At 42.6% G+C, this 59,038-nt stretch overlaps 1 protein-coding gene and 1 pseudogene across 1 annotated transcript; both read right to left on the reverse strand.

Annotated features, from left to right (window-relative positions):
* Nucleotides 1–5,190: 5,190 nt before the first annotated feature.
* LOC122738968 lies at nucleotides 5,191–20,097 on the reverse strand (annotated as a pseudogene).
* Nucleotides 20,098–21,362: 1,265 nt separating this feature from the next.
* On the reverse strand, nucleotides 21,363–48,664 carry CX3CL1 (C-X3-C motif chemokine ligand 1). Its single transcript, XM_043985931.1, has 3 exons — nucleotides 48,096–48,664; nucleotides 32,185–32,314; nucleotides 21,363–25,023 (listed from the first exon to the last, which is right to left on the reverse strand). The coding sequence occupies exons 1-3, from the start codon at nucleotides 48,163–48,165 to the stop codon at nucleotides 23,967–23,969; spliced, it is 1,257 nt and encodes a 418-aa protein (XP_043841866.1). The 5' UTR covers nucleotides 48,166–48,664; the 3' UTR covers nucleotides 21,363–23,966.
* Nucleotides 48,665–59,038: the final 10,374 nt, after the last annotated feature.

The following is a 59,038-nucleotide window of genomic DNA, read 5'->3' on the forward strand; positions in this document are numbered from 1 at the left end:
GTATGGTATAGGTTTTTCCCCCTTCTGGGTTCTTTGAAGACCCTTAAATCTGCATCTTCTCTGTCCTTGGCTCCAAGTGCAGACCCTGCTCCCAGTCACTTCTCTCCTGAGGATGCTTCAAGGACACCTGATGGAAAATCCAATCTTCCAATCTTCTGAAGTTCATAGGGTGGAAGACAGATTGGAATGATGAGAAGACTGAGACAGGGAGACCAATAGGAAGCTATTGAATTAGTGTAGATGAAAGATGATAAGGACCTGAATTAGGTTAATGGCTATGTGAGTAGTGAAGAGAAGACATAAGAAAGAGTGGAGACAGACACAACATGATATGGCAACTGATTGGATATGTAGGGTGAATGTGAGTGAGAAGTCAAGGATGATTCCAAGGTTGTGAACCTGTGTGATAATTATACTCTTGACAGTATCAAAAAAGTTCAGAAGAGAGGTAGATATTGGTGGGGAGAGATAATGAATTCTGTTTATGGACATGTTGAGTTTGAGATGCTTAAGGGACATCCAGCTCGAGATGTCTAATGAATAGTTGGTGATTTGAAACTGGAGCTCAGAAAAGAGATCACTCAGTCACTGAGTCAATAAATATTTATCAAACATTTAGTATGTACAAGGCACTGTGCTAAACACTAGTGATACAAAGAAAGGCAGAAAAAACCCAAGTCCTTCCCCCCAGGAACATACATTCCAATAAGGTAAAAACCACATAAACAACTAGGTATATACAAAATAGATAAAAGGTAATCTTAGAGACGTTAGCAGCTAGGGCTGAGGGAGGGCTAGGAAAGGCCTCTTGCAGAAGATAAGTTTTGAGCTGAGTGTTTTTACCCTCTACCTCTCTTACTTTATCTTCAAAGTCCTTTTTGAGTGCTTCTGTGGTCTGAGACCAATTCATATTTTTCTTGGAAGCTTTGGATATAGGAGCTTTGACTTTGTTATCTTCTTCTGAGGGTGTATTTTGATCTTCCTTGTCACCAAAGAAACTTTCTGTGGTCCACATCTTTTTTTTGTCTCTTCATTTTGCTAGCCTATTTCTTGATTTTTAACTCCTTCTTAAAGTGGGGCCCTGCTTCCAGGGTGCACTGTCCCAAGCTTCAAGGGGTCCCAGGTGGTGTGATTTAAGGAGAGGCATGTTCTGCACTCGCCTGGCCTGTGCTCTTGTCTGTAAATAACCCCAGGCCTACTTGTTCTTTAAGCTGGAAACAAAATTCTGTTTTCTTGTGGTTGCAAGCTCTGGGTGAACCTGCTCCCCTTCCTGACCTGGGCTGCCACTCAAGACTGCTTCCTGGTTCCCAGCACGGGCAAAACAACTGAGTTCCACCTTAGTGCCTGCAGAGACCCCTGTAATCTCTCCCCAGCCAACTGCTCAGCCCTCTCACCAGACCATGAGCTTATTTCCAGAAGAAGCTGCCACTGCAGCTGATTCAGAGGCTCTGGGAGTCTCTTTCTCTGGTGCGGCCTGGGGCTGAATCTGCACGTGTGGTGGCAGGTCTGTGCTTTGCTTTCACCCTGGTACAACAGAGCTTTCCTGCTGACCTTCTAGGACGTCTTTGCCTAGAAAAAGATCTCACACCATCCTTTTGTGGGTTATGCTGCTCCAGGAATTGTCTTATGGTATTATTTGGAGGTTTTTGGAGTGATTGTGTGGGGAGCTCTAAGAGGTTTCTGCCTTTCCTCTGCCATCTTGGCTCCACCCCACAGAAGGTCTTGAGCTGAGTGTTAAAGGAAGCCAGGGAAGCCAAAAGAAAGAGATAAGAGTTCAGAACATTCCTGGCCTGGGGGATAGATAGTCAATGAGAAGGCACAGAGATGAGATGGCATGTTTTGTGTGAGGAACAGCAAGTAAGCCAGTGTTGTTGAAATATAGAGTGTGTGGAGGGGAATAAAATTTGAGAAGATTAGGAAAATACGAAGGTATCAGATAAAAAAAGAGCTTTAAGGGCCAAATATGGGACTTTATATTTGATGTTGGAGAAAAGAGGGAATTTATTGAGTAAGGGGGTGTGGTCAGATCTATGTTTTTTAAAAATCACCTTGGGGGCAGCTAGGTGGCACAGTGGATAGAGCACGGGCCCTGGATTCAGGAGTACCTGAGTTCAAATCCGGCCTCAGACACTTAACACTTACCAGCTGTGTGACCCTGGGCAAGTCACTTAATCCCACTTGCCTCACCAAAAAAAAAAAAAAAAAATCACCTTGATGACTGGAAAGAGGGGAAAGATGAATCAAGGAGAACAGTTTGAAGGCTATTGCAACAGCCCAGATAAGAACTGTTGAGGTCCGGTATCTAGGAGGTGGTTGTGTGAGTGGAGAGAAGGGGATGTATACGAGAGATATAGTAAAGGTAGAAAAATAAGATTGTGAAATTATGGAATAAGTATGAGGAGGACGGAATGAAACTAAAGCTTCAAGCCTAGGTGATTCAGAGGTGATTCAGAGGTGATGGAGACGTTCAGAAGGAGGAAGAGTGTGGGAGAGAAGATAGCGAGTTCTGCTTAGACATTAGGTTTGAGATGCCTGTGGGATATACAATTGGAGATGTCCAATTGTCAGTTGGGAAAGTGTGACTATAGCTCGGGAGAGAGACCAGGGCTGGAAACAGAGATACAGAAATCATCAGCATGGAGATGATCATTGAATCCATGGGAACTGATAGGATCACCAGATAAAATAGCATAGAGGGAAGGGAAGAGAAGAGGGCCCAAGAGAGAACCTTGGGGCACAGCCATGTTTAGTGGGCATGGCATGGATGAAGAACAAGCAAAGGAGACTGAAAAGGAATAGTTGGACAGATAGGAGGAGAACCAGGAGAGAGTAATGTCAACAAAACCTAACTAGGAGCATTTAGGAAAAAAGGTGATCAAAAATGTGAAATACTGCAAAGAGTTCAAGAAGGGTAAGGATAAGAGAAGGCTGTTAGATTTGGCAAATAAGTTATTCTTTGGAGAGGGCAGTTTCAGTTGAATGATGAGGTTGTCATAGCTAGATTTCCATGGGTTTAGAAGAGAGTAAGATGGGGTAGCGAGGTGGCGCAGTGGATAGAGCACCGGCCCTGGAGTCAGGAGTACCTGAGTTCAAATCTGGCCTCAGACACTTGACACTTACTAGCTGTGTGACCCTGGGCAAGTCACTCAACCCCAATTGCCTCACTAAAAAAAAAAAAAAAAGAAAAAAAAAAGAAAAAAGAAGAGAGTAAGATGAGGATATGGAGGCAACAGATGTAATTGACTTTTTCCCATTTATTTTCTTTCCTTTTTCTTTTTTCTATTTTTATTATTTTTTACATTCTTTTTAATTTTGTGTTCCCTCCATCCTCTCCCCCACTCATTGAGAAGGCAAGCAATATGATATCCATTGTACGTATGAAGTCATGTAAAACAAATTTCCATATTAGCCTTGTTAATTAAAAAAAGCAAGAACAGTAAAGAAAGTAAAAAAAAATAAGCTTCAATCTACATTTACAGTCCATCAGCATTTTTCAGAATAAGTCCTTTGTAACTGGCTTTCTTGTAGAGTTTAGCCAGGAAGGGTAGAAGTAGAGAAATAGAGGTATAAGATAAGAGCTAGGTAGGATGGTAAGATTAAGGAAGGGTGTTTTAAGGATGGAAGACACATAAACATATTTGTAGGAAGCAGGAAAGGAACCGGAATACAGGGGGAGATTGAAGATAAGAGAGTGGGGATATATAGATAATAGACTATTATATATGTGTATGTATATATATATATATATATGTGTGTGTGTGTGTGTGTATCTATATCTATATAGGGTAGGTGGTGATGGTGGGGAAATTCACATGAAAAATCAGGGGAGGATGAGATTAAGAGTGCATGTTGGGGGCAGCTAGGTGACGCAGTGGATAAAGCACTGGCCCTGGATTCAGGAGGACCTGAGTTCAAATCTGGCCTCAGACACTTGACACTTACTAGCTGTGTGACCCTGGGCAAGTCACTTAACCCCCATTGCCCCACAGCAAAAAAAAAAAAAAAAAAAAGAGTGCATGTTGAGGGGCAGCTAGGTGGCGCAGTGGATAAAGCACTGGCCCTGGATTCAGGAGGACCTGAGTTCAAATCTGGCCTCAGACACTTGACACTAACTAGCTGTGTGACTCTGGGCAAGTCACTTAACCCTCACTGCCCAGCAAAAAAAAAAAAAAAAAAAAAAGAGTGCATGTTGAGGGATAAGCAAGGAGAAGGGCCACATCTTCATGTGTGATCAGAATGAAGGAGAAGAAAATGAGGGAAGATGTCTGAATGATATGAAATGAGGAAGGTGGGGGGGGGAAGGGAGATTCTGGTGAATAGTCTCTTTTTTGGTAAAGAATGAAGAGAGGTTCTCAAATGAGAGGGTTGAGAGAAAGGGTGCTAAGGGAGGCTTGAGGAAGGATAAAAGGTTTGGAATATCTGTTGTGAAGAGTGTGATAGTGAATCGATTAGGGAGGAATAGAATGTCTGCCTTGTTGCAGTGGAGGACCATTTGAGATTAGTTTGCATAAATTTGTAGTTGGCCTGATTAGCATCATTACATTATATCCTCTGGCTCCCTTCAGCAACTTGTGAATAGGATCAAAGGAGCCAGATAGTGGAAGTAATCTAGGATAAGGGTTTGGTAAGACTTGGTCAAGCATCAAACAAGGGGGCAAGGGATTCAAGAATAGAGGGTAGTAGAATTGTATCGGTTTACCAAGGGGTTGAGATAGGGAAAGGTATATGCAGGTGTGTTGACTTGGAAAAGAACTGAGGGAGAGAGGGAATGGAAGTTATTTTAAGAGTGAAGAACAAGGTTAGGGGTCATAAATCATGAGAAAAGATGGAATGACAAAAGATTAGGATCAGATAAAGGAATTTCAGAGTTGATGAACAGGGAAGTAGAATACTTATGGGTGATGGTATGATTATGGGTGTGACTGGAGCAGATATGGGACCTGGGAAGTTAGTGTATTTGAGGGGATATCAATATGTATGTTGACATCTCCTAGTATGAGAGCAGGAGCTGGGAGAAGAGAGACTGTGAACCAGGCACTGAATTTACTAAGGAAGGAAGAATGTCCTGCAGATGACAACCACCTGCATCTGGACAGGGTGACAAATTTGGATAGTGTTAACCTCAAAGAAAGAAAGATTACTTCGTGTAAGAGGTAGAAGGAGCGTCTGAACCTGTCTAATTTTCCCAACTCAACCGATGAGTTGGGAGTATGAGCAAAAATGTAGCTCATACTGGAAGAGGCGGTGAGAGAAGTAATGTCCACGGGACAGAGCCATGATTCAATGAGAGCCAAAAGGTGAAAGGGATGATGAAGAATGAAGTTTAAGATGCCAAGATGGAAGAGTAGAACGAAACAGAATTGCCTAACTCTCCCTATAACTATTAGAATGAAAACCTGAGAAGTCTATCAGCCAAATAGTGACTAGGAAATTTAAGGAAAAACCTCAGTGAAACATGTTTACAATCCACAATCACAAATTTGACCCATAGACAGGTAACCAGGACAGAAACTATGGAACAGGGATAGTGAAGGATCAAGGACTGAGCCCCAAGGACTTCAGTCAGGTAGCCAGGCAAGATTTCCCATAGCAAATCATGAGCTTAGCTATGTGCCCAGGTCAGCACTGGACCTCTTAGAGGTGCTGGACCCAAGACAGCCTCCAGGGCTCCCAGTAGGCATGGGCCAGCAGTGTAAAGCAGTGTGGGCCAGCCTAGAATACATCTCGTTTTGGGGGCAACAAATATTTTAAATTTTCTATCCTTTTTGTTTGTTTTTCGCAAAGACAAATGCTTTTCAAGTTTGTTTTTAAAATTCATGGCTAAACCACAAGCAACTACAACTAAGACATATGACCTCACATTGACACCCCCCCCCCCATTTGATTGATTCTCCAACTCCCTGACAAACAGGGAAGGTGAGGAGAAGACTTTCCTTAGGTGGCACCAAGACAAACCCTAGGAGAACAGAAAGGAGAAGAGGAGACCCTGGATGCACCTTCCTGTTTCAGAGTAGCCAGGGTGGCATGCTGCCAAAGTCATCGCTTGCTCTGGTCCCCTGGCCACAGACTGAAACGATTGATTGGCTCTGCCCTGGGAGAGGGACAATCCATCTCTGCTGAAGTGAAAAATCCCATCTCCCCTTTTTGCCCTGAGCTGGAAGCCCTTGCTTGAATGCCTAGTGACCCATAAGAGGCTGGTATCCTACTTTTCTCTACCAAAGAGACTCCTGTTTCAGTTCATAACTATATATTCAGGAAAACCACTAGGTTGCCCAATATAATATAGAAGGAAATTTTGCTGTTTCTGCCTAGCAAAAACCTCAAACAAATACCCAATAAACAAACAAAAAACCCACAGGTATATAGGGGTGATGGAGGAAAGATGGGAAGATTTCTGTTTCCACTAGAGAACTTTGTCTTCAGACAAAATAAAGTCCCATCTTGAATTTCTTCTAGCAACTTAACATCTTATATACATCTAAGTAGTTATTGTTTTTTTATTGAATAGTATTTTATTTTTCCCCAATTACATATAAAGATAGTTTTCAACTTTCGTTTTTGTGAGATTTTGAGTTCTGAATTTTTCTCCCTCCCTCCCTCCCCCCCTCCCTACTATAAGCAAGCAAGCTGATATAGGTTATACAGTACAATTGTTAAACATATTTCTACATTAGGCATGTTGTGAAAGAAAAATCAGAACAAAAGGGAAAAAAACATAACAAAAACCAAATGAAAATAGCACAATAGTATTCCATTACATTCATATACCACAACTTGTTTAGCCATTCCCCAATTGATGGGCATCCCCTCAATTTCCAATTCTTTGCCACCACAAAAAGAACTGCCATAAATATTTTTGTATGTGTAGGTCCTTTTCCCTTTTTAATGGTCTCTTTGGGATACAGACCTAGTAGTGTTATTGCTGGGTCAAAGGATATGCACAGTTTTATAGTACTTTGGACATAATTCCAAATTGTTCCTGGAATAGTTGGATCAGTTCACAGCTCCACCAATCATTAGTGTTTCCAATTCTAAGTAGTTATTGTTGAATAAATTCAGTGTTCACATTTTGAGAAACAAGCTCATTTTAGGAGGCCCTGCTCAGGGAGAGGGGATGAAATTTGGAGACCTCTTCCTACCATTTCTGGTTGGGTGAGCAGCTGTGGGGTAGGAGGTGGGGAAGGTGTTGGTACCCTAAATGGGGGCAGCCTGAGAGAAGAGCAGCAGAAGCTTTCAAAAGCAAAAGATTGGGGAAGAAAGGGGAAATGAAAGGACTAGTATGTTATGAAATATTAAAAATACTGTGTGTATGTGTGTATAGATATATGGCCAACTAGGTGGAGCAGTGGATAGCGTGCTGGGCCTGGAATCAGGAAGACTTATCCTTCTGAGTTCAAATCTGGACTCAGACATTTACTGACTGTGTGACTCTGCAGTTTCCTCATCTATAAAATGAACTGGAGAAGGAAATGGCAAACCACTCCATTATCTTTGCAAAAAAACCCAAAACCCAAATGGGGTCACAAGGTCAGATATGACTGAAATTATGGAAGTTATATACAGATACATCTATACATAGATCTATAATAGACATACATACATATATATATATATATCACACACACACACACACACACACACACACACACACACGCACGTACCTCTGAAGTCACTGCTAGGACAAGGAGATGGAGAACAGAATAGAAATTAGGTGCATTCCCTAAAGTGGAATGTGGAAAGTCATTGCTCCGTAGGTGAAGGCAATGGGACTATTCAGGTCCAGAATTGGGGTTTCATCTTCCTATAAAATCTGCATCAAGTCTTTGACTACATCCTTGGGAAGCCCTGATTTGTCTGTTTACAAAAAGGTACAAAATAACTAAATAACTAGAAATCGAAAAGGTTTTGGTAACCTAAGGTCATCTGCACAAGCCTGCCAGGGAGGGGACCTGCAGCAGATTTCTTTTTAAAAAATATTATTGTGAAAAATACATTTTAATAGATTTTAAAACATCAGAAGTAATTCACTAAGATTAGGTGTAAAGTGCCTCTCCACACACATTCTCTCTCTCTCTCTCTCTCTCTCTCTCTCTCTCTCTCTCTCTCTCTCTCTCTCTCTCTCACACACACACACACACACACACACACACACACACACACACACAAATAGATTCCCTGTTTCAGTGGGTTCTGGGTGGGCTTCTAGAGAAGCTTTACTGTGGTCTCCAATAGAGTCATATATGCCCCTGCCATATAGCAGCTCTTCACTGGTTTCCATGTCCCTTGAGGCAATGAGATGAGACATACTGTCAGCATCAGTGTCATGGAATTTGGTTTGGCAACTACCATGCTTGCTGTGATTGATTGGCCTCCTGAGAAAATCTGTTTCTCTAGTGGCATCCATGCAGTAGGTTTCGCTCAGCTAAAACATGAGCACTGAAAATAGTACGCATAGCAGCCTGCGAAAGGATCCTGGGCATAGAGAACCTTGTACTTCTGGTTCCAGTGATCCTAAGGAGGTCCCAGTGATACACAAACTCCCCTCTTATAAAGTGTTTGGTGGCAATCACTCTTCTGCCTTTGCCATCAATGATATCCATCTTCTTCCCATCCACTTTCGGGTTTTGTTTTTTGTTTTGTTTTGTTTTGCGGGGCAATGGGGGTTAAGTGACTTGCCCAGGGTCACACAGCTAGTAAGTGTCAAGTGTCTGATTTGAACTCAGGTCCTCCTGAATCCAGGGCCGGTGCTTTATCCACTGCACCACCTAGCTGCCCCCTCCCCTCCCATCTACTTTCAGTCAATTTGTCTAGTTTTTTCTTCTGATTGTATATTCTTTTGTATGTAGTTCTGCTTTGCTTTTCTAGGAGTGACTTTTCAATGACTGTGATTCTGAGTTTTTAACCTGAGCTTTTCTCCTCAAGACCTGCTGGGTTTTTGAGAGGGTTTCTTTGGGGGAGGGGTGCTTGGCACTGGGGCTGTTCAGCATCAGCTGCAGTGGGCACAGCCACAGCTTTGGGATTTTCTGCAGCTACAGATTTGTGGTTTGGAAAGGTTCCAGAAATCTGTTCCCCCCTCAGTTCTTTGCATTTCTGCTCTTCTGATTTCATAGCATTCACAAGTGTGCTGCCATTAATTCTTTTCTCCTTTTTTGAGCAATTCAGCTAAGGCTTTCCCCTGACATTTGATATTATGATGTGCAAATGAGTTTTCCTCCTGGAGTGAGGGACAAATTCCAGAGGATTTTGGGGGGTTCATGAAGGAATAGATTGTGACTGGCCATAAATATGCTCCCTGTTGGTTCTGGGCTACATGATAGCCCTTCTGACCACATTCTCTGGGCTGGGGTGAGGGCTGCTGCTCCTTCTCTTCCTGCTTCCCCCATCTCCTCCTCGTGGGCCTTGGACATCTTCCCTGGGGAGAGGGGCTGTTCAGCCTCAGGGCATGGTGGAGCAGGCTGCGTGGGAGGTGGCAACCAGGGAGGCTGGGCATCTTCCAATACAGCCCTATTTAAAGGTCTCAGGAGCTGCTCCTTAACCCCACTCCCTTCCAGCTACAGGGTAAGAGCTATAATAGGTCTTAGACTTAACCCTGAACTCATGCCATGCCAAATCTCCCAGAAAAGCTGGCTACAGGTATACCAGCACTCTAAACAGGGCTAGACCAGCAGCACACCTAGAGAAGAATGAGGCCAGTAGCACAGTGTCTAAACCTGTTAAGCCTTTCATCAAGCTGCCTGGGGACAATTACTGTCTACTAGAACATTACCCAAGGCAATTATGGAACTGTGTTGCCTAGACATAGGATTTGGAGCTTGGAAAACCTAGGAGGGCAGCTTTCAGACCATGCCTTTGATCTGACCACATAGGGTCTTAATATAATCAGGGATTATAGTAGGAGTCAAATCCGACAGAGGATGTGGGAGTGATTCTAACATGCATTCTCTGGCTCCCAGAGCAGCATCTTCTCATTTGGGGTCTAATGTTCTCTAAGGTGTCTCTTTTCTCTGCTATCATCTTAAGACTCTACTAACTGTATTCCTATTCCCCACCCTGCCATTTATTAAGTTGCCCAGATCCATTTAACCACTTAGCATCAGACAACTTGTTCAAATTTACTTTGATAGAATAAAGTTAAAAAATTCATTAACTCACACACACACACACACACACACACACACACACACACACACACACACACACACACACTGGTACCTCTAGGGAATACTCTCTTTCTCTTTTATTTCCCTCCCTGGAGGATTAGGTTTAAAATTTAACTCAGTTCCAATATAACATTGGTTTTTACCAAGTTCATTTCCATAGATAACATTGCTGTCAGATGATTCCTAATTTAAGTTTTTGATGATAGGGTCCTAAAGATTGTTCCTTCCTCCTTAGGGCATTGATGCTGGGCTAGAGTCAATACTCATCTTGGATTCTGACTCCTGGATCCTTTTGACTCACTGTTCCCACCAAGCTAGAGACTCCACTTTCAGAACCCAGAACAAAGAAAACAAAACACCCCCCCCCCCCGCAATGAAAAGGCCAAGAACAAAGGATTACTTATTTTGGGGCTGTTTGGACTCAAAAGTAGAAGGTTGTATGGCACTTCCCCTTACAGCATACATGGTCTCTCACTGGAATCCATCATACCCCCAGAGTGTAGCAAAAAAGATAAGACTTAGAACCTGTAATTGCAGCCTGAGTGAGGGGAACAGAAGAGGTATGGGAACAGAATTTGATTGCTTCAGGTATAAGAGCTGGTTCCTATACTATAATCCTTGTCTTTGTAAAAGGATAGCAGAAGACAACAGGATAGAAAGAAATTAACATTTGATGATCATAATTTTGAATATGAATAGGATGAACTAACCCATTAAATGGAAGAGGGCAATAGAATGGATTAGAAAGCAGAATCTAATGTGTAAGGGCCAAATTTAATATATATTTTGTTTACAAGACACACACTTGAAACATAAAGGTTCACACAGAATTAAAAGAAGAAGCTGGAGCACAATCAATTATTTTTCAGGTGAATTTTTTAAAAGTAGGAGTAGTAGTCATGATCTTAAATAAAGCAACATCAAAAATATACTTGACTAGGGGCAGCTAGGTGGTGCAGTGGATGGAGCCCTGGCCCTGGATTCAGGAGGACCTGAGTTCAAATCTGGCCTCAGACACTTGGCACTTACTGGCTGTGTGACCCTGAGCAGGTCACTTGACCCCAATTGCCTCACAAAATATATATATGTATATATATATATATATATATACATATATATATATACTTGACTAAAAGAGACAAGCAGGAAATCTATATTTTGTTGACAAGTACAATAGATAATAAATTAATTTCAGTACTTAACATATATGCACCAAACAGCATATCATCTAAATACTTAAAGGAAAAAGCTAAAGAAGTTACAAGGAAAAATAGATAGTAAAATTATAATAGTGGGAGACCTCTTTCAGAATTGGACAAGTTTAAGAAATAAACAAGAAAGAGATTAAGGACCTAGAACAGAATTTTAGAAAAGTTAGATATGGAGCACCTAGGTGGCGCAGTGGATAGAGCACTGGCCCTGAAGTCAGGAGGAACTGAGTTCAAATCTGACTTCAGACCCTTGACACTTACTAGCTGTGTGACCCTGGGCAAGTCACTTAATCCCAATTGCCTCACTAAAAAAAAGAAAGAAAGAAAAGTTAGATATGATAGACCTCTAGCAAATATTGAATGGAAATTGAAAGAAGTAAACATGTTTCTTAACTTTATACCACATTCACAAAAGTCAATAATATATTAGGGCATAAAAACCTCAGAAACAAAAGCAAAATGGATCCTTTACAGAATACAACACAATAAAATTATATATGCAATAGAGGGCATATTTTGAATAAATAATCAAAATTAATTAGAGAATAAATAGCAATTCTAGAAAATTGGCAGGTCAAAAATTAAATAATATTAAAAAATAAGTAATTTCACCAGAACTAATGACAGCACTTAGACAATACCAAAACTTTTGGGATGCAACCAAAGCAGTCCTTTGAGAAAATTTTCTATCTCTAAGTTCTTTCATTAATAAAAGAAAGTGATAATAGATCAACAAATTGGGCACACAAATAAAAAATAGAAAATCGACAAATTTTAAAAATTCTATACATGAAAATAGAAATCCTGGGATTCAAAGAAGATATTAATAAAATTGAAAGTTTTAAAAAATGAATTAATAAATAAAACTAAGCTATTTTTAAAAACAAATGTATAAACAATTAATTGATTTTAAAAAGAAAGAGAAAAACCAAATTATCAGTATCAACATAGAAAAGAAGTAAAAAATAAAAAAATAAAAGATATTATTAGAAACCATTTTTGTTTTTGTTTTGCGGGGCAATGAGGGTTAAGTGACTTGCCCAGGGTCACACAGCTAGTAAGTGTCAAGTGTCTGAGGCTGGCTTTGAACTCAGGTCCTCCTGAATCCAGAGCTAGTGATTTGTCCACTGCGCCACCTAGCTGCCCCTATTAGAAACTATCTTGCACAACTTTATGCCAATAAAACTGGCAAACTTAAATGGAGAAATATTTATAAAAATATAAAATACCTAAGTTAATGGAACAAGAAATAAAGAATATAAACAACTCAGTTTCAGAAAAAGAAATTGCACTTCCTAAGGCAAAAAAAAATCCAGGATCATGTAGATTTGTAAGTGAATTCTTTTAAATATTCAAGGAATAATTGATTCTAATATTACGCAAACTTTTTGCAAAAACATGAAAAGAGATCCTACCAAATTCCTATGATACAAATTTTTTTGGATACCTAAACCAGGAAAAGTCAAAACAGAGAAAAACACAAAAACCATAAACCAATATTACTCATGAACATTTTTTTTTTTTTGCAGGGCAATGAGAGTTAAGTGACTTGCCCAGGGTCACATAGCTACTAAGTGTCAATTGTCTGAGGCAAGATTTGAACTCAGGTCCTCCTGAATCCAGGTCTGGTGCTTCATCCACTGTGCCACCTAGCTGCCCCTCTCATGAATATTTATACAAAAGTTTTAGATATATTAGCAAAGGAGCTACAATAAAATATCACAGATAGTATATATATATATAATATATATATATATAGACTGTTAGATGAAGGACTGGTTCAATATAAGGAAAACTACAAAAATAATTGAATATTTTATTAATAAGAAAGAGAATAATCATATGATTACACCAAAAATGCAGAAAAAGCTTTTGACAAAATAAAACACACATTTCTGTTAAAAACACTAGAAAACATCAGAATAAATGTACCTATCTTTCGCATAAGAAGTAATATCTATCTAAACTAAGAACCTGCATTATATATTAGGGAATTAAACTAATGGTCTTTCCAATATGATTGTGGGTATAATGGGAATGTCCATTGTTACCACTATTATTTGATATGATGCTAGACATGCTGACTATAGCAACAAGACAAGAGAAAGAAATGGAAAAAGCAAGTAAAGGCAACAAAGAAATAAAACAATCACTGTTTACAGATGACATGATGAGGTACTCAGAGAGCCCTAGAAATTCAACTAAAAAAGTTAATCAAAACAATAACTTTAGCAAAATTTCAGGATGTCAGACAAATCCACATAAATCTTTAGCATTTATACATATTATCAACAAAAGTCAGCAGGAAGAAATAAAAGGAGAAATTCCACTTTTAGTTAGCTAGAAAGGAAGCAATATTTTCAAAGAGACTGGAGATAAAAGAGGAAATGCTAATGAAGACAATCTGCTTGTTGCTACTGTGCATTTTCATCCTCTTTTTCTTTTTTTTTTTAATTTATAAAAAGCTGTCCCTGGTAGCCTGCCTTGTCTGTAAAACACAGCTGTGGGAGGAGCACTTGACCTGGAATTAGGTCCTGACTCTGCTAGTTGTATGAGTTTGGATGAGACACTGCCCCTCTCTGGCCTCAATTTCCCTATCTGTTGAATGAAGGGATTGCATTAAATGATCTCTGAGGCCACTTCAAGCTCTTACTCTCAGTGAATCTGTGATTCCACGAGTTGTTTTATGTCTGTTTATTCAGTCTAGGACTTGGGTTCAAATTACTGACTGTGGATTTACTAGGCCATTGGGCATAGTCTAAAGTTATGCCTCTTGAGGATGGAACCTCTTACTTTTACTTCCTTTGTATCCTCCCCACCCCTCTGGTCCTATAGCACCCAGAGTTGAGCTCTATGTACAGGTGGAGTCTGATAAACACTGAGTGATTGGAAAAAAAGACCTGACCTAGAAGGAGGAAATGGATGCCTGGGAAGACAGAAAGGCCTGCGGCTACAAGCCCAGAAGAGTACTACTGGGAATGGGTCACTACAACTACAGCACGTTATCTAGAGGAATTCAGATCCATATGGGTGCCAATCAAACACTGATAAGGAGGTGGGGAGGGGAGATCAAAAGAAGGCAGTTAGAGGGTTCTCAGTGGAAAGAGTTGGATATCTTAACCTTTTTTGTCACGGACCTCTTGGACAGTCTAGTGAAGGCTATGAACTCCTCAGAATCATGTTTTTAAATGCATAAAATAAAATATATAGATTTACCAAGGAAACCAAGTGTATTGAAATACTATTATCGGGGCAGCTAGGTGGCGCAGTGGATAAAGCACCAGCCCTGGATTCAGGAGGACCTGAGTTCAAATCTGGCCTCAGACACTTGACACTTACTAGCTGTGTGACCCTGGGCAAGTCACTTAACCCCCATTGCCCCGCAAAAGAAAAAAAAAGAAAAGAAATACGATTATCAAAATATTTTTTAAAGTAAGTTCATGGAACCCTGGGTCAAGAAGTGTTGGCCTGAAGTTACATAGAGAATTGGTGATAGGACAGGGACTAGAGATCAGTCCTCCTCACTAAATTAAGGGCTCTTCCCATCTTACCATGGATCATTCAAATACAATAGGTACATAATAGTTCTGAGTGAGCAGGACATGTCTGAAATCTGGACATGTGACTGCATCTAAAAGTTTGTGTAATTGGCTCCCTGAAGATGCAGGCAGCTTGATGTTGTCTTAATACCAACTGAAGCATACTGTTTTTCATTTCTCTCTCTGTCTCTGTCTCTGTCTCTGTCTCTCTTTCTCTGTCCCTCTCCCTTTCTCTCTCTTTCTGTCTGTCTCTCTTTCTCTGTCTCTCTCTCTCCTCTTTCTCCCTTTCTCTCTCTCTCTGTTGTCTCTTTCCCTGTCTATCTTTCTTCAAGTCTTCTTGCACAAAACGACTAATATGGAAATGTTTTACATGATTGCACATGTATAACCCACATGTATAACACTCTCAAGGGAGGGTTTGGAAGGAGAGAGAGAATTTGGAACTCAAAACTTAAAAAACCCCAACAAAAACAAATGTTAAAAATTGGTTTTATATGTAATTGGGGGAAAATAAAATATTATTTTTAAAAAGACTGCTGGCACCTTGGTCTTTGGCTGCATTGAGAGATATAGCATCCAAAACATGGGAGCTGAGAGTTCAATTGTACTCTGCCCTGGCCAGAACACATCTGGAATCCTGCATTTGATTCATTCATATTTCGGCTCAGACAGTTACTAGCTTTTAGATCCTGGACAAGTCACCTAAGCTCTGTTTCTCAGTTCTGCCATTTCTAAAATGAGAAAGTTGTACTTAATGACCTTTAAGGTCCCTTCCAGCTCTATAGCTAAGATCCTATGCTACCCTAAATTGAGTGCCACATCTTTAAAAGGATAGAGAGAAATTTAAGAGCATTTGGAGGAAGGTAACCAGGATGGTGCAGATATAGACCATGCCATCTAAGAGATTTAGGAGGGACATGCTATCTGTCTTCAAATATTTGATAGGCTGTCATGAAAAAGGAAGATTGGATTTGCCCTGTTTGGCCTAAAAGGTCAGATGTAGAAGAAATGGGTAAAAGTTGGCACAAGACAGATTTAGGCTCAATGACAGGAAATGCTTCCAAACAATTAAAGCTATCCAAAAATGGATGTGGAATAGGTTGCATTAGGAAGTTAGTGGGGTTCCACTCAGTAGAAGACTTTAGATGAAGGCTAGATAACTACTTGGGTATGTTGTAAAAGGGATTTTTCTTCAAGTGGCTCTTGGATTCCAAAACCTCTGGAGCTATTTCCAGCTCTAAGATTCTCTGTGATTTTTGTAAAGAAGTTGCCTCGAGTGTCCTAGACTCAGAAGAACAAGTCTGAGGGATGGGGAATTGAGAATGAGCCCCATTAGCCACATAGGAAGAAGCTAGAATGTGTCAGATGACACTTTCCAAGAAAGAGGATGAAGAGAATTACCCTCAACCCTGTGGCTGAGAACATAGAACATCCGTGAGAACCTTTTGGCTTATGGGTCTAGCTGGTATGCGGCTGAGGGGTGGGAAAGAGAGAGATACTTTATTGGGGCTGGAATGAGAAACAAGCAATAGAGCCAGTTCCGTTGGTCTGGAGTGTTGCACAATTGGAAGTGATTTAGGAGGCAGATTCCAGGGACAGAGGCCAGGCCTAGGGGTGCGGGCATTCTGTCCTTCTGTGTGAGGACCAGGGACATTTGGTAGGTAAGGGAAGCTGCTTCTATTAGGGAGTGAACTCCAGTGAGATATTGAAGAACAAAATAGCTGTCCCTTCTTGAACAGGAAATCAGCTACCTTGAGCATTCCATTGTGATATGAGGCAGGACAGGCAGCAGAGATGGCTTTTCCTGGGTGATGGAGTAGGATAGGGAGCAGTGTAGTCTCTGTGCAGCCAGAATTTCTAGTCCTGGAGCTTAATCTTTCCTCTTACTCCTTCTCTGACCCTATTCTCTAACCTCGCTATACTAACCCACTGAATACCCCTTTCCTTCAGCCTCCATTGCTCACTTTTCCCTCCCAAAGTAACTGGGAATGCATCTTTGCCCATATCATCCCATCCTATTCTTTCTACTGCCAAACCATTCCATCCTATCCTTTCTTATTCCATTCTACCGTATCCCTTTCCAATCCCAACCCTTCTTTTCCCTCAGGATATAGTATGCTGTATAATAATGGAAAGAGCACTGACTGTAGAGTCAAAGGACCCAGGTTCAAATCTCAACACTATTATTTACTACTTTTATGCCTTTGGGCAGGTACTTTCACTGCTCTGAGATTTAGTTTCCTCATCTGTAAAATGAGGGGTTTGGAATAGATGATCTCTAAGATCACTTACAACGCTCAATCTATAATTTTTCTCATTGTTATCACTTCCCAGACCTGATCACAGATCATAGCAGCCTGGGAAGGGTTCCGATGTTCTCTTAAAGTACAGTGTAATGGAAAAATTGCTTTTTCTTCTTGTTGGGAGACCTAGGGATGTCAATATTGGACACAGCTGCACCATTAGCTAACCATGTGACCATGAAAAAGTGCTTTCCCCACCCTGTGCCTCAGTCTCCTCACCTGGAAAATAGGAATTATAATCTCTGCCCTGCTTGGGTAACTAAACACAAACCAAGGCATACAAGATGACATGCAACCAACATACTGCTGCATATTTACCTGCTTGTCTGTTGAACTAATCACTACCACCTCCAAATCATTTGATATCAGGGTGTCTGGCATAGATAGTACTCTTGTTAATTCCGAGTCCTGTAACTGAGAATTCCTGGTAATCTAGTGAAGAGGTAGGCTGGACTTGCTTTCTGCTTTTTATGGGGAAAGCAAATCACAACATGGAGCCATCCTGAGTCCGGTGACCTAGGTGGTGAGAGGCTTTAAAGCCATGCCATCCAAGGACTGACTGAAGGAGTCGAGTGTTTACAATGGAGAAGAGAAGACCAAGGGATGACATGTGACAGAAATATTATTAATACCTATTACCTGCTACTCTTTAATGATCTGAGCAATGTCAGAATTCTCATGATATCCTTGCATTCCTATTCTTAAAATAGTTGATCTGTATTAGATTGAGGTGAACCACACTCTAAGTCCTCACCCTGGGATCTTACCCTGTAAAGGAACCTTGCTTGAGCTGTATCTCAGCTCCTAATGTCCTTATCCCTGTTCTTTGGGAATCATGGGAAGAAGGGCAAAGCAGCCAGAATGGAGGGGGTTTTCTTGCTTGGATTGTCATGGGCAGCTGGTATCTCATGACCAGGTCTTACTACCTAATGTGACCCCTTTCTCCTTTTCTCCTAAAAGTAACCTTTCCTTCGAGTCTCCTGGTGGGAAATCCCCCAGGGTGGCAGGTTTGCTACCCTGTTATCTCAATTAAAGATGATTTATTTATCCACTTAGGAGTTTGGTTCATTTAAGGACTTAACACATGATAGCTGGCCTCAGGTATTTGAAGGACTGTTATTAGACTTGTTCTGGTTGGGCCTAAAGGGCAGAACTGGGACCAATGGGTAGAAGTTATAACTTAACTTAACTTAACTTAAGCTTAATATAAGGAAAAACTTCCTTAAAATGGAGATTTCATTGGTTTATGGAGCCTCCTGTGTGAGGAAATTCCCTCTACCAATTCAGGATAGTACTTTCTCTCCCAAATTTATAATCTTAGAGTTTCCTGAAACAGAGGTGTCAAACTCACATGGCCCACAGAGCTCCCTGGTGTACAGAATCAGATTAAGATGTAATTAGGAAATGATTAACAAAGTAAATAAAAATACAATAAAATATAGATAATGTTACTTTGTGGTTTTCTAAGTCAGTATATATTCTGTAGAAATCTGTTTCTATTTGACACCGTTGGCCTTGAGTATTGAGAAATGAGGTGATTCATGCTACAACTTGTACATGTCATAGGCAGAAGTAGAACTTAGGTCTTCTTGTAGCTAAAGCCAGTTCTCTATCAACTATTACCACACTGCCTCCCCTAACACTTAGCTATGTCTTAGTCTTCATGCAAAGACTGGATAATCATTTGTTGGGAATGTCATAAAATGGGCTCTGGGATAGATATTGGATTAGATAGTCTCTGAGATCCTTTCCAATGCTATGATTCTGTTATGGGGTTGGGACATATCAAGGAATTTGGGACTATTAAAGTTTAAACTGGCCAGATGAACTAAAGGACATGGATCTGGGGTAACTTTCCTTGAGAAGCTAAACTAAAGGACAGACACCTTGAGAAGTAAGGGAGATGAGCTCATTAGGCATAGCTACTACCTAGTCAGTGCCAGGGGACAGAGATAACTCCAGAAATCAGAACAACCACCCCTCACCTGATTTCTCCCAAACCACCCCCAATAAGGGACATTCCACTCTCAAGGTGATCACTCCATTTACCATCTATAAGAGCTTTTGCCTTTCTCCTGGTTGAAGACATAGGTATTTCAGAGAATTGTCTCTGAACCATCTCCCCTTGAGAGAAGTCCTTGGCTTCTCTCTTGGTCTCCTTTCTCTAGCGCCTAAATAAAAGGTTATAATTGGATTTGTGTGTGAAAGGGTATAATTCTTTAAAGAGGAATACCTAAGGACCCCCACCACTGATTTCCCTGTGACAATTCTGTGAATAATATAAATAACAGTACAGGGGAAATGTTTATCCTACTTTAAAGGAAAAATTTTGAAGCACTTTAGCAGTATGCCTTTGTATAAGCACAATGTGCTAATGCCTGCTTAAGGAGGCAACACAACTTGCTAATATTTTTCTCCCTTAGTGCAAATGTTCTTTGATCTAGATTCCTCATTGATTCTCACTAGCCTCCTACTGTCTAGCTGAGATTAGTAAGATTTGACTGGAAGGAGTTAAAAAGGCCTGCTGCCTCCTTGCTCTGACCACCAGAGGCTGGTACCATGTGCCAGGGCCAGATCCTGCCAAGATGCATTTGCATGACTAGATTGCTCTTTTCATGAGTCTCTGCAGCTGTGTGTCATTATTTATCTGGGAAAGCACAAGACTGAACTCCCAGTTTGTTGGAGGAGGGAAAGGAGGCTCTGTTCTAAAACATATATCACTTGGCCGGTCCTGGAAAGACAAGTACAGAGGGTTTGCTCATGGCATGTATCAGTTAGTCCAAGCTGGAAATTCCCTTTCATTGTGTCTGTCTGCATTTGTGAATGGTTTCTCTGGACTTTACCTTCTTGGAATGCACAGAGAAGTGGGGGATGGGATCTTCATTGCTGTAGCTATGGCCCAAATAGCCACTACAAGACTGGGATAGGAGGAAGCTTACAAGACACACAAACCAGGAAGTGACAACCCCCAGGGGTTAGGCAGGAAGTTACTAACCGGAATTAATGCCTGGTAGAGTTGTATGTGACCTAAGGGAACTTTATCATGTCTTGCACACAGCACCCATTTCATCTAAAACCTCTAAATTCACTGAAGAGACCTCACCTGCTGCTGCTGCCGACGCACCTCAGTAACAGGGTTAATTGTGCCTGGGCTTCTGGTGTGTATCTAATAGAGTATGCAAAAGTAGTAGCTGGTCTCTATCCCCAACTTTGCCTCTCTCAATATGCTAGGCAAGGATTTTTTAAAATTGCAATTAGTGGGGCAGCTAGGTGGCATGGTGGATAGAGCACCAGCCCTGGATTCAGGAGTACCTGAGTTCAAATACAGCCTTAGACACTTAACACTTACTGGCTGTGTGACCCTGGGCAAGTCACTTAACCCCAATTGCCTCGCCAAAAAAAAATTGCAATTAGTAAAATCTGAGAAATTCAAACTGAATATTGCAAAATTATGATGACCAAGCTTGATCTCAAACTTCTCTCACCTTTTGTGGGGGGGGGGGTGGAATATGGAGATGGAACAGTACATATGTCAGACTTTTTCTAATATGTTGGTTAGTTTGGCTGAACTAATCTTTTTTCCTAGAAGATGATGATGATGATGTTTCATAAGGAATGACTCTTTGAAAGGGGGAGAGGAGGGGGCAGATAGGTGGCGCAGTGGATAGAGCACTGGTCCTGGAGTCAGGAGGACCTGAGTTCAAATCCAGCCTCAGACACTTGACACTTATTAGCTGTATGTCCTTGGGCAAGTCACTTAACCCCAATTGCCTCACCAAAAAAAAGGGGGGGGGGAGGAGGATGCAGTGGGAAACAAAAGTGATCTAAAAACAAAATATATCAATACAAAAACTTTTTAAAGTGAAAAACCAGAGTGAGCTGGTTAGAGCTGAAGTACCTTAGAGATCACCTCTTCCTTTTTTCAGAGACAGAAACTAAGATCCAGAGAGAAGAAGGAATATTCCCTAAAAGCAGTCAAGGTAGGAATGCAAGGAGGTAAGAGGTTTGTAGTCACTGTGAGGATTTTCCTCCTTTACCCAGGATATTGCATTTCCCCACTCCTCTTCCCTTAGTATGACCAATAGGAGCACAGTAGTCAGGTAGTTATTCTCTGGGACTTCTGCTAAACAACAACAACAAAACCCAAAATGTGTTTCACAGGACTTTTAATGCTTCTTTTTCTTACTAAAAATACAAAATGTTACAGACACTGGCAATGAGTGATGAGGAGAGGAGAGGGGCCAATGCCTGGCAAGTGCCTCGTCCCTCTTGAATGGACAGCATCTTTATCCACTGGCTGTTGGTCAGGGGTAGTTGTGTATGGACGGTCCCCAGGGTGGGGATTAGCTGCCCTTAGAATCTCCTTCTACTACTCCCAACTCACCACCCCCCCCCCAACTCTCTTAGAGGGCAGAACTCACTTTCCAGGTCTCAGCATTCTTCCCAGAAAAAGTTCAGCTGCTTCCAGAGAATCTGTAGGAAATTCATTCAAAATGGCTTCTAATCCTCCTTTTTCACCGCCCCCCCCAACAAGTCCACCATCTTCTCTACTTGCTTTTCCATGGAAAACTTTCTTTCATGAGGCTAAGACCAGGCAGATCAGCTAGGGTTGGTCAGGGGCCCCAGAACTATGGGGACCACTCCTAATCAATGTTAAGAATTGCATGCTTCATCTTCTGAGAATCAAATTGTGTTCCATGTAGGGGAGCTTTGCCTCCATCCTTAGGGTAAAATGACAGCCTCTGAAGCCCAAGTAGGGGAGGACCAAGGGCCTTCTTTGAGGGCAAACACAGGGTAAGAGCTGCAGGCAAAGAGATTCAATGGAGCTGATATCGATCAGGGACTGCTGTGAAAGAGGGCCATGGGTCTATTCCCCGCCTTTCAGAAGGTACAAGTTGACCAGAACAGGATCACCTTAAAAAATGTTTATATTATATATTACATTTATATACATGTGTGTGTGTGTGTGTGTGTGTGTGTGTGTGTGTGTGTGTGTGTGTGTGTAAATTTAGACATCACTCAGCTATTGTCTTGGAAAGTTGGCCTCCTGCCTATGGCTTCCCCTGAATCTGTCTGTATCTCCCTACCTGGGCAAGGTACGTTCAGGGAAAAAACAAAAACAAAACCACCCAGTTAGTCCAGACCTTTGTCTAACTATAAAATGACATCCTTTTGGTTCTTCCAACAACCTTGGGAGAAGGATTAGGGATTTTAGGGCACAAGGATGATCAGGGAGGGGAGTTAGGTGGAGTCACTCTGGACTTGAGAGAAATTAAAAATGCTGATCCTTGGGGGCAGCTAGATGGCACAATGGATAGAGCGCTGGCCCTGGAGTCAGGAGGACCTGAGTTCAAATCTGGCCTCAGACACTTAACACTTACTAGCTGTGTGACCCTGGGCAAGTCACTTAACCCCAATTGCCTCACTAAAAAAAACAAAAACAAACAAACAAAAAAATGCTGATCCTTGACACCCCTTTTCATCACTTCCATTAGGTCATTGGTCAGCTATCTTTTACCAACGAGCTGGGGTGAAGCACTAATGAACTGTGGCTTTAAGCTAGACCTACAATTCTCTGGGTTAGTTAGGTGGTGTGTACTTAAGCTATACCTGTCCGGGTCTAGCAGCACTGAAAGTTGGTGGGGTTCCTTCCCCTCACTTCTTTCTCCTTCCCCAGGACATGACACCTCCCAGCTGGTGACCAAGTGGCAAACACCAGACCTGTAAATTTCTCTACCCTCCTCATGCAGGGGGATTGCAAATGCTGGGGTATGAGGAGGAGGGGAAAGGCTTCTGGGAGCCATTGGATAGGCCAGGGAAGTGGGTGTCCTGCACTCTGACCACTGGGCCATTTCCACAATATATAGAGGCCCTTTCAAATCGAGGAACAAGGACATGGGTTGCTGAAACATCTGTTCATCTCTATCCCATTCTTTAGTCATGACCAAATTCCTCTTTCAGTAGGGAGAAGAGCCAGCCCCTAGGGCTGGGATCCCCCAGCAGAGATTTCAACAGCAGTGACCAAATTTGTCAGAGAAGCAAAGTAAATCAAATCAAATCAACAACAACAACAACACACCCTCCCCTCCCCTCCCCACCAAGACAACAACAAAAATCCCCGACTCAACAAAAATCTTCCTTCCTTTCCTTTCCAACTGTCCCACTGGCTTTGAGGGGGGCTGATCCACCCTCAGGAAATACCACATTTGCCTCATGCAAACAATGAGAACCCGGCTAGGGCATTTGGTTTCTGTACAGGTGACTGAGTCGAATAGCACCTCAGCTAGCCAGGGAGGTGGGGTAGGCAACATGGGATACAGATAGCCAAGGGAATACAGAGAAATGATAAAATCTGAGAGCAAATCAGCCAACCCAAGGGTCCAGAGCTGGACCCATGTGTGGTACAGAAGTGGATGGGGAGAGGGAGGGAGGCATTCAATGAATAGTTATTCATCAGAGAAGAGAATCTGGTACAAGGGGAACCTCTGACCGACCAGCGGCACATGAGGGATTTTCCAGCTTGGGGACAACTTCCAGGGCAGGGACATGCCTCCTACAGTGGAACTAGGAACTGGGAGTGTCCCCCACCCTAATTCCCTTTGGTGGTTTCCAGGGTAGCCCAGGCTCTTGCTTCAGGTTTGGGGCAGGGCGATTGGCACCCCCAGCAAGGGCCAGAGCAGCAATGGGGTGGCTGACTCAGTCAAAGATTGGTGTCTGGACACAGACAGAGAAGGCTCACATAGGGACGCAGGTTCACACGGGGACCAGGACATAAGAGTTACTCCCACAGCTCCTGGGTATATAACGGAGCCCCTCGACCACTTCTCCCGCCATCCTACGAGGGCAGCTCTGGAGGCTCTGATAGGCAAACATGGCCACACCTAAGCAAAAGAGGAAACCCAGGAAGGCCAGTAGGCCAAAAGCCTGCCTTCGGGTCGCTGCCTGTGGAGAGTCCGGGATGGCTGTGATGGCAACTTCTAGCCTTTGGGGATCAGCTGTGGCATGGGGAAGCTCTTCAATTTTGGAAGGTAGATTGGTTCTCCCAACCACCTCTGATCCGGGGCTTTCTGAGGCAGGGATAGAGGCAGGGGAATGGTGTTCTGCATTGTCTATAGCCAAGTTGGAGAAAGGGTTTGTGAGAGTGAAAACAGTGCTCATCTCCTCACTAATAATGGGATTTTCAGTCCCAAAATCCCTTTCCTCCACTGGCTCAGGGGGGTCCTTGAGCCTTCCTGAACCCTCCTCCCTGGGGTGAGAAATAGCAGGAGTCTCCTCAGATATCTTCCCCTTAGCCAAGGAGACTGAATCAGAACTCTCAAGAGTTGGAGTCATCGTTGCAGACACAACCTCCACATTGGAAGTCTTGGTCCCCTGGAAGGCCAGCAGAGGATCTAGACTATCGCCCCCTACCACGGATGCAGTGGATCCCACTAGAAGAGGGTCAGGGAAGGACACTGTTGGACTAGCCACGTTGGCTGGCCGCCCTGGGGAGGTCTCCAAGACCATCTCTTCCTCTGGGAAGGCTGGAGTTGGGCTTGGGCTAGGACTGAGGGTTGTTGGGACTGGGGCACTGGTGGCTTCTGGAACCAGGATAGCTGGAACAGTGGTCCCTCCACCATGGACTTGAGTGGTTGGAGGCCCATTCTCTCCTGTTAGTTTTTCAAATGTGCCGCCATTCCCTGTTCCTTGGGTTTGTTTTTGAGCAGCAGCAGCGGCAGCAGCAGAAACATTGTTCAGAAACTGTATTGCGTCTTGTACCCACTTTTCATTTGGATTAGCACATAAGGTTTTGTTCTTTTTAGTAGTGAATCTGGAAGAGAAGAAGACAGGCAACGTTGAATCCCAGGATATCAGCATTTGGAGCAAGCCCTGTAGTTTAGAACCCAGGCATCTCACATTCATTGTAAATTGTGAAACATGCCTTAAAGCAGATCTCCTTGGTGCCAGGAGATCTGGATCCATCTCCTGTTTCTTGTTTTTGTTTTTTTTGTTTTTGGTGAGGCAATTGGGGTTAAGTGACTTGCCCAGGGTCACACAGCTAGTAAGTGTTAAGTGTCTGAGGTTAGATTTGAACTCAGGTCCTCCTGACTCCAGGGCTGGTGCTCTATCCACTGCGCCACCTAGCTGCCCCTCATCTCCTACTTCTAACGCTCATTAAGGAGAGGTATCATGGTAGAGCAGAGAGAGGGCCAATCTTGGTTCAATTCCTACCTTTGGCACAAAATGACCATGTGGTCCTGGGCAAGTGCCCCAGCAAACTCTCTAAGACTAATTGCAGAGATATTTCTGATCTGCGTTGGTTCAAGAAATTGCCTCAACAGGAGTTTCTTACATCAGTGAAATCACAAATCTAGTCCAAAAAAAGCATTTACTAGCTGCCTGACGCTGGGCAAATCACTTCCCTTCTCTGAATCTGTTTTCCCATCTGTAAAACCGAGTTAATAGGGGCAACTAGGTGGTGCAGTGGATAGAGCACTGGCCCTGGAGTCAGGAGGACCTGAGTTCAAATCCAGCCTCAGACACTTGACACTTATTAGCTGTATGACCTTGGGCAAGTCACTTAACCCCAATTGCCTCACTAAAAAAGAAATGAAGGTGGCAGCTACTACTGTTCTTGCTGGGATAGTAATAGTTCACTGTAAATGCCAATCCTTGTGGAAAGGGTACCATGACACTTTCCTACAGCTTCCAGGCAAGACCACACTTAATTCTAAAAAAAAGAGAGTTATCTGCCATTTCCTCAAACTCTGCAAAAGGTGAGGTATCTTTCTTAGGGAAGTCTTTCTATATGTGGAAGCTCTCTTGGTGTGTCTCTTTCTCTGTCTCTGTCTCTTTCTCTGTGTCTTTTTGTCTCTGTCTCACTGCATGTCTCTGTGTCTCTATCTCTTTCTCTGTGTGTGTCTCTTTCTCTCTGCATGTCTCTGTCTCTCTTTCTCTGTGTGTCTCTGTGTCTCTGCACCTCTGTCTCTTTCTCTGTGTGTGTCTCTGTCTCTCTGTGTCTCTTTGTCTCTCTCTGCATGTCTCTGTCTCTGTGTGTCTCTGTGTCTCTGAGCCTCTGTCTCTTTCTCTGTGTGTGTCTCTGTCTCTCTCTGCATGTCTCTGTGTGTCTCTTTTTCTCTCTGTGTCTCTGTTTCTCTCTCTCCTCTTCATGCCAGTTACACTGAGAAACTGTGTGGTAGAGCAGAATGGGTGCTGGATCTGAGTTAGGAAAGATTAGGATTTGAATCCTTCCTCTGATGTGTGACCACTGGCTCTCTCTGAAGGGAAAGGGAAAGGAACCAAGCATTTATGAAGAATTTATTGTGAGGTAGGTGCTACTATTATCCACATTTTACAGTTGAGAAAACTGAGGCAGACCGAGTAGTTTAGGTGACTTGCTCAGGGTTACACAGCTAGTGAGTGTCTGAGGCCAGATCTGAGCTCAGGTCTTCCTGAGTGCAGGCCAGGTGCTCTGGGCACTATGGGGCTTTCAAGCTGCCTTCTGTACTCTGAGTCCCAGTTCTCCCATCTATAAAATCAGGATAGTCATACCTGCATCTTTTACCTGACAGGGCTGTTAGGATGATCAAGGGAGAATTTAGAACTAGAAGGGACCTTACAGGACTTTGTGGACCAAACCTTTTGTTTGACAGTTGACAAAATCAAGGTCTAGATAGGTTAAGGGTAAGGAACTTACCCCAGGTCACAGGCACTAAGAGACCAAGGTGAGATTGGAACCCAGGTCATAGGTCTTATATCTAGAGCTGGATGAGACTTCTGAGGTCACCTAGCACAGGTGTCAAATTCACTACAAAACTCCATAGTAGGGGCAGCTAGATGGTGCAGTGGATAGTGCACTGGCCCTGGAGTCAGGAGGACCTGAGTTCAAATCCGGCCTCAGACACTTAACACTTACTAGCTGTTGTGCATACCCTTTGACCCAGCAATACCACTTTTGGGTCTTTTTCCCAAAGAAATCATGGAAGTGGGAAAGGGACCCACATGTACAAAAATATTTATAGCTGCTCTTTACGTGGTGGCAAAGAATTGGAAGTTGAGGGGGTGCCCATCAACTGGGGAATGGCTGGACAAGTTGTGGTATATGAATACAATGTAATACCATTGTGCTGTAAGAAACGATGAGCAGGAGGAGTTCAGAGAAACCTGGAGGGTGTTGCGTGGGCTGATGATGAGTGAGATGAGCAGAACTAGAAGAACATTGTACACAGTAACATCAACATTGAGTGTTGATCTACTGTGATGGACTATATTCTTCTCACCAATGCAATGGCACAGAAGAGTTCCAGGGAACTCGTGATGGAAGAGGATCTCCAAATCCAGGAAAAAAAAAAAAAAGAACTACGGAGTATAGATGCTAAATGAACCATACTATTTCTTTTGTTTTTGATGCTGTTGTTTTTTTTTCTATTTTGAGGTTTTCCATCATTGCTCTGATTTTTTTCTCTTATAACATGACTAATGCAGAAATAGGATTAATGTTATTATGTGTGTGTGTGTATATATATATATATATATATATATATATATATATATAAAACCTATGTCAGATTACCTGCTGTCTAGGGGAGGGGGGAGGGAGGGGAGGGAGGGAGAAAAATCTGAAATTGTAAAGCTTGTATAAACAAAGGTTGAGAACTATCTTTACATGTAACGGAAAAAAATAAAATACTTTATTAATTTTTTTTAAAAAGATATCAATCATACATGTGAAGTCATGCAAAATACATTTTCATGTTACCATGTTGCCAAAAAATGGAAAGAAAAATAAAGTAAAAAAAATATGCCTCTATCTAAAAACAAAAACAAAAAACACTTACTAGCTGTGTGACCCTGGGCAAGTCACTTAACCCCAATTGCCTCACTAAAAAAAAAATACAAAAAAAACAACCAAACAACAAAAAAAACCCCTCCATAGTGCTGTCTGAACTAGATTAAAATTTAATTTGGAAATGTTTAATAATGTAATATAATGTTGATAATGTTAATTTGTGGTTTTCTAAGTCTATATACAACCAGCAGGGATCCATTTCTTTTTTTTTTTTTTTTTTGGCGGGGCAATGGGGGTTAAGTGATTTGCCCAGGGTCAGACAGCTAGTAAGTGTCTGAGGCCGGATTTGAACTCAGGTACTCCTGAATCCAAGGCCGGTGCTTATCTACTTCGCCACCTAGCCGCCCCCAGATCCATTTCTTATTGAGTTTGACACTACTGCCGTCGTTTTTCAGATGAGGAAACTAAGAGAGATCATGTGATTTGCCCAAGGTCAATCAGGCAGTTTCCAATGTAGGTGGTATTTCAACTTGGTTGTCCTGAATCTAGAGTCAGTCAGTAGGTACTCTTTCAATTGTACCTTTAAATGAGAAAATGAAGCATCTAGGGCAGCTAGGTGGCGCAGTGGATAGAGCATCAGCCCTGGATTCAGGAGGACCTGTGTTCAAATGTGGCCTCAGACACTTAACACTTACTAGCTTTGTGACCCTGGGCAAGTCACTTAACCCCAATTGCCCCACCAAAAACAAAACAAAACAAAACAAAACAAAAAACCCAAAGAAAATGAAGCATCTTATAAGTCAGCTGATATTACTACTACTGTGACCTATGCCCCCACAATGCCACTTTTCTTTTTCTTTCCAGAGGTAAAAAAACATCTCACTACTTTCAGCTTGACCTTATACAGGACATATCCACCCCACCCCCTTTTTAAAAAAAGACTCCTCTAGATCTGCATTTAAGAATTAAAAAAAAACAAATTAGTTGGCTTCTGATGTATTGCTCCAAGCACAAATGCTAAGTCTTCCCTGGACAAGGTGGTTCCTAATGTGACCATAATGAGAGTGAACCTGTATGTGTGTGCATATATGTATGCATATATGTATGTGTGCATGCATATGTGTGTATGTAGGGCTGTGACCAGGGCCAGCCCTAAGAAAAAGAATTTGTCTATCAAAGATGGGAAAGTCCATTCTGGCCCCTGACAAAGGAACTCGCCTATCTTCTCCCAAGGGGATTTTGGTTAGGCTTGGACTTGGGCCTAAGACTCAGGATCACAAGTTGCTTTTGTTCCTCACAAGGCAGCAGGCACTCAATAAAGATACAACGTACTACTCAGAGGTGCCTGAATATCGTTTTCTTCCATCTCCAAACCCCCGGAATGGCCATGTGAGACTTAGTAAGGTATTCATTTGAACAAAAATCCTCTTACAATAAAACAACTGTCCCAAGAATCCCAAGAATACTTTATATGTTTTTCAACTTGGATTTGGTTTAAGAGAAACATTCTAAATCTTATTGATGTACTTAATCTGGGGGTATGTGAACTTAAAATTTTTTTTGATAACGATTTCAACATAATTGGTTTCTTTTATGATCCTATATATGTTACTTAAAAGCATGATTGTGAGAAGGAGGACATGGGCTTCATCAGACGTCCAAATGGGGCCCCCAGAATGTTAAGAAGCCTTGCTCTAAGATGATATGTTGCACATGGCAAATATGGAAATATGTTTTGCATGACTCACATGTATCATTGAAATAGAATTTTTTGTCTTCTCAGGAAGGGGGTAGGGGCAGGAGGGAAGGAGAGAATTTGGAACTTAATTTTTTTTTTTTTTTGCAGGGCAATGAGGGCTAAGTGACTTGACCAAGGTCACACAGCTAGTCAAGTGTCTGAGGCTGGATTTGAAATCAGGTCCTCCTGAATCCAGGGCCAGTGCTTTATCCACTGCACCACCTAGCTGCCCCTGGAACTTAAATTTTTAAAAGATAATTTAAAATTTTTTTTCTACTTGTATTTGGAAAGATCTAAGGAAATAAATAAAAAATAATTTTAAAGGTACTATATGTTGCAGTGATGGTGCTGACTTGCACTGGTAGAGGAAGTAATTTCCTTACGTGGGGGTTCTCTATAACAATTAAATCTAGTCTCTATCCCTAGCTTATATTTGATTTATGAATATAATAACCTTAGTCTCATGTTCTATCTGGCTTTGGGCCCAGAATAAACAATCCTTGTCTCTTTAGATGAGGCATCAACAACAGAACATTTCCATTCAAACTATTAAATGTTAACTTGAGGTGTTAAAAAGAAAAAAGTGGGGGGACAAGGGGCAGGAAGGTTTGGCCCCAGGAGGTTTGTTAGCAAACACTGGTGAGTAAAATGGGAATGAGGTAGAAAGAGCTCAAGGCCCTGTGACTCCAGACCATAGATGCTGGCACTGAAACCTCAGATAAACTAGGCATTGTCTCCCTCTATTAGAACCTAAACTCCTGGAGAACATACTGTCTTGCTTCGCTATTTGTATCCATAGCACTTAGCGTGGAGATTTGCGTGTAGTGAGCTCTTAATAAATGCTCCTTCATTCATTCTGTCCTTTTCTAGCCTCTAGGGGTTTCTTTCTTAAGAAAGATGTAGGGGGCTCAGCTAGGTGATACAGTGGATAAAGCACCGGCCCTGGATTCAGGAGGACCTGAGTTCAAATGCAGCCTCAGACCCTTGACACTTACTAGCTGTGTGACCCTGGGCAAGTCACTTAACCCTCATTGCCCTGCCCCCCCCAAAAAAGAAAGAGAGAGAAAGAGAAAGAAAGAAAGAAAGATGGGGAAGATAGGGGTTTCTTTCTTACAAGTTCTTTTTCTTAAGAGTGATTGGGGGGGTGGCTAGGTGGCACAGTGGGTAGAACACCAGCTCTAGAGTCAGGAGGACCTGAGCTCAAATATGACCTCAGACACTTACTAGCTGAGTGACCTTGGGAAAGTCACTTAACCCCCACTGCCTCCCCCCACTCACAAAGGAATGATTTTGGGAAATTTGGTGTGAGTGAGGGGAAGCACTATTATAGGGGTAGAGGAAGACACACACAAATGTTTCTTCAAAGGTCAGTAGAGATCTTAACACTCACCTTTATGTAGTTTGTCTAACTTCCCCTCAACACCCTCCTGGTCAATGATAATGGCAGTGAAAGGAAGCTTGTGATTCCTTTCCTTTTCCCAGGCCTTACAGAAGCCCCCTCCAATGAAAACAAAGTGGGATACTTCTTGATAGAGAGGTGATGAATTCAAGGTGAAGATATATATTTTGGACATGGTCAATGTGGGAATTTGTTTCGTTTGATTATGAATATTTGTTGCAAGGGTTTTCTGTTTTCTTTTTCCAAATTGGGGGAGAAGGGAAGTAGAAAGGAGACTAAATTTAATGCTTGCTAATTGAAAAATGATTTTTTTTAAAGAAAAAACAAAGAAAAAGTTTAGACAGTAGGTGAGAGAGAAGGTCCAGTTTCTTGGTGCATGATGATTATACCAATTGGCTGCTAGCTTCCAGGAGTCTTATATAAGCCTAAACAAATAGCTTTGGATCCCTTAGACTTAGCGCTGCTCCATTAGTTCTGTGGCAGAGTAGAAACTTAGGAGAGTTTACAACTGGTCAGATGTGGCTGATACCAACACCAAGAGCCAGAGACTATTTGACCCCTTCTGACTTTGGTCAAATCCTCTCTCTCCCTGACACACACACATGCTCTAGGTATGCAGCCCATAGCTCCATGCAGAAACTGATCAAAGTTATCTAGACCAGCTCTTTCATTTTAAGATGAGTCCTTAAAGGACAAGTGATTTGTCCAAGCTCACACAAACACTAGGCAGCAGAGTCAGGATTTGAACCCAGGTCCTCTGATTCTATATCAATTACTCTTTTTACCACAGGAAGATGACTTCTAGCTTCTCCCACCACAACAGTGCCTTGGGAGCTAGTCATCAGGAAGTCTGGGAATGTGACATCATCACAAAACTGACAGAAAAGCATGCTGGGAAAGGTAGAGGTGCTAGGGACACCCCCAAAGGTTAATCAGCTAGTGCTTAGGAGATTCTTGGAGCTGCCCCAGGACAGGTGCTTGATTCTTACCATGGTAAGAAGTGTTCCTTTAGCAGGGAAGGGAAAGGTCAGGGGTCAGGAGAGGGGCTGGGCTGAGAGGTACTTACACGACTGCTTGTATTCGGCAGGACCGTGATGTTGTAGTGTAGTTCTTTAAGAGACTATATGGTATCCGGGGTGTATTTCTGTTCAATGAGGAGCAGTCGTGGGTACATTTATTGATGCTAAAATGTTGTCCTAGGACAATGAAAGTGACCAAAATCAGGAAAGGCTCATACATCTATCTCGTTTTTCTTCTTCAGAATTCCAATACATTCCCCAACTCCCTGCTCCCCTCTCCTCCCCTAAGTCTCCCCCAGCACCTGGCTCAGGAGGCACCCGCCCCCCTTATTTACCAGATGAGAAAACAGACCCAAGGAGGCTTGCAGCCTAAAGTCACACACCGTAGATAGGAAGGTCAGAGATTGAACCCACTTTCCCTGATTCCAGACCCAGAGTTCTTCCTTCTCTACTAGTTATTTACATTTTTGTCCTGCATGAGTTTTCATTTTTGATTTCTTGAAATATAGCTCTGAAAAGACTGGATTTTTAAAGCCCTGTAGTGTCTTAAATGGAGCTGCTTGACTTCCCCTTTAAAACCTCTGGCTTTCATTGAATAGCCAATAATAGCCCCAGTCCAAGTCTCTGTGGCTTGTTGTTTGGGTTTTGAGGGTTTAGGATGAGTTATACGTAGTAATTGTTTTCTGTTCTGGCCAGAAACTCTGAGGGTCTTCCCCTCCCAGATTGATATCTTTGCGATGGTCATTGAGCCATCTTTTATCTCAGCATTCACCAACTTTTTAGTCATTGAACAACCTAGCCTCACAACAAACTGAAACCCAGGAAACACCTTGATTTTAAAAAGCCAAGGTCTCCCACTGTATCCTGGCCTTCACCTTCGTCTTGCCACTAGACTCTGATGACTCTGGAGGAGTGAGATGAATGACTTTGCCCAGCTCTGCCTCATTCACATCCAACTCACTTGCAAGTCATGATCTGCTTGGACAATGAAGGATGAACTACAACAATAGTTAAGAGATTCTGGCTTATAGCTCAAATACTTACCACCTGTGTAAATTGTTTCACATCTAGAGGCTTCTCCTCATATAAGTGGACTAGATGTCTAAGGTGCTGTTTCTAGACCCTGGGATCCTCATTTCAACCCCCTTCCCACCTCTTCTTATCAGTTACCCAGAGTCCATAGGTTAGCCAGACATTCAAAATCTCTCCTACTTTATTGTCTTGTTTCTAGCCTCTGCTGACAATGCTTCTTTACCTCCCTCCTTATCCCACCCTCTCTATCCTTCTCTCCGCCTACCTGGGATTTCCCTGATCTTTGTCCCTCTTTTCTCACTACAGCCAAGTAAGCTAGTGCACTCATCTCTCCCTGCTGGCTCATTCCTCCCACACTGGGTGATCAGTTTCTACACCTGACCCTTTAGAAAGACACTTAGAGAACTTTACTTACTGAGCTCAATTCTTATGCTCTGAGTCCTACTGTGTATACAATTCATTGCATAAATTCTGCTGCTTCATTCATTAATATTTTTTAAACAAGCATTTTTTAAAGCACCTACTTACTCTGTGTCAGACACTGTACACACTTTAAACATATTATCTTATTTGATCCTTACAACAACCCTGGGAGTTAGGTGCTGTTTTTATCTCCATTTTATGGATGAGGAAGAGAAAAGTTAAGTGACTTGTCACATAAATGCCTGAGATAAAATCTGAACTTGCATCTGCCTGCCTCTAGGCCCAGTTGTCTATCCACTGGGCCACTAGTTCTCTTTTCTAATATTATTGTCCCGAGTTGCTAAATCCTGACTTTAGCTCAAGCACTAGCTTCTGCAGAAAGCCTTTCCTCATCTCCCCAGCTCTTCCTAGTCCTTCTGCTCCCCCAGTGATCTTGTATTTATTTTGTATATACTGTTATTTGTATGTGTTGTCTCTCCTGACAGAATGTGAGCTCCTTGAGGGAAGGGATTAGTTTATATTTGATTTTGAATTCTTGTGTTTAACATATTGCCTGAAACATGGTAGGTGTTTGTATATTGATTGATTGATTGCCTGGTTTTTCCTTGGCTGGTTCCTGCTACTTGGATTCCTGGTTACTGCCCTAGTCTCAGACTCCCATGCTACTGTGATTCGTAGTTTCTAGGCCCTGCTTTTTGTCCTTGGCCTATTTTTGGTACCACTTATTCAAATCCTATCCATCCTTCAAGGCCTAGGTCACATACCATCTTTGCCATGGCTACTTCCCAGTCTATCCCAGTCCAAATGATCTTTCTGCTTCTCTGAATACCTGCCTTCTTTAAAAAAAAAAAGTCTTTTATACTCATTCTTTTTAGTTAAATTTACTGAGACAAGCTTATGAGACATACTCCAGCAGCTCAGACATTCACCTGCTCAGCCAACCTGTCTATCCAATCCCTGCTCGCCTCCAATTACATGACATATGTATGGAAAGGGATAGGGACAACGAGAGCAGCTGCTACTGCAGTTGCAGAGGGATTTCCTGAATGAGGAAGCTTCCTATCCCAGTGTAGGGCAGCAGCTTCTCTGCCTAGAACACAAAGAGGTTAAGTGACTTGTTTATCATTGGGTCACACAGTCAGTATGGGGCAGAAGTGGGACTTGAACCCAGGTCTTCCTGATTCTCTGTCCACTATGCCGTGCCATGTCATGCCAGAATTCTCGATTGACACACATACAAAAATATACAAGTAACCTCAAAGTTGGAAGGAGCCTCAGAGGTTGTCTAGTCTGGCCCATGAATGAACAAGAATCCCCTCTCTATTATCTCTGACAAGTAGTCACAGAAACATACACATTTGCACACACACGAGGATGCACAAACGCACACTTCATTCCCCTTCTCTCCATCATAGTCATCACCTCCACATTAAAACTTAGCAGATGGCAAGGAATTGGAAATTATGGGACTGCCCATCAATTGGGAAATGGCTGAACAAGTTGTGGTCTATGAATGTAATGGAATTTTATTGTGCTGTAAGAAACAATGAACAGGAGGAGTTCAGAGAAACTTGGAAGGACTTGCATGAACTGATGATGAGTGAGATGAACAGAACTAGAAGAACATTGTATACAGTATCATCGACATTGTGTGTTGATCAACTGGGATGGACTAGATTCTTCTCACCAATGAAATGGTACAGGAGAGTTCCAGGGGACTCATGATGGAAGGGGATCTCCAAATCCAGAAAAAAAAAAGAACTGTGAAGTATGGACGCTGATTGAGTCATACTATTTCTTTTGTTTTTGGTGCTGTTGTTTTTCTTTTGGGGGGGGGTGTTTCCTTTTTGCTCTTATTCTTCTCTTATAACATGAGTAATGTAGAAATATGTTTGATGTTTATATATATATATATATCCTATATCAGATTACCTGCTGTCTAGGGGAGGGGGGAGGGAGGGGAGGGGAGGAGAAAAATTTGAAATTGGAAATCTTATAAAAAACAAATGTTGAAAACTAAAAAAAAAAAAAAAAAGACAAACAAACAAAAAAACTTAGCAGAGAAGAGAGAGGAAACTCAGGAAATCTCATCATGATATGCCCAGGTCAACTCCACATTTCCCTAGGGTGGCCTACTGAGCTGAATGGAAACTACCCCTTCCCCCATCTGAGGGTCTCCCAGAGGGAGTATTGCCGAGTTACTGTGTCAGTCGGGTAAGATAATTTTGAAAGGCTGAAACAAATGTCTCCATGAGTCATTGAGGAAACTTCTCTCCCACCCCTCCCCCCCACTTCCTTCCCTAGGAACAAGAATGTGAAAGTAAATGGGACTTTGAAGATTAATCCACCTCCCCTGCTGGCACTAAAATATGGAAGTGGGCCTCAGAGTGGCTCAGAAATTGTCCCCAAGGCTTCTGCCCTCCACTGGATAACTGACTATGAATAAGATGGAGGAGAAATGGCTTCTGTCCCCCACAAAGGAAACCTAGGAACCTGCTAAAACCACTGAAATTACCCTCTCTGGGCTCTGGATTCCTTGAGTTAGGAACTGCCATGTTCACTTCCTTCCTGGTGAAAGAGCTAGACAAATATTCTGGAAAGTCAAACTGCAGCCATAAGTCCCTCATATTGTATTGTCTAGAGCCAGCAGCTCCCTCCGAACTCCCTCTCTCCCCTCCAACACACACACATAATGTGTTAAAAAAAAAAATAGGAAGGTAGCAGGTGGGGTGAACAGGATGCTGGAATCACTGAGCCTTGGGCCAGGTACTCCAGGGCACTCTAAAGCAAAGGTTGGGGATCCTAAGGGGACAGGAATTTTCCTGTCCCTATATTCCTTTCAAAGCATATAAGCCTAGGACAAAGGTCACCAAGCTGTGTATATCTTCTCCAGTATTAAATTGAGAGGCTCTGAAATTCAAATATTTAATGCTAGGAGTACCATTTCTATAGTACTTGATGGTTTATAAAGCAATTTACAACCACTCTCTCATCTGAGTCAGTTATTATCCTCATTTTATAGATTAGGAAACAAAGGGTTAGAGAGGCTAAACTACTCAGCCTGGGTTACAGGAAATGTTAGAGGGAGAATTCAAACCTAATTTCTGTCCTGATTCCAGGGCCTCTGGTTTTTTGTTTTTTTTCATTACACTATGCTGTATCATTCTGCCTTGACCCTCCAGATAAAAGCAATGCCTAGCCTGCTGCAGTCAGGTGAGACTGACTGGACTTCTCCCCAGTGACAGGGAGAACAGGACCCAGATGGCCAGAATGACTGGTGGATATCCATGAGTATAGGTAGCCCCTGACACCAAAGTCATTTCTACCGACCCCTGAGTTTCTTATTAGCTGATCTATTGATGACTGGTGTGTCCAGAAATATTTGAGGTCTGTTTACCCCAGATTAGAAAATTTACAGGTGGCTCCAACTGATTATATAGTTTCAGGATTGAGAGAAATGATTGTTTCTTATATTAATAACCATTTATTGAATTAGGTCTAAGGTTTTCCCCCTTCCCTTTCCTCATTAAGAAATTAGTCCCTGGGGCAGCTAGGTGGAGCAGTGGATAAAGCACCAGCCCTGGAGTCAGGAGTACCTGAGTTCAAATCCGGCCTCAGACACTTGATACTTACTAGCTGTGTGACCCTGGGCAAGTCACTTGACCCCAATTGCCTCACTAAAAAATAAAAATTTTTTAAAAAAAAGAAAAAAATAAATCAGTCCCTAGGAGGTTATTCAGTCAGCCTTTGAAGTGCAGAGCTCATAATAAGATGAAAGTTTGGGTGAGACTGACCCAACTAGAAAACTCTGATCTGTTCAAAAGATAAAGAAATTTTAATTTAGGTGAACTGATGGATTCCCGCCCATTGTGTTTCATTCAGACAGGTCTGGGTAAAAGTGGATTCCCCCTTTTGTCTAGATTACCCTAGACAGGGTGATGTGGGTATAGATAAGTGTCCTTGACCAAGTCTGAGTCACATCCCCCAGACCCTGTTAGAAAAAGCCCACCTCTCATTATAATGTTCATTCTCTCATTACTTGTTTTTTGTTTTTTTTTTTTTGCAGGGCAATGGGGGCTAAGTGACTTGCCCAGGGTCACACAGCTAGTAAGTGTCAAGTGTCCGAGGCTAGATTTGAACTCAGGTACTCCTGAATCCAGGGCCAGTGCTTTATCCACTTTGCCACCCAGCTGCCCCTCTCATTACTTGTTAACCAATCAGAGTCTATTTCCACCCTCATCTGTACTCCCTTTTCCAAAGGCCTTATAAGTATTGAAGCCTCTACAGGTTAGCTCTCTTTGATCACTAGAGCCTATTTGGTCCACTACCTGCTAGCTATAGGTAATAAAACTGATTGTAATTTACCCAGAAACTCTGTCTCTCAGAAGTTTTCAATTGCCACAATATTTAAAATACACACACCCGAACACACTGTGGCCATTTTGAGTCCTGGGAGCAGTTATGGGTATGGGTTAGGGTTAGGGTTGAGCTTAATTTCCCAGAGTCACATCAAGCGGGACCTAAGGTGAGACCTTGCCTCTTTTTTTGTATGTGGCACCAGTTTCGTCATTAAACCTGGTAGTTAGGTGAGAGTGGCTACAAACCTGTTCTTTAAAAAAAAAAAAAAACTGAAATTGACTACCAGCGATCTCCCAGAGCAGATCCAACTATATTTTGCTATATTAATGGATCTGTGATCTCACAAATGTGAGTACTCTCCCCAATAATGCAAAGAATAACTCATTCACACTTGCCTACACTTGTAATTCTTGCCCATTGATCTACTCAGTGTTTATCCACAATGTTTATCTAAGATAAGTGTGCTGATCAACCAGCTCTGTAGTTTATCTATCTAGCTGAATATCACAATTCAAATATCATGGATATTTTTCATCCACCTGATTTTTCCTCTGTGAATAGTTAGAACTCTTGAGGGGTCATGATCTCATGATCTTACTTAGGAGGCTCTACAATGTTCTGGGTCCTGACACAATCAACACAATATCATATACAAAAAGGAACACCTGAAGGACTTCAATATTTAGAGGGAATCACTTTTTGATTTTTTATCTTAACATTGGACATCCTCCAAGACTATGGCAAACAGGGCATACACTCCCAGTTTGGGGTTTTTTGGGGGGTAGGGTATGCTCCCTCTTGTATACCTCATTTGATATTAATAATCAAAGTGTCATATAAAGAAAATGGAAGTTCAGAAGGAAGCACAAACTAGCAGGCATTTTTTCAAGTGTAGAATTTGTTGTCCACTCTTTATACAACTAGGTGGCACAGTGGATAGAGTACTGGGCCTGGAGTCAGAAAGACCTGAGTTCCAACTGGGCCTCGGACACTTACTAGCTGTGTGACTCCGGGCAAGTCACTTAACCCTGTTTGCCTGAGTTTCCTCTTATGTAAAATGAGCTGTAGAAGGAAATGGCAAACCACTCCAGTATCTTTGCCAAGAAAACCCCAAATAGAGTCATTAAGAGTTGGACACAACTGAACAACAATATATAGTTATGCATCATTACATCTTTCAAGGATTCTTGCATGATTTTGACATATGAATGGGAGACAATTCGCTGGAGAAGAGTCATTTATGGAGGCATTTTACTCCCCTGAATCAAAGGCTTATTTATAGGAAATAAACAATAAGTTCCACGGGATCTTACATTCTCTATACCTATCAAACAATTGTGGGACTACAAAGATACAGTCTTCTATGGATTGCCTTTGGCAAAAGCATACCTGTTTCATATCTTCATCAAGGATGTTCCTGTTCTGCATATGGATTATTTTTATAAAAATTTTGTATGCAATTCTTTTTTGTTCTTTTTTGATATTGAAATGTTCATGTTTGTTAACTCAAGAGCAAAAAAGGAATTTTTAAAAATTATAGAAATGAGAAAGTAGTAATATGGTCTGTCATTTACTGATATTCTTCCAATTGCCTTTTGGGCAGGGGTGGGGGGTGGGAATAATTAGGTGCAAGATTTTTTTCCACTCTTGGTACCCCACCTCCCCCATAAGTACTTTGATAATCTCTCTCTCAAGACCTCCACCACAGACCTTTGGTATACTTGGTGTAAGCCAACTGTTCTTCCCATCTTAGGTATCTCCATTACCATTTCTACTTCCCCACACAGCACATCCAGGGCTAACCTGAGAGGCCAGATGTGATGGCTCCACTTGTTCTTGACAATTGATAAGCGTTTTAAAAACCTTTACAATTTCTTTTCATTTTTACCCAGTTTATTGTCCTTCCAATTTAATCCTTAAATGCCCTTGGGCAGATTTTTCTTGGTTGAGTCTCTTGCCAAACTTTCTTAAATTTGTTCCTTTTTACTGCTTCTCACTATTTTATGAAATAATTCTGCTCAGAATCTTCTATTATCATCCTCTGTTAAGATTTTACAAACAAATTGATTTTCTAAGCCAGTGTTATCCTTGGCTGCCATATTTCTCTGCTTGGCAAAGAGATTGAGGTGCTTACTTTCTGAGGCAGTTTTTAGTCTCTAATGTTCTCATTATAGCAACTGATAATATCAGTTAAACTCTACTCTTCCTGCCTCTTGAACAGTCTTCCTGGCTACACATGGTCACTCTGTGGGGAGACTGCCTTCTTTATTAGCTTGAGCTGCTGTTGATAGCTTTGCTGGTAATTCCCTTTTCTGCCACTAGTGAACTACTGGGTAGCTTTTGGTATGGTTCTGGGGTGACAGAATGCACTACTGTAGTTTGTCACTGGATCTATTTGGGTCTGATGTGAATTTCAGGATTTTGTTGGAGCAGCTATTTTGGAGCTGCTGAAGGCCCCCTGTACCAGCCAACTTCTTGGCCAGACATCTCCATGAGCTAAACTCCTTTAGGAAATGGATATAATCTGTTGATGTATATTTTTTATCCATTTCCCATCTTTTTATCATCAACAACTTGTTTAAATGGGCCAAGTTGAAGTTATTTTAAGTTCATGCCATTATTCTCATTTTTAGTACTTCTAACTTTGTATCATTTTGATCTTTTCTTTAACAAGTCTCTTGAATAAACCTGGAGAACCAAGGGCCACTTCTACATCATGAAAGGGATTAAATTAGGACTTTGTGGTGGCTCCAACCTTGCAATGAGACACAAATTTATGGCCACTGGTCTAGCCAGTGCTGGACATATATATATGCAGTTGCTTACATAGTATGACCTAAGGAGTCCACAATCCAACCCTATTCATGAATATCTTCCCTCGACTCCCCATCCATCTTCCCCAGTACCTGACATTTCTACCAGTATTTTAGTCCTTAAAGGCTTCCTCAAGGAAATAGGAGCATCCAAAAATCATTGGGTTATCGATTGTAGATCTGGAAGAGGCCTTAGAGACCACCTAGTTTTACCGATGATGAAACATAGGCCAAGACATGTTAAATAATTTGTTTAGGGCCACATAGCTAGTAGAAAAATGTCTGAGGTGGTATTTGAACTCATGACTTCCTGACTCTGAGCTCTGTCCACTATATCACATTACCTCTCATAGATGAAGAAGCCCCGGGCCTTGCACTTGAGGAGCCAAGACGTTGTGGTTGAGGGTCAAAGGAGAGGTCCAAAGTGCTAAGGCTGGGTTAGAGGTGGGAAAGATCATTCATAGCTGTGGGGGAATGCAGACACATCCCATGGAGGAAGATGGATTTGATCTGGGTCATCTGAAACATGGGGAGGTGGGGGAATGAGAGGGTCTGGAGGGACAATTTTGGAGGAGAAGAACATGAGCACAGGTGCATAAGTAGGAAAGGGATGAAACGGTTCTGGGAATATCAGGTAAGCTCTCATGGCTAACGTCAGACATGTTTGGGGGAATGGCTGATAAGACCAGGCAGGTAGGGTGGAGCCCCATTACGAATGGCCTTGAATGTCAGTTTGGTCTGAGGATGCTCTAGCTATCAGAGAATCCCAGAGTTAATAGTGACCCCACACAGCATTTTGTATACCCAGTACCTGAGTAGGAGTCCCCTCTAAAACAATGTTAACTAAGCATCTAGTCACTGCTTAAATATCTCCAATGATAGTAAATTCACTACTCGCTGAGGCAGGCCATTTCACTTTGGGATGGTTCTAATTGTTGGGAAGCAAAACAGAATCAATCTCTCTCTCTCCCTCCCTCTCTCTTCCTCTCTCTCCCTCTCTCCCTCCCTCCCTTCATTGTTCTTAGTTCTGTCCTCCAGGGGCCAAGTAAGACACCAGGATCCAGCTGGCTCCCCTGAACCACCTACAAATCCAGGGTCTGCCCTGATCTCTATTTGCTGCTTCTCAGAGCAAGCTAAACTCAGTGGTAGGCTGGGGGCAGCTAGGTGGCGCAGTGGATAAAACACCGGCCCTGGATTCAGGAGTACCTGAGTTCAAATCCAGCCTCAGACACTTGACACTTACTAGCTGTGTGACCCTGGGCAAGTCACTTAACCCCCATTGCCCTGAAAAAATAAAAAATAAAAAATAAAAAATAAACTCAGTGGTAGGCATTGCAAAACACAACACTGAGAGAATTCTAGTTTGGGAAACCTAGGAATTTGGATTTCAGGATCTAAAGCATCCCCAAACCTATTAACTGTACCTCAGGTGGGCCCTGGCACCAAGTAATAAACAGACGTAGAGATGGTGGTAGCAGATGAGAGAGAAATGTTGAGTTGAAGCCAATGTCTCTATAGCCCTTTGTGGAAGACATTGACTTGACTCAGAATTTGGATCTGGCCAAGACATTTTATTTAGCAACTGAAAGGAACAAAATGGTTTATTACAGACCGAGTCTTGATACTAGAAATTCTTCCACAAGCTGAAGAAAAAAATGGATCTTTTCATAATCTTTTTAACTGGATTGGGGAAAACAAAGAGACAGCTGAACATAGTATAACTTTGGGTCAGGGGGACAATAACCAAGTTGTCATTGGAATACTCTGGGAACAAATAGCCTATTAAATAAGATGTTTATAGAAAGTTAAGCTGGTGCTCTTAATTGTTCTGTCTAGTGACAACAAAGATTCCCATGGGAATTTCTCATAGTCCTTCAGAGTTGCCATGAGTAAATAGATAAGAGTGCTGGACTTGAAGTCAGGGAGACCTGGATTCAAAACCTGCCACAGACACCATGTACAAATTATTTGACTTCTTTGGTCCTCAGTTTCTCATCTGTAAAATCAGAGAATTGGACTTGATGACCCCAAAGGACCCTTTCAACTCTAAATCTGCAGTCCTCTGATCCCTGGGCACCCAAACCATCTAGTTATGGCAGCAGATTCATACCCAATGGCATCCTTTGGGAATATGTTCCCATCCTCCCTCCAGGCCACCCTAATGCCTCCACCCTTTTCTTAAAGGCCTCCAGAAGCCTTGAGTTGGATCTGAAGGCACTAGGATTGTCCACCTCTCTGCACCTTGAATCAGGAAGTCTTGAGTTCAAATGCAGCCTCAGACACTTACTAGCTATGTGAAACTGGGTAAATTACTAACCTCTGTCTGCCTCAGTTTTCTCAACTGTAAAATTAGGATAATAATAGTACCTATCTCCTAAGGTTGTAGTGAGGATCAAATGAGATCATTTTTAAAGCACTCAGCACAGAGCCTAGCACATTAGTAGACACTTAACATATACTTTTCCTTTCTTTCTCTTCCTTCCTTGCTTCCTTCCTTCCTATCCTTTTTCCCTCCTTCCCTCTTTTCCTTCCCTTCTTCTGTCCTTGTTCTTCTTCCCTTCTTCCCTCTTTTCCTACCTCCTCTTCCTCCATTTCTTCCTTTCTTCTTTCCTCCTTCCCTCCCTTTCTCCTTTCCTTCTTTCTTCCTTTCCTCCCTGTCTTCCTCCTTTCCTTCTTTCCTCCCTCCTTCCTTTTCCTTCCTTCCTTCCTTCCTTCCTTCCTTCCTTCCTTCCTTCCTTCCTTCCTTCCTTCCTTCCTTCCTTCCTTATGTTACCACTAGATTGGTTCTTGAAAACATTCCTCTTTCAAAGAATTACTTGCCCACACGATCCAATCAAAATTCAAGAAAAAGATTTTATTATTTGGCATACAGAGGTATGGCTGGGAGAAGAAGCCCAGCTTCAACTCCCTGAACAAAAGAGAAGGTGACAATTTTATAGAGGTGAGAAGGGGGTGAGGGGAGAGACCTAAGACTGAAAAGTTATAACAGTTTGAAAATGATGATGTTAGCTATTTGGATATATGAATAAAAAAATCCCACGTTTCTAACTTGAGATTATTGTCCTTACCTGGTCCTAATCACACAGCAAACGCGACTGCTCCCAACTAAGCTCATGCTGTAAATTCAAGGAGCCCAGCTTTCTGAGTGGCTGCTTTGTTATCTTTGACTAATCCACTATCTGGTTAATCAAATACTTTGCTTCTCCAAGGAAAGAGCAATTTCTGACCCCAACAAGCTGATCAACCATATTTCTCCATGGTCATAGTGTCCCCCTCAGGGCCAGAGCATCCCTAACTGGACCCAGGCCTACCAGGCTGCTACTACCCTATGCTACCCTCCCCTCCCCTTTCCTATCCTTCCCTCCCCTTCCCTTCCCTTTTTAGTTATTCTCTCCTCTCCTAGGGTTGGGAGGGGAGAATAGTAATGAGGAGCCATTACCTGGCAGAGGGGGCTGCAAAGACCACCAACTAGTTCTATGATCTCTCTGTGATAAGAGAGAACTCTTGCCACTACTCCATCCCTTAACATCTCTGGGCCTCATTTTCTTCATCTGTAAAAGGGAGGGGAGTGGATTATCTCAGCTTTAGTAGTCCATAATTCCCTGAGACCTTAGAGAGTGTTATGGCTCCAGAGTAGCCTCAGACCACTTCACCTCCAGTTTACCCAGGTCTCTGTGCCGCCACCCCCCCCCCCACACACACACACACACATCCACCCTCCACAACAGTGCTATCTGTGATTTCCCCTCTTCTTTGGAACAGACAAGAAGAGCTTATAAAAAAGAGAGAAAGAAACTAAGACTTTTTTTTCCCTTTCTTTCCAGGGGAGAGAGTGGGAGTGAATGCGTCAGTGCTTGGGGAAAAAAAAGAATCCCTTCTCTGGACTTGTTTCTGCAGGTTTGTTATATAATGCAGTTGAGCCTTTTGCTCTACCATAGAGAGGGAAAAGCAACCATTTCAGGAAACTGACAGACTCTCGCTTGCATAAGCAAGCTATGACAGGCCCCGGGCCCAGAGTGGAAGACCGCCCCCATCCCTGCCCCCTCCCCCACCCCTCTCCCCCTCCTCCACACCTGAGTATCTCATTACTAGACCTCTGTGGTTTCAGGGCACTCTCAGAGGCCTCTTCAACCCTATGGGACTTCCTTAACTGCCTTGAGAAAAGATTCACAGAACAAATGCCACAAACACTACGAGGACCATTTAGCTCAACCCTCTCATTGTGGGGTAGTGGGGGGAAAGTGCTAGAATTTGGAGTCAGGGTACCTGGATTCAAATCCTGGCTTGATTGTGACTTTGGGTAATCAACTTCTCCAGTCTATCATTTCCTATAAAATCAGAGGTGGGGGGAGGGGGGTGGTTGGATTATTAGATTACCTCTATGGTCCTTTTCAGCACCTAATCTATGGTCTGCATTTTATAGAGAAGGAAAACTAGGGTCCAGGGATGTCAAATGACTCACCTCACAGTCACTGAGTGAGTTAGCAGCAGAGTTCATTAATCCTGACTCCGACTCACTTGCCTTTACATCACATGAAAACATCACCTCTCCCTGGTGGCCTCTGTCCAAGTTATCAAACTGGGTTATGGGACCCAGTTTGAGAATCAAGAAATAACTTCACCCTAGGGGCCTCTGAGATCAATGGGAAGTACCCTGAGGATGAGAGCCTCAATATAGCCTCACCAATCCTGGTTGATGCTTGGAAGCAATTTCATCCTCCATCCTGCTGCCTTTAGCCTTAAATCTGGCTGGGAAAATCCCCATATTTACCAGGGGACTAGATAGAGCCCCTAGAGACTCTGGCCCCTCCTCAGAAAATGACTGAAAGGGCAGGCTCCAGACTGCAAAACCTACGGGCACATACCTTTTGCTCTTGTCCACAACAATAATGAGAATCCCTCCCATTTCAATAGCTTTACACTTTTTTCAGGGCACCTCCAGGTGAATTTGGTGAGATAAGCTTTGAGAATTTATTTCCTTTTTAGAGATAAGGAACCTGAGGGCCAGAGAGGGCCAAAGATTTGCCCCAGGTCAAATAAGGAGTGAGTGACAGAGCCACACCTTCCAATCCTGCCTCTGGTGTTCAGTACCTATGTAACCAGGGGTCAATTGTCTGAGCCTTAGTTTCCTCAACTGTAAAAAGGGGGGGAGGAAGTGTAAACTAGATGTCCTCTAATATCCTTTTCAGCTTTTAATTTATGAACCAATGACCAGAATCCAGGTCTCCTGACCCCCAGTCCCATCCTTTTTCCACAACATTCTATTCTCTCCATGTCATGGCCATAGGGGGGACCCATCCAGAACTAGAGTTGCCCTTCCCTTACTCCCAGTCTGGGTTTCTGGGCATCTTCTATCCCTACCACCTCCCTTATACACAGAACCCTCACCCCCCCCCACCTTAGCCCCCAGCAAGTAAAAAAAAAAAAAACCAAACAAACAAAAAACCCAGGGTGGTCTAAAAGATTCTGAAACCAGATGAATTTTTTTTCTTTTTCTAGTAGGGCCGAAGTAGCACTTACATTTAAAGCAGAAGGAAAATAAGCTTCTTGACTTTTCCACAAAATGAATAGTCTTAGCTAAGATTACCAGCAACTTCCTCCCTCCTCAAAGATATTAAAATAAAAAAAAGTAGAGAAAATAGGCCCAGCTTAGAGTCAAACAGACCCATGATTCCCTCTAGCTTTCTAGGTCCTTCCATCTTTGCCCCTTTCTTGTAAGGAAACACCTGCAGATTGTTTTCTGGAGAAGGCTAGGCTGTATGGATATGCTGCATCTTTCACTGAAGCATGGATCTCTCAGGAGGCCAGTCTCCTCTGCCTATTTTGGGTGAGACACTGGTTTTAAGGACTACAGTCTTGGAATTAAACTGCACCATATAAGTGAGGGAGGTGACCCTGGTCTCTTGGGAGTCTTTTGTTCACTGCAATCAATACCTTTTAAGCACAGCATCATAACTTAGAAGATTTAGAACTAGAAGGGACCTTAAGACTAGAAGAAACCAAGGCCCAGAGTGGAGACTTGCCCAAGGTCACAAAGACAATAAGTAGCAGAACTGGTATTTGAACCCAGGTCCTTTGTCTCCAGATCCAGGGCTCTTTCTAGGACTACAGCCCCCAAGTCTGAGGAGCCCCATTTGTTGGAGTGCTCCCCCAGGGAGGCAAGCAGGTATGAGGAATGGAGGGAATCCCACCCTCACAGGTCAGAGGCTGGTTTAGTGAGGAGGCCTAACAACCCATCTGACAGTTTGCAACTAGGCCAGAGATGGCTAGACTAATTCCTAGCCCTGGTTATTTCTTATTGAAAAGGCCTAAAATTGGGACCAGGAACTGTCTAGTTTCAAAGCACCAAATCCAAACAATTATTCATAGCCTTGCACAGATTTCAGGAAAACTTAAGCAGGAGTGGTTACACATTAACCCAATCAACCTGTCTGAATTTCCCAGATTAAGCTATTTTACAAGAAAGCCTCCCCACCCCCCACCCCCCATTCAGGCTAGCCCCAACAAGGGGTTGCCCTTCCTTCCTCCTCCCCTAGCTACTTTGGAATGCAGAAACCGTTCCCCTTCTCCCCTGTGGGTGTTTGTCACCTCTTCAGTACCATCTGCCCCAGGATGGCCTACCCTGAATCCCTAATCTAACCCAATAAGCACGTCATTGTCCATCATCTGCCCTCCCCCCCACACTTAGTTCTGCCCTTTCGCTTTGAGAGAGAGTGTGGTAGTGATGGAAATCGGCCTGGTTGGAGAATCGGGAGACCTGAGTTCTAGTCAGCTCTGCCACTGCCTTCCTTACCTGTGCCCTTGGTGATTCCCTTCCCCTTTCCTCGGGGCCTGTTTCCTCCTCTGTAAAATGAGGGGGTTGGACCAGATAATCTCTAAAGTCTCTCACAGCTCTGCCATTCTGTGTGTGTGACATTTGCAAAGGACTCATCCTAATGAATCCTCCATTCTGTGCAGAGCTAGGCCCCTCTTGGTTGCTACCTAATACATATTTAGGAATTAGGGCAGTAGCACATTGCCTTGCTCCCCTACCTACCAGCTTCCTTGTAAAATGCCTACCAGACAAAAGAAGGCTTTTCCCGAGGACAGTGGAAGGGATGGGGGATGCTGAGCTATCCACCGCCACCCCGATTCCCAGCAGTCCCACATTATTAATGAATGGTCTTGGACCAAAGTTACTAATGTTGTGGGAGAGGGCCAGGTTCGACGAGGCTCGGGTCCTCCTCCTAGCCTGTAATGAGAAATAGACCAGCCGGCGAGCGCAACCTCCAGGGAAGGCTGGCCCGGGAACCGACTTGCGGCTCCCATCCTCTGGGAACTCCCCCGCTCACCTGCCAGGAGGGACACCAGGTGTCCTAACACGATCAGGCAGAGCAGCTTCGCGGGGAGACTGGACCCCATGGTACCCAGCACCACGGGCGCAGAGGCTGGCGGGGTCGACGAGCAAGCAGCGAGGCTCCAACGACCACGTCCGTCCGACTACGTCCGCCTTCTCCTCTCCAGGAGCTTGTAAGTGCCGCCCCCGGGCCTCTGGCGCAGCGACTGCCGCGAATCTCCGGCTCCCCAGCTACCTCCGACTTTTGCTATAGCTGTCACTGGAGTCTGTCTCTCTCCCCCTCTTTCTCTCCCTCCTCACCCCGCAGCTTGGTGGGAGGAGAAAGGAAGGGAAATGGAGCGCCCCTCTTGCCACAGATTTATCAGAATGTTGCCAAGTAACACTCGGGGAAAGAGAGCTTTGAGCTCAGCTTCCGCAGCATCAGAGGAGGGAGGGAGCCGAAGGTGAAACCTGGGATCATTCCCAGCCCACTGCTTTCCCCCTCCCGCTCACCCCTCCCAGCCCATTGGTTCCTTAAATAAACAGTGAATTCCAACCACGTGCTCCTTCCTTCTCATAATTTTCTTCCTTTTCCTGGTCCTTGGCTTTTCGTGGATGTTCCATTCATTGCGCTTGTGTAGGAGTCTGAGGTGGACTTCATCCCAGTAGTTTCGGATTAGATTTATATAGAACACAGAGTCAGAGCTGGAAGGTATCTTAGCGCTTAGAATGTCGAAGCCATGGAATAATGACAGAGCTAGAAAGGACCTTAGAATACAGGATGTCAAAGCTGGCATTGTAAAATGGTAGGGGGAAGGGACTTCAAAGTTGACCTAGTCTAGTCTAGCCTTCTTATTTTAAATATGGAGAAACTGAGGCCTGGGGAAAGGAAATGACTTCTCCAAGATCATACACCTAGGCAGCCGAGTGGCACAGTGGAGTCAAGAAGACATGAATTCAAATATGACCTCAGGCACTTCATAACTTTGTGTTTGTGAACAAGCACAGTGCTGTGCTATGCATATGTTAGCTATTATTAGTATGACTTAATGGTAGAGCTAGATCTCATCGTTTCCAGACCACTATATTTTGCACTATACCATATTGTACCATGTTTCTAATTCAGGACAAGACCCTCAGGTCTGGGATTGATAAAGGAAGAAAGGGCTCAGAAAGGAAGATGGGAGATGCTAAAGATAGACTTCACAGACTTTCTAGTTTTGCTGAGGACTAAAGGTCAACCTGACGCCTTGGTCTCACAGAGGGACCTCTAATCCCACTATTATCTCTGGACCTCTCTCTAACCCTCCCCACCACACACATCTCTTCCTTTTCTATTCCCCGCCCCCCTGTTTCCTTTTCTCATACTCTCCCATCCCTTTTCTTTTTCCCTTCTTTTTCAGTCCTTTCCTGCTCAGGCCTCAGCCATACCTCTTTAACTTCCCCTTATCCAATCAACAGAGACATTTCTGGTACATCGGCCTCTAATCAGGCTAATGAGGTCACTCACCTCTGCATGGAACTAGACTTTGGTTTGATCACAATTAGACCTGGCCCACAACAGGGGAGATAATCTTTGTCCTGTCTGTTACCTCCCAAGGGTGTTGCAAAATCTCACGAGATGATGAGTGTGAAGGCACTTAGGAAAGTGGAAACCAAAGTATGTAAACTATTGTTGTCAAAAACTAGGCAAAGTATCAGAAAACTATGGCTGTGGTAGGGCGTATTATGTAACTTCAGAGCAGGTGTTCCTCAATAGTGCCCATGTGCCCAGCACAGCTGGGTTGACTAGCTGCCAGAAGAAGCCTCGTTACAGGTCTTCTTGAGGCTAGAGCTACCCACAAAGGCTGCCAACCTCAACCTCTGATGCAGGGCACCAAGGGGTTTCCCACCAGTTCAGACAGTAGGATTGAAACTGTAGGACAGAAACCACCATGGGGAAGGAGAATCATGGTTGACTGGTCTTGCCTTGACTGAGGGCTGGTTTGTGGTGGGTGAGGAGATTGAGGAGGTGAATGTGTGTAAGGGGGTTGGGGGTAGAGTGTACTTTGAGATGGAGAGGACACTATTTACCTCCATGCAGGGGAATAACTATTAGCCTCTAAGGGATCAGGAGTCGCTGACTATATACTCTCAGTGCGTCTAGAAAATTCTCTAAACCATAGGTTACAGAGGAGTTGCCCATGCCCATAGGTGGTAAATTTCTTGGTGCCAGTGAAATCACAGTTCTGAACCCCACTCTCAAAACAACAACAAATCCCTGCTCTGCACTCCTTATAAAGTTATTGTGAGGATGAAATAAGATATATGACCATAAGGATTTAGATCTGGAAGGAACTTTAAGGCCATCAAGTCTAACTCACCCATACTGTCACCATTTTACAGACAAGGAAATCAATCAACAAGCATTTATTAATTGCCTCCCATGAGCTAGGAACCAATGTTAAGCAATGAGAATACAAAAGCAAAAAATAAAGCAGGTTCTGCCTTTGGGGAGCTTATATTCCAGCTAAGAGACAATACATACATAAATATGTATGAACTTATGTAGCTGGGTTACAAGTGTTACCTCATACTTGTTAACAATGTTAGGCAGGGGCAGCTAGGTGGTGCAGTGAATAGAGCACCGGCCCTGGAGTCAGGAGTACCTGAGTTCAAATCCAGCCTCAGACACTTAACACTTACTAGCTGTGTGACCCTGGGCAAGTCACTTGACCCCAATTGCCTCACTTAAAACAAACAAACAAACAAACAAAAAAACCAGTGTTAGGCGGACTAAGGTCACCAGCCTCCCTTAGAGGTCACTCCTCAGTCTGCTACTTGACTCATTCCTATATTTAATTTTATCATTCTGACTCTAGGGTAAGCCAGGGACATGTTTATGTATTTTCTCATTAATTAATAACATTTTAACATCTCTCAATCAGTTAAGCTCAGAACCCATATCTCAGTTCATCAACTATTATTTATTTGACAAACTGGAGAAACTGCCTTTCCTGATATTAGTAGCTCTGTATACTAAATCCCTCAATTCCCTAGGAATAAACATGTATTAAAGTTACTAAACATATGATTTATTAACCATGAAAACAATAATAAAAATATATCCATACTTATTTACAATATTTTAGATGTGAGAATGATCATAGCCAATCACCTCAAACCTTCGCTGTAATGGTTGATGACTTCACTTCTGAAAACATAGTCCTATATCATTTAGTTTATGTTTCTTCATAAAACAACAGTTAAGGGGCAGCTAGGTGGTGCGGTGGATAGAGCACCAGCCCTGGAGTCAGGAGTACCTGAGTTCAAATCCAGCCTCAGACACTTAACACTTACTAGCTGTGTGACCCTGGGCAAGTCACTTAACCCCAATTGTCTCACTAAAAAAAACAACAACAAAAAAAACCCAGTGAAGACAATCCTAACAAGAAAGAAGTTTCTCTCACCCTCTTTCTCTGTATAATAATAGCTAGCTAGCATTTACATAGCGCTTTAAGGCTTGCAAAGTGTTTGACAGATATCTCATTTTATCCTCACAACAACCCTGACACATGTGCTATTATTATTTCCATTTTAAAGATGAGGAAACTGGGGCAGCTAGAGGTTAAGTAATGAGGATCACACAACTGGGAAATATCTGTGGCTAGTTTTTAATTCAGGTTTTCCCTGTCTATCTGTTATACCACCTACTTATTAAAGATGTTAGATCTTTTGTCTCTAATACCGAACTTTTCCTTAGTTTATCTACAAATTCTCATAGATCAAGGTCAAATTTAAACACATTCTCCCTGACTCCATAGGGAGAAACATCTCATCTAATGATAGTCCCATTTAGAATTCCTACCTTCTCTTCTCATAAATATACAGCAACAGTTTCTATGGCTTCTGTAGGAGAGGCTTTTGAAAGAAGGGTTACCCATGTAAGTTCAATTGGTTGGAATGATCTATGCATAAAATAGATTTTTGGATAGAGCTAGAAGGCCCCATCCCATGTCTCAGGAAGAATGGAGTTTCTCTCTTTTTGGTATGTAGGAAGACAGTCATGCCCCAGTGATTATTCCCTATTTCTTCTATAGCCAAGAGGGTATTGGAGTTGGGATTATATCTACCTATTCCACTTTAGATATTTGACATCTAGGGTATGGTTCCTTTTTGGGACTTCAGGATAAAAGCCACTTTACCTGGTTATTGGGGGGAGGTAATTCCAGACCTGGGTGGTCACAGTTTAATTTCTTCAGGTTTAGTTTTTCCTCCCCACCAAATGCTTTTTACACAAAAGATATTCACAGACCGAGAGCAAACATATTTATCAAAACAAGCAAGTAAGATAGGAGTAGGGAAGCGATACTGATCAGTTTAGGTGATAGGATACGCGAGGGCTAGGGGCTCTGCAACCCAGGAATGAGGTGAAACTCTAACAAGTGGTCTCATTTTCCAGTAAAGTATGAATAGAGGACCTCAACTGAGAAAGTGGGTTGGAGGTGGAGTACTGTGGGAGGTTTGAGGAGAGACAAGAAGGTTGAAATGATCATTGTGGAGAGTGGGCTAGAGCATGGGTTAGGAATAAAAAAAAGGAATTGCCTTGCTGCAGTGAGGACTCAGCTCATACCAGATTATTTGTTGTGGTTTCAGTCATCATGGCTGTGTGACTTACTCCCATTCCAGGTGGATTGTGGGATTAATTCAGCCAATCTGCACTGGGAGTTATTAGGACAGTACTGAGTGGAGGTGCAATGTGAAATAGCTGATTAGCATTCCTGCAAATTACTTCATGCTCTGATAACATTTAAGTATCAGCCTCCTAGCAGATTGTTACAGTGGTTATGTTGTTATTGAACTCTTAAAATCATTACACTAATGTGTACTGTGACTCTTTTTTTGCTTAGCATTCCTGCGTGTGTGTGTGTGTGTGTGTGTGTGTGTGAATAAATTACCTATCCTATATCCTAATTTATATAGTAATTGAGTACTTCTCTTACTTCTCCATTTGGGGAGTCCTAGAAACAAGCATAACCTAATCCTTTTCCCTCTGGGGACCAGGGTGGGGAATTTAATGAAAGAGGATGTGAGAAAAGGGAGCCCCTTTTCACCAGGGACCAGGCTCCTCAGAACTGAACCCAGTCAGACTGCATGCTGGGTATAAGACAAGGAAGGATGAATTCCTATGGAATCAGTTAATGGGTGCCTCAGTTCTAAGAAGGGAAGTAAACAGGTCTTATGCTACTGGTAGTAACAATAACAATAATAATAATAATAGATATTTATATACCACTTCAGAATTTGCAAAATAGTTTGTGGGACTGAAAGGTAAGAGTATTAGGAAGATTAATAGCTTATTTTCTTTCTTTGTTTAAGGGAGGGGAATGGGGGGAGACCTAGGTAGCACAGTGGATAAAGCACCAGTCCTGGATTCAGGAGGACCTAAGTTCAAATACGGCAGACACTTGACACTTACTAGCTGGGCAGGTCACTTAACCCTCAATGCCCCACCAAAAAAAAAAAAAAAGAAAGAAAGAAAGAAGGAAAAAAAGGGGGGAAAGGATTGGATTGGATAATCTCTAGCATCCCTTCCAGCTCTGACATTTTATGTTCTCATTTAGTTTTCATAACAAGATGAGGTAAATGCTATAGGTATTATTACCCCCATTTTATAAATGAGAAAACTGAGTCTGAGAGAGATTTAATAACTTGCCCAGGGTCACACAGCTTGTAAGTGTCTGAGGTGAGTCTCCCAGACTCCCAAGTGCAGCTACTTCCCTATATTCCTCCTTTAGTCCCCAAGATACAGGCTAAAGGGACAGTATATTCTCAATAGACATCAATGAAAGCAGTGTCTGGGGATTGAAGAAATGCTCTTATGTGTTATTTTTGTCTTATTGTCATTTATATGTATGTCAGATCCCCTAATAGATTGTGTGCTCCAGGAAGCGAGGGTAGAAGGGAAGATTGTATCTTACCTCAATTCTCTCTCTCTTTCTGCACCCCTTTCCCCATTTATCATGGGCTCTTGAGATGTTGATGTTTTATAAGTGCTTGTTGAACTGAATTAAATTAGGGCTGGTGCTTAGGAGGGGGGCAGGAAATGAAGAGGATTGTTTGCTGTTACTTCGTGGGTGCAGCTCATCTCCACCTTTGTGTCTCTAACCAGAGATAAGCTATCCCAAAGGAAACAACAGCAGACTGCCTTCCCCCTCTTTTGTTCTAGTTCTACACTTCTTTTATTTAAAAAAAAATGATTGGTACCTTTTGTTTTTTACATACCTAAATTCCCCCTCTGTATGTCTGTATCCAGAGAGCCATCCCATATGACAAAGAATATGTGATTACCTCTTTTCAATTCATACTAAGCAGGAGAACCTTTCAAGACCTATGGGGCATATAGCAGGTGGTAAAGGGAGGAGTCCAAGAATTATTTTCTTCTCCCTAAACTAGAGACTTGGACTCCTCTCAGATACTTACAGGTCTGGCTTCCACTTAGCAGAGAGACAGACAGCAGGAGGTTTTCTTGGCCCTTATCTTTCTTTTTTCTCCTCTCTCTCTAAAGCATCAAGGAATTTCTCAAGAAGCAGATTAGAGGTACAGCTAGGTGGCACAGTGGATAAAGCACACTGGCACTGGATTCAGGAGGACCTGAGTTCAAATTTGACCTCAGACACTTGACACTTACTAGTTGTGTGGCCCTGGGCAAGTCACTTAACCCTCATTGCCCTGCAAAAAAAAAGAAAAGAAGAAAAGAAAAGGCAGATTAGAGAGAGTCATGGATGATGAATTTGACTCAGTAGAAAAGAGGAAGTCATTAAAGACTTGACTAGAAGAATAACATGTCTATAAATTAAAGGTGACAATATTAAGGATAGACCAGATCAGCAAGAAGAGAATGCAAGATGTATGAGGCCCCTATTTACAATGGTCCATGTAGGTGTTGCCTGCCCCTGGGCGGTAACAGTGGCCATAGTAGGGAGGGAACTGATAGGTAGGATGTAACTGAGGTAGAATGGACAGGATTTGGTCATAGATTAACTATGAGACATAAGAACGATGGAGAAGACAAAAAAACCCCAAATTATAAACATGGTAGATTGGATTAATGGAGGAACCACAGACAGAAATTGTAAAATTAGAATAGGAAAGACAAGTCCTTATATCCTAGTGGGAACCACTATATGGCTGTCAAACTTCAAAAGTGACTGAAGGACCCCCTACATGGAGGCAGCTAGGTGGTCCCGTGGATAGAGCACTAGGCTTAGAATCAGGAAGACTTACCTTGCATAGTTCAAGTCTGGTCTCAGACACTTACCAGCTGTGTGACCTTGGACAAGTCACTTAACCCTGTTTGCTACCTCAGTTCCTCTTCTGTAAAAATGAGTTGCAGAAGGGCAGCTAGATGGCACAGTGGATAGAGCACCCACCCTGGAGTCAGGAGTACTTGAGTTCAAATCCGGCCTCAGACACTTAACACTTACTGGCTGTGTGACCCTGGGCAAGTCACTTAACCCCAATTGCCTCACAAAACACAAAACAAAAAACAACAAAACAACAAAACAAAAAAAATGAGTTGCAGAAGGAAATGGAAAAGCATTCCAGTATCTTTGCCAAGAAAACCCTAAATGGGGTCACAAAGAGTTGGATACAACTGAACAACAAACACAGAGGGCATGCTTGCTTCAGGTATGGGCTGGATTCAGTACCTCGGAGGAATCTTCCAACTCTGAGATTGTGGAATCCTAGCTTCCTTCAGCACCACAGGATTATAGACTTCAATCTGGAAGGGACCTTAGAGGTTATCTAGAATACTTTCATTTTACAGATGAGGAAAATGAGGCCCATAGATGGTAAAAAATGACTTGTGCAAAGCCACATAGGTGGGAGAGCTGGGATCCAAACCCTTGTCCTCTCATTTCAAATCCAGTGACCTGTCCCCTCTGTCATTCTGCTTACCCATCTTTTCTGGCTAGAACACAGACAGGGATTCATTTTTGCTCTTTGAGATAAAGGTGAATCAAGGGAATTTTCAAAAATTGACACAATCTACAATATAAGAATTTGTTATAGATCATCATTACTGGGCCTATGTTCCTTCATTATCAAGGGTTCTTCTTCCTCTCAAGAGCCTGCGATTTGGTGTCTGAATATGTGGTACCTCTAGTTTTTGCCTCATAAGAGTAGCCACATTTTTTCTCACAGTTCTGAAATTAAGTGTTTGGAGATGATGCTTAAATTCTGTATTGACTATCTCTGTATTTATATCTTACACCTGTCTACCTCTTGATGATGAAGATTTGTTAACTTAAGTTACATTACACTACACACACTACACCCTTGCTGGGTAGATAACTGCACTGGGAGTCAGTGATGTGTAATAGGGAAAGAAGATTCATGATCAAACAACCTAGATTTGAATCCTAACTCTGGTGTTTTCCATCTATGGGACACCACTTGGACAAGTCACTTGCCCGAGTCAGGAGCTCTGGGTTCTAGTCTCAGTTCTACCACTTTAACTGTGAGGCCTTAGACAATTCCTTTTACCTGGTTGAGCCTCAGGTTCATAGATTGCTAGGGATGAAACAGACCCTAGAGATGATTTCATCCAACCCCTTTATTTTACAAATGAGGAAACAGATGCCTCTCTATAAATGAGAAGGATGGAATAGATCAGGGCTTCTTTAACTTTTTCCCCTTTTCGCCTGAGAAATTTTTATGTGATCCTGAGTATATAGGTATATAACATAGGTATACATAACTTTTCCCCGTTGCCAAATTTTCATAACCCCCACATTTAGTTACAGTTTAAGAAGCTAGGGACTAGATAAGGGCAGCTCAGCGGCACAGTGGATAGAATACTGGCCCTGGATTCAGGAAGAGGACCTGAAATCCAATTTGACCTCAGACATTTACTAGCTATGTGGCCCTGGGCAAGTCACTTAACTGTTTGCCTCAATTTCCTCATCTGTAAAATGAGCTGGAGAAGGAAATGGCAAACAACCTCAATATCTTTGTCAAGAAAACCCCAGATGAGGTCACAAATGACAAAGTGATCTCTGAGGTCTCTTCTGGATGTAAGAATCTATGATTCTAAGTCAGACATTAGTTAGTACCCTTTTTGCTCCTGAACTTACTTTCTCCTACTTGAAGGGAGGCCCCCTAGTCCTAGTATTTCAGAGTTTGGTGAGTGTGTTCCAGTGGGAACCCCATCACCAACTAAGTTCAGAGCTATAAGGATTTCCCAAAGAGGAAAAAAAACAACTGGGGATGGAAACCAGGAACTTTGGGAAGGGGAAGAGTGTGAGGGAAAGGGTATTGGGGGCTGTTCATAAGGTAGCTCCTGTATTCTTTCCCTCATGTTCCCACCTCCTGACTTCTCAGTGCCCAAGAACCAGGAAGACTCCTGCTGCCCCCAGACCAGCGCCTGAAAGAACTACCTCACCACACCTGACACTCCCTTGTTGACACAGAAAAAAGGGAGGGGTTTAGGTGGAAATCACATGTTTTCTTCTTCCACTTGGCATTGACAAGGTCAGACTATGGCCTTGGGGTTGGGAAGATGGAGGAAGGTTAAAGTATTGTGCACCTTTCATTCCATACCATCCTTATCAAACTGAGTAAAAACAGCTCACAGGGAACAACCAGACCAGCCTTGAAGGAAAAATAAAATTACATTAAGAGCAAAGTATAGCCTATGATCTGATTTGGGGAGAAAAGGGGCAAAGAGCTAAAAGTGATAAGAAGTTATCTGACTCATTTTCCTTCTTTGCTAAAAATAAAGTGAGTGGATTAGGAGATGATGTCTAGGGTCCCTCCAACTCTGAGGTTCCGTGTCCTATGTTCTAAGGTCCTTTTCAGCTCTGACATTCTGTGTTCTACATTGTAAGGTCCCTTTTATCTCTATGTCCTTTGGCCTCAGGTGTCTTCTAAGTCTAATATTCTATGTTATAATATCCCTTTCAGCTCTGAAATTCTGTGTTCTATGTGTAATGGCATCCATCCCATGGAGCATTTGCCGAGCCCCTTGGCCGCTTACAGGGAGGGGACACGTGTCCAGTGCTGAAGGACTTGAGCTTTGGGATGATAAAACTTTTATTGGTCTTGATCCAATCATATCAATGAGACTGGTGACCTTTGTCTTGTTTCCCTTCCAGCAAGGAAATTATTGCTCTTCTTCAAATATGATAACATTCCAAAGTTAGGTCAAGGGGCAGCTAGGTGGCGCAGTGGATAGAGCACTGGCCCTGGAGTCAGGAGGACCTGAGTTCAAATCCGGCCTCAGACACTTAACACTTACTAGCTGTGTGACCCTGGGCAAGTCACTTAACCCCAATTGCCTCACTAAAAACAAAAAAACAAAAAACAAACAAACAAAAAAGTTAGGTCAAGAAAAGTACGTGACTTTCTAGGGGGAGGTTCATGTAGAGGTGGAGAAATAGAATGGGACTCACAGGGGGAAGAAACTAGTCTCCCCATCTATTAAAAGGAGGAATTCTGGGCAGCTAGGTAGCGCAGTGGATAGAGCACCGACCCTGGAGTCAGGAGGACCTGAGTTCAAATCCGGCCTCAGACACTTAACACTTACTAGCTGTGTGACCTTGGGCAAGTCACTTAACCCCAATAGCCTCACTAAAAAAAAAAAAAAAAAGGAGGAATTCTTTCTTCTCTGGATTGCTTCATGGAAGATAGGTTATTTGTATTGAACTTTAAAGGCAAGGAAAGGCTGAGGGAGACTAAAGATGCTAGAAAAAGAATAATTAGGACTTCAAGATTCCTAAAATTGGTGGAGTCAAAAGCACAGGTGAGAGAGACCATAGTTTTGGAGAGGAGGGACAAGTTCCAGCCCATGGGAATTTATAATCTGGATTCTAAGGTCCCATTTATCTCTGACATTCTATGTTCCATAATCTAAACTTCTTACTAGATCTGATATTTTTTATTTTAAGGTCAGTTGCAACTCATCTTTATTCTGGT

Source organism: Dromiciops gliroides, chromosome 2 (assembly GCF_019393635.1).
Source record: "Dromiciops gliroides isolate mDroGli1 chromosome 2, mDroGli1.pri, whole genome shotgun sequence".
Taxonomy (NCBI): domain Eukaryota; kingdom Metazoa; phylum Chordata; class Mammalia; order Microbiotheria; family Microbiotheriidae; genus Dromiciops; species Dromiciops gliroides.

Coding starts and splice junctions, on each gene's coding strand:
- CX3CL1 (XM_043985931.1), bottom strand. CDS start 48,165: ATGGGGTCCAGTCTCCCCGCGAAGCTGCTCTGCCTGATCGTGTTAGGA. Junction 32,315..48,095: donor CCTGGTGTCCCTCCTGGCAG/GTGAGCGGGGGA, acceptor TCATTGTCCTAG/GACAACATTTTAGCATCAAT. Junction 25,024..32,184: donor TGCCGAATACAAGCAGTCGT/GTAAGTACCTCT, acceptor CTTCTCTTCCAG/ATTCACTACTAAAAAGAACA.